This window comes from Oncorhynchus kisutch, linkage group LG16 (assembly GCF_002021735.2).
Source record: "Oncorhynchus kisutch isolate 150728-3 linkage group LG16, Okis_V2, whole genome shotgun sequence".
NCBI lineage: Eukaryota > Metazoa > Chordata > Actinopteri > Salmoniformes > Salmonidae > Oncorhynchus > Oncorhynchus kisutch.
The window spans coordinates 4,372,338-4,444,426 of NC_034189.2; the positions used below are offsets into that span (position 1 = coordinate 4,372,338).

The following is a 72,089-nucleotide window of genomic DNA, read 5'->3' on the forward strand; positions in this document are numbered from 1 at the left end:
ACAAGCATTTAGCAAGGTGTTACTGTTGGAGCTAGAAACACAAGCATTTAGCTAGGTATTACTGTTGGAGGTAGAGACACAAGCATTTAGCTAGGTATTACTGTTGGAGCTAGAAACACAAGCATGTAGCTAGGTATTACTGTTGGAGGTAGAAACACAATCATTTAGCTAGGTATTACTGTACTGTTGGAGCTGGAAACACAAGCATTTAGCTAGATATTACTGCTCTGTTGGAGCTGGAAACACAAGCATTTAACTAGGTATTACTGTTGGAGCTAGAAACACAAGCATTTAGCTAGGTATCACAGTTGGAGCTATAAACACAAGCATTTTGCTAGGTATCACTGTTGGAGCCAGAAACACTAGCATTTAGCTAGGTATTACTGTTGGAGCCAGAAACACAAGCATTTAGCTAGGTATTACTGTTGGAGCTAGGAACAAGCATTTAGCTAGGTATTATTCTTGGTGCTAGAAACACAAGCATTTAGCTAGGTATTACTGCACTGTTGGAGCTAGGAACACAAGCATTTAGCTAGGTATTACTGTTGGAGCTAGAAACACAAGCATTTTGCTAGGTATCACTGTTGGAGCCAGAAACACAAGAATTTAGCTAGGTATTACTGTTGGAGCTAGAAACACAAGCATTTAGCTAGGTATCACTGTTGGAGCTAGAAACACAAGCATTTAGCTGGGTATTACTGTACTGTTGGAGCTATAAACACATGCATTTAGCTGGGTATTACTGTTGGAGCTACAAACACAAGCATTTAGCTAGGTATTACTGTTGGAGCTAGAAACACAAACATTTAGCTAGGTATTACTGTTGGAGCTAGAAACATAAGCATTTAGCTAGGTGTTACTGTACTGTTGGAGCTAGCAACACAAACATTTTGCTAGGTATTACTCTTGGTGCTAGAAACACAAGCATTTAGCTAGGTATTACTGCACTTTTGGAGCTAGGAACACAAGCATTTAGCTAGGTATTACTGCACTGTTGGAGCTAGGAACACAAGCATTTAGCAAGGTGTTACTGTTGGAGCTAGAAACACAAGCATTTAGCTAGGTATTACTGTTGGAGGTAGAGACACAAGCATTTAGCTAGGTATTACTGTTGGAGCTAGAAACACAAGCATGTAGCTAGGTATTACTGTTGGAGCTAGAAACACAATCATTTAGCTAGGTATTACTGTACTGTTGGAGGTAGAAACACAAGCATGTAGCTAGGTATTACTGTACTGTTGGAGGTAGAAACACAAGCATTTAGCTAGGTATTACTGCACTGTTGGAGCTAGAAACACAAGCATTTAGCTAGGTATTACTGTTGGAGCTAGAAACACAAGCATTTAGCTAGGTATTACTGTTGGAGCTAGAAACACAAGCATTTAGCTGTACCTGTGATAACATATGTGTAAGCGACCAATGAATGTGATTTGATTTTGGTTTAGATTCATACTTCTGCCATTTTAATAAAGCTACATTTCAGTCAGTGTTATTTATGTTTAGAACACCAGAGCTGTCAATTGTATTGACTTGTCGCCGAGGCTTTATAGCCCAAATGGTTAATAATGGCTGCCGTTGGTTACCATTGGTTACCATTGGCTACCGTTGGTTACTATTGGTTGCCGGTGGTTTCCATTGGTTGCCATTGGCTACCATTGGTTGCCGTTGGTTACCATTGTTTACCATTGGTTACCATTGGTTACAGCTTGTCAGAATTTCACTGTATCCAGCTAAGGTATACAAGGGGATAGAAGGCCTAGTTGGACAAGGCTAGCTGTGCACATGATGAACGTTAAAGGTAAATATTAATTATTTAATGGAAGAAAAAAAGCACTATTATGATGACTGACTAAAACTAGAAAAAAAGATCCAGAGTTTTAATCAACTGATAATAACTAAAACGAGACTAAAGTTGTCTAGAGATTTGGTGGACTCTCCTCTCCTCTCCTCTCCTCTCCTCTCCTCTCCTCTCCTCTCCTCTCCTCTCCTCTCCTCTCCTCTCCTCTCCTCTCCTCTCCTCTCCTCACCTCTCCTCTCCTCTCCTCTCCTCTCCTCTCCTCTCCTCTCCTCTCCTCTCCTCTCCTCTCCTCTCCTCTCCTCTCCTCTCCTCTCCTCTCTTCTCCTCTCCTCTCCTCTCCTCTCCTCTCCTCTCATCTCATCTCATCTCATCTCCTCTCCTCTCCTCTAATCTAACCCTTTCCTCTCCTCTCCTTTAACCCTCTCCTCTCCTCTCCTCTAACCCTGCCCCTCCCCTCCCCTCCCCTCCTCTCCTCTCCTCTCCTCTAACCCTGCCCTCTCCTCTCCTCCCCTCCCCTCCTCTAACTCTGCCCTATCCTCTCCTCTCATCTAACCCTGCCCCCTCTCCTCCGCTCCTCTAACTCTGCCCTCTCCTCTAACCCTGCCCCCTCTCTTCTCCCTCCTCTAACTCTGCCCAGCTCCTCTCTCCTCTCCTCTAACCCTGCCCCCTCTCCTCTCCTCCCCTCCCTAACTCTGCCCTATCCTCTCCTCTAACCCTGCCCCTCCCCTGCCCCCTCTCCTCTCCTCCCCTCCTCTAACTCTGCCCTCTCCTATCCTCTAACCCTGCCCCCTCCCCCTCCCCTCCTCTCCTCTCCTCTCACTCTGCCCTCTCCTCTCCTCTCCTCCAACCCTGCCCCCTCCCCTCCCCTCCCTTCCCCTGCCCCCTCTCCTCCCCTCCTCTAACTCTGCCCTCTCCTCTCCTCCAACCCTGCCCCCTCCCCTCCCCTCCCTTCCCCTGCCCCCTCTCCTCCCCTCCTCTAACTCTTGCCCTCTCCTCTCCTCTAACCCTGCCCCCTCCCCTCCTCTCCTCTCCTCTCACTCTGCCCTCTCCTCTCCTCCAACCCTGCCCCCTCCCCTCCCCTGCCCCCTCTCCTCCCCTCCTCTCACTCTGCCCTCTCCTCTCCTCCAACCCTGCCCCCTCCCCTCCCCTCCCCTGCCCCCTCTCCTCCCCTCCTCTCACTCTGCCCTCTCCTCTCCTCTAACCCTGCCCCCTCCCCTGCCCCCTCCCCTCCTCTCCTCTCACTCTGCCCTCTCCTCTCCTCTAACCCTGCCCCCTCCCCTCCTCTCCTCTAACCCTGCCCCCTCCCCTCCTCTCCTCTCACTCTGCCCTCTCCTCTCCTCTAACCCTGCCCCCTCCCCTCCTCTCCTCTAACCCTGCCCCCTCCCCTGCCCCCTCTCCTCCCCTCCTCTCACTCTGCCCTCTCCTCTCCTCTAACCCTGTCCCCTCCCCTGCCCCCTCTCCTCCTCTCCTCTCTTCTCCTCCTCTAACTCTGCCCTCTCCTCTCCTCTAACCCTGCCCCCTCCCCTGCCCCCTCTCCTCCCCTCCTCTCCTCCACTCCAGGACTCCAGCAGTACAACAGTCAAAGTGAACGTCACCAAACCAGACGTCACCAAACTCTCCAAAGCTCCAACCACCACAGAGTCTAAACCCCTTGACCCGGACAAGACAATAGAGTCAACCACTACTATGACCACTACTGCAGCTGTTAAACCTGAGAAGGCTGACTGGACCACAGAGAGCCACGCGGTCGCGGTTCACCACGGTCGAACCACCACCGTGTACGATCAGTTTCAGCATTATTAGCGGTTATTTAAAAAATAGTTATTTAAAAATAATAATAATCTTAATTACTTTTCTGTTACATTAAAAAAATACTTACATCTTGAATGAATTGTAGACCCTTTTTTGTTGTTGTCCCAAATGGTACCCTATTGTTCGAAAGAGTCCTGTAAGCCTGGTCTAAAGTAGTGTAGTATATAGTGAATAGGGTGCCAGCCCTGGGCTAAAGTAGTGCACTATATAGGGAATAGGGATCTGGTCTATGGTAGTGCACTATATAGGGAATAGGGCTCTGGTCTAAAGTAGTGCACTATATAGGGAATAGGGCCCTGGTCTATAGTAGTGCACTATATAGGGAATAGGGCCCTGGTCTATAGTAGTGCACTATATAGTGAATAGGGTGCCAGCCCTGGGCTAAAGTAGTGCACTATATAGGGAATAGGGCTCTGGTCTATGGTAGTGCACTATATAGGGAATAGGGCTCTGGTCTAAAGTAGTGCACTATATAGGGAATAGGGCCCTGGTCTATAGTAGTGCACTATATAGGGAATAGGGCCCTGGTCTATAGTAGTGCACTATAGGGAATAGGGTGCCATTTTGGATACAATCTTAAATCTGTTTTGTTTAGGAGTCTGAGCAACACTATCGCCATCAAACCCAGAGTGGAAGAACCAGAGAGGACCGTAGAGGACCACGATCCAACCGTAGGACCAACCCAGGACCAACCTCTACCTCTCATCCCTCCCCTCTCACTCACCTTCACACAGACACCTTCACACAACCTACTGGCTGTCGTCGCCCATGGCAACGGCAACCTGGGCGGAGTTGGGGTGGGGCCTCAGCCCGGAACACTCGGTCTGAGGTGCAGAACTACAGCTCCCATAATGCATCACACTGAGAATGTTAGACCAGGGTTGAAGAACATAACACTTGTTTTTGTTTTTGTTGTTGTTATTGTTTGTTTGTCCTCTCTAGGGTTATAGACAAAGCTTAGGCCTAGATTCAATCAGATAGCAGACACACATAGTGGTTGTTGTTGTTATTGTTTGTTTGTCCTCTCTAGGGTTATAGACAAAGCTTAGGCCTAGATTCAATCAGATAGCAGACACACATAGTGGTTGTTTTGGCAGTGTCGGAGGTGGAGATGTCAAATCGGTGGGGAAGCTGCTCTTGTGATCATTGTCACGAAGCCACACCTGCCCCACTCGCGTTAGAGGTGCAGAATGAGGCCTCCCGAGTGGCGCAGTGGTTTTAAGGCACTGCATCGCTAGCTGGCACCACTAGAGATTCTGGGTTCGAGTCCAGGCTCTGTCGCAGCCGGCCGCGACTGAGAGACCCTTGGTGCGGCGCACACTTGGGACAGCGTCGTCCGGGTTAGGGGAGGGTTTGGCCCGACACCCGGGACAGCGTCGTCCGGGTTAGGGGAGGGTTTGGCCCGACACCCGGGACAGCGTCGTCCGGGTTAGGGGAGGGTTTGGCCCGGCAGGGATGTCCTTGTCCCATCGCACACTAGTGACTCTTATGGCCGGCCGGGCGCGATAAACTCTGACACGGTCGCCAGCTGCACGGTGTTTCCTCCGACACATTGGTGCGGCTGGCTTCCGCGTTAAACTCTGACACGGTCGCCAGCTGCACGGTGTTTCCTCCGACACATTGGTGCGGCTGGCTTCCGGGTTAAACTCTGACACGGTCGCCAGCTGCACGGTGTTTCCTCCGCATTGTGTCAAGAAGCAGTGCGGCTTGGTTGGGTTGTGTTTCGGAGACCTTCGTCCTTCGTCTCTCCCAAGTCGGTACGGGAGTTGCAGCCAATAACTACCAATTGGGGTAAAAAATAAAAATACAGAGAGAAAGTGTACGCTATATAGAAATAATGACACTCAAATTGAACAATCATGAAACTAAATAAAAGGATTTGTATGGTTGAGGTGGTGTTACATCACAGTGTTCCAAGAAGCAAGGCAGCGTGGGATGTCTGTTAATGTTAACTCCAGCCAATGGCAACGTCCGCTTTAGCCACTTGTGGATTTGATTTGCTCACAATACAGTTCCACCGCCAACACAACCGCTATGTGGATCTTGGCTAAAGCGGATCTGATTGTATCGAGCCCTAGAGAGTTGGTGACTGTGTGTTTATGTGTCTGTCTGTCTGTCGTCTCTAGGTCAATAGACAAGTCTAAAAGACACGTAAACATTTTCAACAGAATCTCACAGCAATCTCTCTCCAGTCATTTCACTGGCAATCTGATGGCTCAGGTAAGTGTGTGTGTGTGTGTGTGTGTGTGTGTGTGTGTGTGTGTGTGTGTGTGTGTGTGTGTGTGTGTGTGTGTGTGTGTGTGTGTGTGTGTGTGTTGCGCGCGCGACTGCTCAAGTGAAATGTTCTTCCACAAGATAGTAAACATTAACCCCCCAGGCCCCTGTCTGGCTATATCATCTAACCACTCCTCTGTCGGGCTATATCATTCTATTCTATTCTATTCTATTCTATTCTTGTCTCTCCTCTCCTCTCCTCTCCTCTCCTCTCCTCTCCTCTCCTCTCCTCTCCTCTGTCTCCTCTGTCTCCTCTCCTCTCCTCTCCTCTCCTCTCCTCTCCTCTCCTCTCCTCTCCTCTCCTCTCCTCTCCTCTCCTCTCCTCTCCTCTCCTCTCCTCTCCTCTCCTCTCCTCTCCTCTCCTCTCCTGTCACTCCTCTCCTCTCCTCTTCCTCTCTCCTGTCTCCTGTCTCTCCTCTCCTCTCCAACTCTCTTTCTCCTCTTTCTCATCTTCTCCTCTCCTCTCTCCTGTCTTCTTGTCTCTCCTCACTCCTCTTCTCTAGCTCCTCTCTCTCCTCTATCTCTTCTCTCTTCTTCTCTCTCTACTCTCTTTTCTCTGTCCTCTGCAGATGATATCAGAGAAGAGTGTGATCCACGAACGTTCCTTCCTGTCCGACCGCGAGCGTGACCGAGGAGACCGTGAGCGTATGGCTACGGTTGGGAAGAGGAAGCCAGACATTTTCTTCCCTGAACTAAGAACCTCTCTGCTGCCTGAGATACGAGGGGCTGAAGGTACGCTCTGCACACACACACACACGCTTTGCGGATTATATTGACCAGGTCCCCTTGTGTCTTCCAGGTAAACAGACTAAACCCACCAGGACCAGAAGAAGGAGAGACACATCCCCTCTATAGCCACAATGGATACACACCACTACAACACACTACAATACACACCACTACACACTACAATACACATCACTACAACACACACCACTACAATACACACCACTACAACACACACCACTACAACACACTACAATACACACCACTACACACTACAATACACATCACTACAACACACACCACCACAATGCACACCACTACAACCCACTACAACACACACCACCACAATGCACACCACTACAACCCACTACAACACACACCACTACAACACACACCACTACACACTACAATACACACTACAATACACACCACTACAACACACACCACTACAACACACACCACTACAATACACATCACTACACACTACAATACACACCACTACAACACACTACAATACACACCACTACAACACACTACAATACACACCACTACAACACACTACAATACACACCACTACAACACACACCACTACAATACACACCACTACAACACACTACAATACACACCACTACACACTACAATACACACCACTACAACACACTACAATACACACCACTACACACTACAATACACACCACTACAACACACACCACTACAATACACACCACTACAACACACACCACTACACACTACAATACACACCACTACAATACACACCACTACAACACACACTACTACAACAATACACACCACTACACACTACAATACACACCACTACAACACACACCACTACAACACACTACAACACACCACTACAACACACTACAACACACACCACTACAATACACACACACTACAATACACACCACTACACACCACTACAACACACTACAACACACACCACTACAACACACACTACACACCACTACAACAACACACACTACTACAACATACTACAATACACACTACAACACACACTACACACTACACACCACTACAACAACACACTACAATGCACACCACTACAACACACACCACTACAACACACACTACACACCACTACAACAACACACAGTACTACAACACACTACAATACACACTACAACACACAATACACACTACAACACACACTATACACCACTACAATACACATCCCCTCTATAGCCACAATGGATACACACCACACCACTACAAAACACACTACACACACACACAACACACTACACACTACACACCACTACAACACACTACAACAACACACAGTACTACAACACACTACAATACACACCACTACAACACACTACAATACACACCACCATTACAATACACACCACACCAACACACACACCAATACAATGCACACCACACCCCACCAACACACATCAACACACACACCACACCAACACACACACACTACAATACACACTACACCACTAGAACACACACACTACAACACACACACTACAATACACACCACACCAACACACACACACACACTACAATATACACCACACCACACCAACACACACACCACTACAATGCACACCACACCCCACCAACACACATCAACACACACACCACACCACAATACACACTACACCACTAGAACACACACACTACAACACACACACTACAATACACACCACACCAACACACACACACACACTACAATATACACCACACCACACCAACACACACACCACTACAATGCACACCACACCCCACCAACACACATCAACACACACACCACACCACAATACACACTACACCACTAGAACACACACACTACAACACACACACTACAATACACACACACTTTACAAAGGACCCACAGCATGACTGATACACACCGTCATTGTAAATAATCATTTGTTCTTAACTGACTTGCCTCGTTAAATAAAGGTTAACATTTTTTATAAAGATTGAAAAAACACTCAAACAGACCACTGTGAAAGGTATCAGAGCTTTTAACCAGAGCTTTTAACCAGAGCTTTTAACCAGAGCTTTTAACCAGAGCTTTTAACCAGAGACTTTAACCAAAGACGTTAACCAGAGACTTTAACCAGAGACTTTAACCAGAGACTTTAACCAAAGACGTTAACCAGAGACGTTAACCAGAGACTTTAACCAGAGACTTTAACCAGAGACTTTAACCAGAGGCTTTAACCCCAGGAACGACTCCAGGAAAGACAGACATCATCACTTAGTCATCGATGATGCAATATAGTGACATCACTTAGTCATCGATGATGCAATATAGTGACATCACTTAGTCATCGATGATGCAATATAGTGACATCACTTAGTCATCGATGATGCAATATAGTGACATCACTTAGTCATCGATGATGCAATATAGTGACATCACTTAGTCATCGATGATGCAATATAGTGACATCACCTAGTCATCGATGATGCAATATAGTGACATCACTTAGTCATCGATGATGCAATATAGTGACATCACTTAGTCATCGATGATGCAATATAGTGACATCACTTAGTCATCGATGATGCAATATAGTGACATCACTTTTGTTTAATCTCAACAGCGGTGTATTTTATGATTCATTTATCTAATTTTGATAGACATTTGATATGGCGATAGTTGATACATATACTAATGTTATAATGGTCATATAATTACAATAATTATCTGTCCAATAAATGTGTTTTATAAATGAGACAATGAATCTGTTTCTGAATATGTCCAGCGTCCAATGGACTGTTTGTCCATACCATATAGAATTGGAATGAGTAGAGTGGGCGGTCATTGCGAGTGTAACCATAGAAGCAAAGCAGGAAGTAAAAACAGGAAGTGTACCAATCAATCTTTGTTGTGATTTGTTGAATGAACTCAACTGACATTACAAAAAAAGTCCACAGCATGAGCCACATCAATTAGCATAATTTGAATAAACATTCTACATTACCATGGAAATGATTGCATCACAATACCAGGGAGCCTTCTGATTAGCTGAGAGAGAAGTCTGTGTCCAGGCAAAAGCCAATGATCAAGGATTCTGAAACCATTGAGTGAATTGTAACTGGATAAAGCTGGACTGCAATTGGCCAAAAGTAGGGGGAGGTTAAACTTTGGAAGGGATGGTTGAGGGGGTGAACAATGGTTTTGGTAAATAGTGGTTGTTTAACATTGGATTTCCTGGTCACAGTCGTAGTTGTGGTTCTGGTTGTGGTCTTAGCTTTGACAGTTGCTTGTGGTCGTGGTGGTTTTGTGGTCAGATGTTTGGGGGGGGGTGGTCATAGGTGACCTGTCCATGTTGCAGTTGTAGCTTTGACCATTAGAGGTGGTGGTGGGGTTAGGGGGTGTGACTCCTCCCCAGGGTGGTGGTGGTGGGGTTAGGGGGTGTGACTCCACCCCAGGGTGGTGGTGGTGGGGTTAGGGGGTATGACTCCTCCCCAGGGGGGTGGTGGTGGGGTTAGGGGGTATGACTCCTCCCCAGGGTGGTGGTGGGGTTAGGGGGTGTGACTCCTCCCCAGGGGGGTGGTGGTGGTAGGGTTAGGGGGTATGACTCCTCCCCAGGGTGGTGGTGGGGTTAGGGGGTGTGACTCCTCCCCAGGGGGGTGGTGGTGGTGGGGTTAGGGGGTATGACTCCTCCCCAGGGTGGTGGTGGTGGGGTTATGGGGTATGACTCCTCCCCAGGGTGGTGGTGGTGGGGTTAGGGGGTATGACTCCTCCCCAGGGGGGTGGTGGTGGGGTTAGGGGGTATGACTCCTCCCCAGGGTGGTGGTGGTGGGGTTAGGGGGTATGACTCCTCCCCAGGGTGGTGGTGGTGGGGTTAGGGGGTATGACTCCTCCCCAGGGTGGTGGTGGTGGGGTTAGGGGGTATGACTCCTCCCCAGGGGGGTGGGGGTGGGGGGTATGACTCCTCCCCAGGGTGGTGGGGGTGGGGTTAGGGGGTATGACTCCTCCCCAGGGGGGTGGGGGTGGGGTTAGGGGGTATGACTCCTCCCCAGGGGGGTGGGGGTGGGGGGTATGACTCCTCCCCAGGGTGGTGGGGGTGGGGTTAGGGGGTATGACTCCTCCCCGTGGGGGTGGGGTTAGGGGGTATGACTCCTCCCCAGGGGGTGGTGGTGGTGGGGTTAGGGGGTATGACTCCTCCCCAGGGGGGTGAGGGTGGGGTTAGGGGGTATGACTCCTCCCCAGGGTGGTGGGGGTGGGGTTAGGGGGTATGACTCCTCCCCAGGGTGGTGGGGGTGGGGTTAGGGGGTATGACTCCTCCCCAGGGTGGTGGGGGTGGGGTTAGGGGGTATGACTCCTCCCCAGGGTGGTGGTGGTGGGGTTATGGGGTATGAATCCTCCCCAGGGTGGTGGTGGTGGGGTTAGGGGGTATGACTCCTCCCCAGGGGGGTGGTGGTGGGGTTAGGGGGTATGACTCCTCCCCAGGGTGGTGGTGGTGGGGTTAGGGGGTATGACTCCTCCCCAGGGGGGTGGTGGTGGGGTTAGGGGGTATGACTCCTCCCCAGGGTGGTGGGGGTGGGGTTAGGGGGTATGACTCCTCCCCAGGGTGATGGGGGTGGGGTTAGGGGGTATGACTCCTCCCCAGGGGGGTGGGGGTGGGGTTAGGGGGTATGACTCCTCCCCAGGGTGGTGGTGGGGTTAGGGGGTATGACTCCTCCCCAGGGGGGTGGGGTTAGGGGGTATGACTCCTCCCCAGGGTGGTGGTGGTGGGGTTAGGGGGTATGACTCCTCCCCAGGGGGGTGGTGGTGGGGTTAGGGGGTATGACTCCTCCCCAGGGTGGTGGGGGTGGGGTTAGGGGGTATGACTCCTCCCCAGGGTGATGGGGGTGGGGTTAGGGGGTATGACTCCTCCCCAGGGGGGTGGGGGTGGGGTTAGGGGGTATGACTCCTCCCCAGGGTGGTGGTGGTGGGGTTAGGGGGTATGACTCCTCCCCAGGGGGGTGGGGGTGGGGGGTATGACTCCTCCCCAGGGTGGTGGGGGTGGGGTTAGGGGGTATGACTCCTCCCCAGGGGGGTGGGGGTGGGGTTAGGGGGTATGACTCCTCCCCAGGGTGGTGGTGGTGGGGTTAGGGGGTATGACTCCTCCCCAGGGTGGTGGGGGTGGGGTTAGGGGGTGTGACTCCTCCCCAGGGTGGTGGGGGTGGGGTTAGGGGGTATGACTCCTCCCCAGGGGGTGGTGGTGGTGGGGTTAGGGGGTATGACTCCTCCCCAGGGTGATGGGGGTGGGGTTAGGGGTATGACTCCTCCCCAGGGTGGTGGGGGTGGGGTTAGGGGTATGACTCCTCCCCAGGGTGGTGGTGGGGTTAGGGGGTGTGACTCCTCCCCAGGGTGGTGGGGGTGGGGTTAGGGGGTATGACTCCTCCCCAGGGGGTGGTGGTGGTGGGGTTAGGGGGTATGACTCCTCCCCAGGGTGATGGGGGTGGGGTTAGGGGTATGACTCCTCCCCAGGGGGGTGGGGGTGGGGTTAGGGGGTATGACTCCTCCCCAGGGTTGTGGTGGGGTTAGGGGGTATGACTCCTCCCCAGGGTGGTGGGGGTGGGGTTAGGGGGTATGACTCCTCCCCAGGGTTGTGGTGGTGGGGTTAGGGGGTATGACTCCTCCCCAGGGGGGTGGTGGTGGGGTTAGGGGGTATGACTCCTCCCCAGGGTGGTGGGGGTGGGGTTAGGGGGTGTGACTCCTCCCCAGGGTGGTGGGGGTGGGGTTAGGGGGTATGACTCCTCCCCAGGGGGTGGTGGTGGTGGGGTTAGGGGGTATGACTCCTCCCCAGGGGGGTGGGGGTGGGGTTAGGGGGTATGACTCCTCCCCAGGGGGGTGGGGTTAGGGGGTATGACTCCTCCCCAGGGTGGTGGGGGTGGGGTTAGAGGGTATGACTCCTCCCCAGGGTGGTGGGGGTGGGGTTAGGGGGTGTGACTCCTCCCCAGGGTGGTGGGGGTGGGGTTAGGGGTATGACTCCTCCCCAGGGTGGTGGTGGGGTTAGGGGGTGTGACTCCTCCCCAGGGTGGTGGGGGTGGGGTTGGGGGTATGACTCCTCCCCAGGGGGTGGTGGTGGTGGGGTTAGGGGGTATGACTCCTCCCCAGGGTTGTGGTGGGGTTAGGGGGTATGACTCCTCCCCAGGGGGGTGGGGGTGGGGTTAGGGGGTATGACTCCTCCCCAGGGTGGTGGGGGTGGGGTTAGGGGGTGTGACTCCTCCCCAGGGTGGTGGGGGTGGGGTTAGGGGGTATGACTCCTCCCCAGGGGGTGGTGGTGGTGGGGTTAGGGGGTATGACTCCTCCCCAGGGGGGTGGGGGTGGGGTTAGGGGGTATGACTCCTCCCCAGGGGGGTGGGGGTGGGGTTAGGGGGTATGACTCCTCCCCAGGGTGGTGGGGGTGGGGTTAGAGGGTATGACTCCTCCCCAGGGTGGTGGGGGTGGGGTTAGGGGGTGTGACTCCTCCCCAGGGTGGTGGGGGTGGGGTTAGGGGGTATGACTCCTCCCCAGGGTGGTGGGGGTGGGGTTAGGGGGTATGACTCCTCCCCAGGGTGGTGGGGGTGGGGTTAGGGGTATGACTCCTCCCCAGGGTGGTGGTGGGGTTAGGGGGTGTGACTCCTCCCAGGGTGGTGGGGGTGGGGTTAGGGGGTATGACTCCTCCCCAGGGTGGTGGTGGTGGGGTTAGGGGGTATGACTCCTCCCCAGGGTGGTGGTGGTGGGGTTAGGGGGTATGACTCCTCCCCAGGGTGGTGGGGGTGGGTTTAGGGGGTATGACTCCTCCCCAGGGTGGTGGGGGTGGGGTTAGGGGGTATGACTCCTCCCCAGGGTGGTGGGGGTGGGGTTAGGGGGTATGACTCCTCCCCAGGGTGGTGGGGGTGTGGTTAGGGGGTATGACTCCTCCCCAGGGGAACAGGGTTTCCAAACACACACAACCTGATATGCTTACGCTGTGTTGCCATGGCCACAAGCCTTCGTCTTCTCATATGAGGGAACGTTGTGTGTGTGTGTGTGTGTGTGTGTGTGTGTGTGTGTCTGTGTGTGTGTGTGTCTGTGTGTCTGTGTGTGTGTGTGTGTGTGTGTGTGTTGATACTAAAATATACACAGGAGAGAAAATAGAACAAAGTACAAAGTTGATATTAAATTTTATTCTTCTTTTTTTTGTGCATAATTATCATTGTTATACTGTTCATCACAGGTGGCTGGTGGGGAGGATTGGCTCATAGTTATGGCAGGAACGGAATTAAGGGGTTGGTATCAAACACGTGGTTTCCATGTGGCTGATTCCATTCCAGCCATTATGATGCACCGTCCTCCCCCTCACCAGCCTCCTGTGCCGTCGATCATGTGTTAGTGTAGGAGTGTTTATAGAGTACAAAACGTTAATAGAAACATGTCTAGGACTGTGTCCAAAACGGCAACCTAGTCCCTTTTTAGTGAACTTCTTGTATCCAGAGTCCTAGTGGCCCTGTTCAACCGTAGGGAACTTCTTGTGTCCAGAGTCCTAGGGGCCCTGTTCAACCGTAGGGAACTTCTTGTGTCCAGAGTCCTAGTGGCCCTGTTCAACCGTAGAGAACTTCTTGTGTCCAGAGTCCTAGGGGCCCTGTTCAACCGTAGGGAACTTCTTGTGTCCAGAGTCCTAGGGGCCTTGTTCAACCGTAGGGAACTTCTTGTGTCCAGAGTCCTAGGGACTCTGTTCAACCGTAGGGAACTTCTTGTGTCCAGAGTCCTAGGGACCCTGTTCAACCGTAGGGAACTTCTTGTGTCCAGAGTCCTAGGGACCCTGTTCAACCGTAGGGAACTTCTTGTGTCCAGAGTCCTAGGGGCCCTGTTCAACAGTAGGCATCAATACACGTTGTGTTGCATCAATAAAACATTTAACAAATTGCACATCATAAAAACACGAATGGTTCAAAAATAAATCACATAGACACCTTGAGACATGATTTAAAACATCTGTAGATAAGACACATTGGTAGAGAAATCATTGCATTTATTGGTTTGGCACAATAGCTGTCGGATGATGATGATGATGATGGCGACGATGACCTCTAATGCCTAATTTCACCTTCCGCTTCGATCTAATTTTTGCTCCCTTAAAAAAAGTGTCCTGCGGACGCTGACATGTCAGTGGAAGTTGGATATTACAGCATTTCGTTTGAGAGGAGGACAAGGGAAGGAGTACAATAGGCTTAACCCGTGACCCCTGACCTCTATGTGAACTTCTTGATGAAGCGTAGTTTGAAGTACGCTATCAACAGGAAGATTACGGTCATGATCGCCAGGGCAACGTGATTCTGCCACAGCCCCCACGAGGTGTAGTCGATCCCCTGGTTCTTCAGAAAGTCTTCCCCCGTGCATCTGGACACAGGAGAGAAAGGTTCCTACCTCAAACAAAACACCTTAATTATGGATAATTTAAATAGGCATAGTGAGATATTATCACTTACGTCATACCAGGGGGCAAGGTGCCGTTGAGGGGAATGTCTCCACAGAACTGGAGACCTACAAACTCATTAATTTGGAGAGCTGTTAGTCCATACCGAGGGATGCTGAGGTACTGGAACCAGGCTAGCCACTCAACAATACTGGGCAGGTTCACCAACAGGCCTGAGAAGATCTGATAAGGGAGGGGAGGGAAAGAGGAGGCGAGGGGAGAGGGGAGGGGAGAGAAGAGGAGGGGTGGGAGGAGAGGAGGGAAGGGAGCGAAGAGGAGATTTTAGGAGAGGAGGGAAGGGAGTGAAGAGGAGATTTTTAGGAGAGGAGGGAAGGGAGCGAAGAGGAGATTTTAGGAGGGGAGTGGTGAGGAGAGGAGGGAGGAGGGGAAGGGAGCAAAGAGGAGATTTTAGGAGAGGAGGGAAGGGAGTGAAGAGGAGATTTTTAGGAGAGGAGGGAAGGGAGCGAATAGGAGATTTTAGGAGGGGAGTGGTGAGGAGAGGAGGGAGGAGGGGAAGGGAGCAAAGAGGAGATTTAGGAGGGGAGGGGAAGAGGGGTGAGGAGAGGAGTGAGGGGATGGGAAGATGAGGGGTAAGGAGAGGAGGGGGAGAAAGGGAAGAGGGGAAGGGGAGAGAAAGGGAGAGGAAGAGGGGAAGGGGAGAGGGAGGAGAAAGGTGATGAGGGGAGAGGAGGAGGAAGAGGAGAGCAACATAATTTTTCATGTTTATAATCATCTTATATTAGTGTGTGTGTGTGTCTCAATTCAAAGGGGCTTCATTGTCATTGGAAAAACATGCTAACATTGCCAAAACAAACCATCACAAATTATTTAGTCTCTCTCTCTCTGTCGCTCTCACCATCATGAAGACGAAGGCTATGGTCATGAAGATGTTGGCGATTGCCACAACACTCTGGTCAGCTGAAATAGCCATGGTCATAGCAGTAGCTGTATAGGCTACCAGAGCTACGGTCAACATGAACAGGAAGAAGGCCTCCACTGTAGCTTTATACCCTGGAGAATATAGAAATGTCATACTAGATCAGAACAGAAATATACTAGATCAGACCATATAAATATTATGCTAGATCAGAACAGAGTAATATAATACCAGATCAGATCAGAAATATACTAAATCAGTACAGAGTAATAGAATACCGGATCAGAACAGAAATATACTAGATCAGAACAGAAACATACCAGATCAGAACAGAGTGATATCAGACCATATAACTTGGCTCATTCATCCCCCCTCCTCTCCCCTGTAACTATCCCCCAGGTAGTTCTGTAAAATCAACTGTCGTGGCCAAAAGTTTTGAGAATGACACAAATATTAATTTTCAAAGTCTGTTGTCTCAGTGTCTTTAGATATTTTTGTCAGATGTTACTATGGAATACTGAAGTATAATTACAAGCATTTCATAAGTGTCAATGGCTTTTATTGACAATTACATGAAGTTGATGCGAAGAGTCAATATAATATAGCAGTGTTGACCTTTTGAAGCTTCCAGTCTGTTATTCAAACTTGTCCTCGTCAACATTGACCTACGATTACGATTTATCCTATATGAACTGTAATATCTTATTGTTAATATAGAGGGATTTTCAATACAGGATTAAGATTGAATCCTACTACACCGGCTCTGACGCTCGTCTGATGTAGCTTAAAAACTATTACGGACTACAAAGGGAAACCCAGACGCGAGCTGCCCAGTGACGGGAGCCTACCAGATGAGCTACATGCCTTTTATGCTCGCTTCGAAGCAAGCAACACTGAAGCATGCATGAGAGCACCAGCTGTTCTGGATGACTGTGTGATAACGCTCTCGGTAGCCGATGTGAGCAAGACCTTTAAACAGGTCAACATTCACAAAGCCGTGGGGTCAGACAGATTACCAGGACGTGTACTCAAAAGCATGCGCTGACCAACTGGCAAGTGTGTTCACTGACATTTTCAATACCTACATGTTTCAAGCAGACCACCATAGTCCATGTGCCCAGGAAAGCGAAGGTAACCTGCCTAAATGATTAACGCCCCGTAGCACTCACTTTGGTAGCCATGAAGTGCTTTGAAAGGCTGATCATGACTCACATCAACACCATCCTCACAGATAAGCTAGAGCCACTCCAATTCGCATACTGTCCCAATAGATCCACAGATGACGCAATCTCAAATCGTTCACCTACGACTGTGTGGCCAAACACGACTCCAACACCATCACTAAGTTTGCTGATGACACAAGACTGGTAGGCCTGATCATCGACAATGATAAGACAGCCTATAGGGAGGAGGTCAGAGAACTGGCAGTGTGGTGCCAGGAAAACAACATCTCCCTTAATGTGAGCAAGACAAAGGAGCCGATTGTGGACTACAGGAAAAGGCGGGCCGAACAGGCCCCCATTACCATCGACAGGGCTGTAGTGGAGCGTGTCGAGAGTTTCAAATTCCTTGGTGTCCACATCACCAACGATCTATCATGGTCCAAACACACCAAGACAGTCGTGAAGAGGGCACGACAAATTACATTGACCCTCCCCCCATTTGTTTTGTACACTGCTGCTACTTGCTGTTTTATCTATGCGTAGTCCCTTCACCCCTACCTACATGTACAAATTACCTCAACTAACCGGTACCCCCTGTGTATAAGAGAAGGTGGAGAGTTTCAAGTTCCTTGGCGTACACATCACTGACGATCTGAAATGGTCCACCCACACAGACGGCGCAACAGCACCTCTGGAGGATAAAGAAATTTGGCTTAACACCTAAAACCCTCAAACTTTTACACAATTGAAAAGCATCCTGTATCACCACGGCAACTGCACCACCCACAACCGCAAAGCTCTCTCTCAAGGCCATCAGACTGCTGAACAGCTATAACGAGCGCTTCAGAGGCGGCTGCCTATAGACATAGATTAGGAATCACTGGTCACTTTAAGGAAATGAAACACTAGCCACTTTAATAATGTCTCTGTATCCAGCATTACTCATCTCATGTGTAAAATGTACTCTATACTATTCCACGATATCTTAGTCACTTTAATTGTGTGTAAATATTGCATCACCCATCTCATATGTATATATGCCGTATTGTAGTCCAATGCCACTCTGACATATATATATATATATATATATATATATATATATATATATATATTCTTAATCCATTCCTTACTTAGATTTACGTGTATTTTGGGTATATGTTGTGAAACTGTTAGATATTACTGCACTGTCGGGAGCTAAAAGCACAAGCATTACGCTACACCCACAATAACATCTAATAAACATGTGTATGTGACCAATAACATTTTATTTTATTTGATGTGAATAAATGAGAATGTGTTCTCAGTCAACTTCCCTGGTAAAATAAGGGTTAAAAAAATATACACTGCTCAAAAAAAATAAAGGGAACACTAAAATAACACATCCTAGATCTGAATGAAAGAAATATTCTTATTAAATACTTGTTTCTTTACATAGTTGAATGTGCTGACAACAAAATCACAAAAAATATCAATGGAAATCAAATGTATCAACCCATGGAGGTCTGGATTTGGAGACAGCCACACTACAGGCTGATCCAACTTTGATGTAATGTCCTCAAAAACAAGTCAAAATGAGGCTCAGTAGTGTGTGTGGCCTGGGCATGCTCCTGATGAGGTGGCGGATGGTCTCCTGAGGGATCTCCTCCATGACCTGGACTAAAGCATCCGCCAACTCCTGGACAGTCTGTGGTGCAACGTGGCGTTGGTGGATGGAGCGAGACATGATGTCCCAGATGTGCTCAATTGGATTCAGGTCTGGGGAACGGGCGGGCCAGTCCATAGCATCAATGCCTTCCTCTTGCAGGAACTGCTGAGACACTCCAGCCACATGAGGTCTAGCATTGTCTTGCATTAGGAGGAAGCCAGGGCCAACCACACCAGCATATGGTCTCACAAGGGGTCTGAGGATCTCATATCGGTACCTAATGGCAGTCAGGCTACCTCTGGCGAGCACATGGAGGGCTGTGCGGCCCCCCCAAAGAAAGAAATGCCACCCCACACTATGACTGACCCACCGCCAAACCGGTCATGCTGGAGGATGTTGCAGGCAGCAGAACGTTCTCCACGGCGTCTCCAGACTGTCACATGTGCTCAGTGTGAACCTGCTTTTATCTGTGAAGAGCACAGGGCGCCAGTGGCGAATTTGCCAATCTTGGTGTTCTCTGGCAAATGCCAAACGTCCTGCACGGTGTTTGGCTGTAAGCACAACCCCCACCTGTGGACGTCGGGCCCTCATACCACCCTCATGGAGTCTGTTTCTGACCGTTTGAGCAGACACATGCACATTTGTGGGCTGCTGGAGGTCATTTTGCTGGGCTCTGGCAGTGCTCCTCCTGCTCCTCCTTGCACAAAGGCGGAGGTAGCGGTCCTGCTGCTGGGTTGTTGCCGTCCTACGGCCTCCTCCACGTCTCCTGATGTACTGGCCTGTCTCCTGGTAACGCCTCCATGCTCTGGACACTACGCTGACAGACACAGCAAACCTTCTTGCCACAGCTCACATTGATGTGCCATCCTGGATGAGCTGCACTACCTGAGCCACTTGTGTGGGTTGTAGACTCCGTCTCATGCTACCACTAGAGTGAAAGCACCGCCAGCATTCAAAAGTGACCAAAACATCAGCCAGGAAGCATAGGAACTGAGAAGTGGTCTGTGGTCACCACCTGCAGAACCACTCCTTTATTGGGGGTGTCTTGCTAATTGCCTATAATTTCCACCTGTTGTCTATTCCATTTGCACAACAGCATGTGAAATTTATTGTCAATAATACTAGACCTGAACATAGTCACACAGACTAGTATTATATGTCTGTGAAGGGTCTACCCAGCGATCATGGGTTAGTGTTCATTGTGTCTACGAGGGTGGAGGGTCTACCCAGCGATCATGGGTTAGTGTTCATTGTGTCTACGAGGGTGGAGGGTCTACCCAGCGATCATGGGTTAGTGTTCATTGTGTCTACGAGGGTGGAGGGTCTACCCAGCGATCATGGGTTAGTGTTCATTGTGTCTACGAGGGTGGAGGGTCTACCCAGCGATCATGGGTTAGTGTTCATTGTGTCTACGAGGGTGGAGGGTCTACCCAGCGATCATGGGTTAGTGTTCATTGTGTCTACGAGGGTGGAGGGTCTACCCAGCGATCATGGGTTAGTGTTCATTGTGTCTACGAGGGTGGAGGGTCTACCCAGCGATCATGGGTTAGTGTTCATTGTGTCTACGAGGGTGGAGGGTCTACCCAGCGATCATGGGTTAGTGTTCATTGTGTCTACGAGGGTGGAGGGTCTACCCAGCGATCATGGGTTAGTGTTCATTGTGTCTACGAGGGTGGAGGGTCTACCCAGCGATCATGGGTTAGTGTTCATTGTGTCTACGAGGGTGGAGGGTCTACCCAGCGATCATGGGTTAGTGTTCATTGTGTCTACGAGGGTGGAGGGTCTACCCAGCGATCATGGGTTAGTGTTCATTGTGTCTACGAGGGTGGAGGGTCTACCCAGCGATCATGGGTTAGTGTTCATTGTGTCTACGAGGGTGGAGGGTCTACCCAGCGATCATGGGTTAGTGTTCATTGTGTCTACGAGGGTGGAGGGTCTACCCAGCGATCATGGGTTAGTGTTCATTGTGTCTACGAGGGTGGAGGGTCTACCCAGCGATCATGGGTTAGTGTTCATTGTGTCTACGAGGGTGGAGGGTCTACCCAGCGATCATGGGTTAGTGTTCATTGTGTCTACGAGGGTGGAGGGTCTACCCAGCGATCATGGGTTAGTGTTCATTGTGTCTACGAGGGTGGAGGGTCTACCCAGCGATCATGGGTTAGTGTTCATTGTGTCTACCCACCAATCATGAAGTAAGCCACACAGCTGAAGACGATGGCAGGGAGCGTCCTTAAGGTGATGATGTCACTGAGTATCTTACACAGGAAGTAGACTGATACTCTGTAGTAACCACTGATGTACTCATGACTAGGGAGAGAGAGAGAGAGAGACAGAGAGAGAGAGAGAGAGAGGAGAGCGGTTAGACTGATACTCTGTAGTAACCACTAATGTATTCATGACTAGGGAGAGAGAGAGAGAGAGACAGAGAGAGAGGAGAGAGGTTAGACTGATACTCTGTAGTAACCACTAATGTACTCATGACTAGGGAGAGAGAGAAAGAGAGAGAGAGGGTGTGTGCGCATGTGTGCATGTCTGTATGTGTGTCCAGTATGTGTGTACATAGTGTGTGTGTAGTATATGTGTATAATGTGTATAGTGTGTGTACAGTATGTGTGTGCACACTACCATTCAAAAGTTTGGTGTCACTTATACATGTCCTTGAAAGAAAAGCACACTTCTTTGTCCCCCAGTGGAAACCTGTTTAAAGGTAACAGATCTCAGTGTTCTCCTAGTGGAAACCTGTTTAAAGGTAACAGATCTCAGTGTTCCCCAGTGGGAACCTGTTTAAAGGTAACAGATCTCAGTGTTCCCCCAGTGGAAACCTGTTTAAAGGTAACAGATCTCAGTGTTCCCCCAGTGGAAACCTGTTTAAAGGTAACAGATCTCAGTGTTCCCCAGTGGAAACCTGTTTAAAGGTAACAGATCTCAGTGTTCCCCAGTGGAAACCTGTATAAAGGTAACAGATCTCAGTGTTCCCCCAGTGGAAACCTGTTTAAAGGTAACAGATCTCAGTGTTCCCCAGTGGAAACCTGTTTAAAGGTAACAGATCTCAGTGTTCCCCTAGTGGAAACCTGTTTAAAGGTAACAGATCTCAGTGTTCCCCAGTGGAAACCTGTTTAAAGGTAACAGATCTCAGTGTTCCCCTAGTGGAAACCTGTTTAAAGGTAACAGATCTCAGTGTTCCCCTAGTGGAAACCTGTTTAATGGTAACAGATCTCAGTGTTCCCCTAGTGGAAACCTGTTTAAAGGTAACAGATCTCAGTGTTCTCCTAGTGGAAACCTGTTTAAAGGTAACAGATCTCAGTGTTCCCCTAGTGTCTGGTTACCACGTCATCTCAGACATGGATGGATGTCAAATACTGACTTGTATCATGGGTGACCTGGCTGTGTGTGTGTGTGTGTGTGTGTGTGTGTGTGTGTGTGTGTGTGTGTGTGTGTGTGTGTGTGTGTGTGTGTGTGTGTGTGTGTGTGTGTGTGTGTGTGAGACTCACATGAACAGTTTTCTCTCGGTGATGAAGAGCTCAGCAGAAGACAGGGAACTGAAACACTGATTGGTGGTGATGAAGAATAGAGCACCCATCCTGGTAGAGACAACACACACGTTCAACACACACACACGTTCAACACACACACACTTTAAAACACACGCATTAAACACACACATCGTGGAACACATACAACTTAATTAATTTCCTGTATAGGGCTGTTGTGGTGACGTTATTACCGTCTCACTGGCAGTCATGACTCATGACCGTTGTCAAATTCTACATGACTTGACTCACAGTAATCTCCTCTTATGTCCAACTCATTAACGATCATCAGGTCCTTATGGCCTGGTACTCAGGGCTCTATTGTCCTTCAAAAAATATTAATATATTTAAAATAAAATAATGATTGTACTGTTATACAATACATAGCCTACCGAATTTGTATTTGATTTCGAATAGCTCAATTATAGTGAATTTATCCTAATGAATAAGTTGACATATTACCTTTTGCTACTGTGAATATCCATCCCCTCCCCTCTCTCCTTTATTCCTTTCTCCAGCGCGCAGATTTAGGGGCTTGTAAACACTTGAATTAAATAAGGTTTCGTTTTGAAAATATGTTTACTATCGATGTTCCCAAACCGATTACGCAAATGAGGCTCTGGGTAGCTGCAGAAACAGGGGTTGGAGAGCCCATGGCATACAGAATATCACTTGTTGCGCAGCGAAATGACCGGAGTAGCCTACCTGACATCAGTGGGGGAAAAAATAATGTGGCCTCCATTCCTGTTCATACTGATGACGGGTCTTTGTCTTGCCTCTCTGTTCCTGCCCATGTGATAAAGGGACATTCTAAATCTAAAACTAATTTGACATATTAGTAAATACAATATTAAAATTGAGAATAGTTTTGATGGGTGAAAATATGATCACTTGATGAGAGAATAGCGTGTGCAGCCTGAGAACATGTAACGGAGGGAGAGCAAGCTTAGTTTTTGCGACACTCGGATCATCAATATCCTAAAGTCACATCATGCGTTTTGATTTCTAAGGCATTCTAAGGTTTGTGTCCTTCACAAAATAAAGTTGACAAATAACTCTAAATCTAGCATACACGATCTGTTTCAAATCATCACTTTTACGCTCAACGTAGTCACTTCATATGCGCTCCGGTATGGGAAAAATATCCTTTCAAATTGTATTCTTCATACTATAAAATCCTATAATATAAAATAATGACATGGGACTTAAGCATATCTTGTCTGCTACGTGAACCTAGAGCATAGCCAGATAACACAAGGTATCTAGTCTCATAAATGAACAAGCCTACTGTCTATAGTATAGCTAGATAACATACAGTATCTAGTCTGCTAAATGAACAAGCCTACAGTCTATAGCATAGCCAGATAACATACAGTATCTAGTCTGATAAATGAACAAGCCTACAGTCTATAGCATAGAGCATAGAGCATAGAGCATAGCCAGATACCATACAGTATCTAGTCTGATAAATGAACAAGCCTACAGTCTATAGCATAGAGCATAGAGCATAGAGCATAGCCAGATAACATACAGTATCTAGTCTGATAAAGGAACAAGCCTACAGTCTATAGCATAGAGCATAGAGCATAGAGCATAGAGCATAGAGCATATCCAGATAACATACAGTATCTAGTCTGATAAATGAACAAGCCTACAGTCTACAGTCTACAGTCTATAGCATAGAGCATAGAGCATAGAGCATATCCAGATAACATACAGTATCTAGTCTGATAAATGAACAAGCCTACAGTCTACAGTCTATAGCATAGAGCATAGAGCATAGAGCATAGAGCATATCCAGATAACATACAGTATCTAGTCTGATAAATGAACAAGCCTACAGTCTATATCATAGCCAGATAACATACAGTATCTAGTCTGATAAAGGAACAAGCCTACAGTCTATAGGCTATATAGTCTATGCTATAGTATAGAAGCAAACTCATATTCTGTTCTTCTGAAATACATGTTCTTCCTATCATAATGTTTGTTTCTTTAGACCTAAAATAAATAATGGATTTAAAATGTAGCTTGTACGCTTGGAGGCCTGGAGATTCTACACGTGTTTATGTTAATTAACGGTCAATTAACCATGAGACAGGCAGACTTTTGCAAGACAATAACCAGCTGACCGCCACTTCCTGCTGGGGCCACGTATAAGAAAAAGGTTGCTATGGAAGAAAGAGTCTGCTAAATGGCATATATTACTATATTAAACACACACACACACACACACACACACACTAAACGAATACGAACACACAGACCTGTTCTGTAAGCCACTCTGGTCATTCTTCACTCCAAAGAATATGGCCCCAACGATGAGGGCCAGGAACACAGTCACTCCGATCTGGATTAGAGAGAGAGAGATGGGTAGGTAGGTGGGTAGGTAGGTAATATGGCCCCAACGATGAGGGCCAGGAAAACAGTCACTCCAATCTGGATGAGAGAGAGAGATAGGTAGGTGGGTAGGTAGGTAATATGGCCCCAACGATGAGGGCCAGGAACACAGTCACTCCAATCTGGATGAGAGAGATAGTTAGGTAGGTGGGTAGGTAGGTAATATGGCCCCAACGATGAGGGCCAGGAACACAGTCACTCCAATCTGGATGAGAGAGATAGTTAGGTAGGTGGGTAGGTAGGTGGGTAGGTAGGTAGGTAATATGGCCCCAACGATGAGGGCCAGGAACACAGTCACTCCAATCTGGATGAGAGAGAGAGATAGGTAGGTGGGTAGGTAGGTAATATGGCCCCAACGATGAGGGCCAGGAACACAGTCACTCCAATCTGGATGAGAGAGATAGTTAGGTAGGTGGGTAGGTAGGTAATATGGCCCCAACGATGAGGGCCAGGAACACAGTCACTCCAATCTGGATGAGAGAGATAGTTAGGTAGGTGGGTAGGTAGGTGGGTGGGTAGGTAGGTAGGTAGGTAGGTGGGTAGGCAAGTAAGTGGGTAGGTAGGTAAGTGGGTAGGTAGATAAGTGGGTAGGTGGGTGGGTAGGTAAGTGGGTAGGTAGATAAGTGGGTAGGTGGGTGGGTAGGTCGGTAGGTAAGTGGGTAGGTGGGTCAGTAGGTAAGTGGGTAGGTAGGTGGGTAAGTGGGTAGGTGGGTCGGTAGGTGGGTAGGTAAGTGGGTAGGTGGGTAAGTGGGTAGGTAAGTGGGCAGTTGGGTGGGTAGGTAGGTAAGTAAGTGGGTAGGCAAGTAAGTGGGTAGGTAAGTGGGTAGGTAGGTAAGTGGGTAGGTGGGTAGGTAAGTGGGTAGGTGGGTAGGTAAGTGGGTAGGTAGGTAGGTGAGTGGGTAGGTTGGTAAGTGGGTAGGTTGGTAAGTGGGTAGGTTGGTAAGTGGGTAGGATGGTAAGTGGGTAGGTTGGTAAGTGGGTAGGTTGGTAAGTGGGTAGGTTGGTAAGTGGGTAGGTTGGTAGGTAGGTAAGTGGGTAGATAAGTGGGTAGGTGGGTGGGTAGGTGGGTCGGTAGGTAAGTGGGTCGGTAGGTGGGTAGGTAAGTGGGTAGGTAAGTGGGTAGGTAAGTGGGTAGGTGGGTAGGTAAGTAAGTGGGCAGGTGGGTGGGTAGGTAGGTAAGTGGGCAGGTGGGTGGGTAGGTAGGTGGGCAGGTGGGTGGGTAGGTAGGTAGGTAGGTAGGTAAGTGGGTAGGTGGGTGGGTAAGTAGGTAGGTAAGTGGGTAGGTGGGTGGGTAAGTAGGTAAGTCCCAACCATGAAAAACAGCCCAAGACCATTATTCCTCCTCCACCAAACTTTACAGTTGACACTATCGCCCCTCCCCCCCACACACCTGAGCGAAGGATGTCTGAGGGTTGAGGATGAGGTTAGTGAAGGTTCTCTTCAGGACCCATCTGAACTGAGTAGAGAAGGAGGTGTTGTACGTGATGGTCCGAGAGGGAGTCTTCACACTGGAGAACAAGAAGAAGATGGTCCATTAACTTGCAGAGGACAGACAGACAATAGAGAGAGAGACCGTAGAGAGACTCCAAAAAACTCCACAAAAAAAATACGTGCAGCATTAAAATTGGCAAGAAAATAACAGAATTCTTTAACCAGGGGCGGGGCCTTTGCCAGGGTTGCGATCTGAGCCCTGTACTCTTCAATATTTACATAGACAAATTGGCCACTATTCAGAGGTTAAATGCCTACTCTTCACAGATGACCTATGCCTGCTGTCACCCACAGCACCTGGCCTACAGCAGAGCCTGGACCTGCTAGAGCAGTACTACCAGACCTGGGCCCTGGCAGTAAACCCCAAAAAGACTAAAATAATGCTTTTCCAGAGAAGATCCAGATCTCAGGGAATTAGACCAAAGTTCTCAATTGGTATAAAATATATAGAGTACTGTACACACTACAATTACTTAGGTTTAAATATACTGCTCAAAAAAATAAAGGGAACACTAAAATAACACATCCTAGATCTGAATGAATGAAATATTCTTATTAAATACTTTTTTCTTTACATAGTTGAATGTGCTGACAACAAAATCACACAAAAATGATCAATGGAAATCAAATTTATCAACCCATGGAGGTCTGGATTTGGAGTCACACTCAAAATTAAAGTGGAAAACCACACTACAGGCTGATCCAACATTGATGTAATGTCCTTAAATCAAGTCAAAATGAGGCTCAGTAGTGTGTGGCCTCCACGTGCCTGTATGACCTCCCTACAACGCCTGGGCATGCTCCTGATGAGGTGGCGGATGGTCTCCTGAGGGATCTCCCCCCAGACCTGGACTAAAGCATCCGCTAACTCCTGGACAGTCTGTGGTGCAACGTGGCGTTGGTGGATGGAGCGAGACATGATGTCCCAGATGTGCTCAATTGGATTCAGGTCTGGGGAACGGGCGGGCCAGTCCATAGCATCAATGCCTTCCTCTTGCAGGAACTGCTGACACACTCCAGCCACATGAGGTCTAGCATTGTCTTGCATTAGGAGGAACCCAGGGCCAACCGCACCAGCATATGGTCTCACAAGGGGTCTGAGGATCTCATATCGGTACCTAATGGCAGTCAGGCTACCTCTGGCGAGCACACGGAGGGCTGTCCGGCCCCCCAAAGAAATGCCACCCCACACCATGACTGACCCACCGCCAAACCGGTCATGCTGGAGGATGTTGCAGGCAGCAGAACAAACCTCCACGGTGTCTCCAGACTCTGTCACGTCTGTCACGTGCTCAGTGTGAACCTGCTTTCATCTGTGAAGAGCAAAGGGCGCCAGAGGCAAATTTGCCAATCTTGGTGTTCTCTGGCAAATGCCAAACGTCCTGCACGGTGTTGGGCTGTAAGCACAACCCCCACCTGTGGACTTCGGGCCCTCATACCACCCTCATGGAGTCTGTTTCTCACCGTTTGAGCAGATACATGCACATTTGTGGCCTGCTGGAGGTCATTTTGCAGGGCTCTGACAGTGCTCCTCCTGCCCCTCCTTGCACAAAGGCGGAGGTAGCGGTCCTGCTGCTGGGTTGTTGCCCTCCTACGGCCTCCTCCATGTCTCCTGATGTACTGGCCTGTCTCCTGGTAGCGCCTCCATGCTCTGGACAATACGCTGAAAGGCACAGCAAACCTTCTTGCCACAGCTCACATTGATGTGCCATCCTGGATGAGCTGCACTACCTGAACCACTTGTGTGGGTTGTAGACTCCGTCTCATGCTACCACTAGAATGAAAGCACCGCCAGCATTCAAAAGTGACCAAAACATCAGCCAGGAAGCACAGGAACTGAGAAGTGGTCTGTGGTCCCCACCTGCAGAACCACTCCTTTATTGGGGGGGGGGGGGGGGGGGGGTCTTGCTAAATGCCTATAATTTCCATCTGTTGTCTATTCCATTTGCACAACAGCATGTGAAATGTATTGTCAATCAGTGTTGCTTCCTAAGTGGACAGTTTGATTTCACAGAAGTGTGATTGACTTGGAGTTACATTGTGTTGTTTAAGTGTTTTTTTGAGCAGTGTATATAGAGTACTGTACACACTACAATTACTGAGGTTTAAATATATAGAGTACTGTACACACTACAATTACTGAGGTTTAAATATATAGAGAACTGCACACACTACAATTACTGAGGTTTAAATATATAGAGTACTGTACACACTACAATTACTGAGGTTTAAATATATAGAGAACTGCACACACTACAATTACTGAGGTTTAAATATATAGAGTACTGTACACACTACAATTACTGAGGTTTAAAAATAAGCTCAACTGGACACCTTAATGAGGCAGTGAATGAACTGAGAGAGAAAGTAAACAGGGCATTCTACACCATTAAAAAACAAATTCAAATTTAAATACCTGCTAAAACTAATTGAATGTGTCATTGAACCAATTGCACTTTATGGCAGCGAGGTGTGGGGTCCATTTGAAAAACAAGATTTCACCCAATGGGACAAACACCCCATTGAAAACCTGTATGCAGAGTTCTGTAAGATTCTCCTACATGTTCAGAGGAAAACTACAAACAATGCATGCAGGGCAGAATTAGGCCAATATCCACTAATAATAAAAACTCAAAAAAGAGCAATTAAGTTTTGGAAACATCTCAAATACAGTGACCCCCTCTCATATCATTACCAAGCCCTGCAATGCCAAGAGCTGAGCAAAGAAAAGAGTCCCCACATCCAGCTGGTCCTGGGGCTGAGTTCACAAACCTGTTCTACTAACACACTGAAGCCTCAGTCCCCTCATCCAGCTGGTCCTGAGTTCACTAACCTGTTCTACTAACACACTGAAGCCTCAGTCCCCTCATCCAGCTGGTCCTGAGTTCACTAACCTGTTCTACTACCACACTGAAGCCTCAGTCCCCTCATCCAGCTGGTCCTGAGTTCACTAACCTGTTCTACTAACACACTGAAGCCTCAGTCCCCTCATCCAGCTGGTCCTGAGTTCACTAACCTGTTCTACTAACACACTGAAGCCTCAGTCCCCTCATCCAGCTGGTCCTGAGTTCACTAACCTGTTCTACTAACACACTGAAGCCTCAGTCCCCTCATCCAGCTGGTCCTGAGTTCACTAACCTGTTCTACTAACACACTGAAGCCTCAGTCCCCTCATCCAGCTGGTCCTGAGTTCACTAACCTGTTCTACTAACACACTGAAGCCTCAGTCCCCTCATCCAGCTGGTCCTGAGTTCACTAACCTGTTCTACTACCACACTGAAGCCTCAGTCCCCTCATCCAGCTGGTCCTGAGTTCACTAACCTGTTCTACTAACACACTGAAGCCTCAGTCCCCTCATCCAGCTGGTCCTGAGTTCACTAACCTGTTCTACTAACACACTGAAGCCTCAGTCCCCTCATCCAGCTGGTCCTGAGTTCACTAACCTGTTCTACTAACACACTGAAGCCTCAGTCCCCTCATCCAGCTGGTCCTGAGTTCACTAACCTGTTCTACTAACACACTGAAGCCTCAGTCCCCTCATCCAGCTGGTCCTGTAGCTGAGTTCACTAACCTGTTCTACTAACACACTGAAACCTCAGTCCCCTCATCCAGCTGGTCCTGAGTTCACAAACCTGTTCTACTAACACACTGAAGCCTCAGTCCCCTCATCCAGCTGGTCCTGAGTTCACTAACCTGTTCTACTAACACACTGAAGCCTCAGTCCCCTCATCCAGCTGGTCCTGAGTTCACTAACCTGTTCTACTAACACACTGAAGCCTCAGTCCCCTCATCCAGCTGGTCCTGAGTTCACTAACCTGTTCTACTAACACACTGAAGCCTCAGTCCCCTCATCCAGCTGGTCCTGAGTTCACTAACCTGTTCTACTAACACACTGAAGCCTCAGTCCCCTCATCCAGCTGGTCCTGAGTTCACTAACCTGTTCTACTAACACACTGAAGCCTCAGTCCCCTCATCCAGCTGGTCCTGAGTTCACTAACCTGTTCTACTAACACACTGAAGCCTCAGTCCCCTCATCCAGCTGGTCCTGAGTTCACTAACCTGTTCTACTAACACACTGAAGCCTCAGTCCCCTCATCCAGCTGGTCCTGAGTTCACTAACCTGTTCTACTAACACACTGAAGCCTCAGTCCCCTCATCCAGCTGGTCCTGAGTTCACTAACCTGTTCTACTAACACACTGAAGCCTCAGTCCCCTCATCCAGCTGGTCCTGTAGCTGAGTTCACTAACCTGTTCTACTAACACACTGAAACCTCAGTCCCCTCATCCAGCTGGTCCTGAGTTCACAAACCTGTTCTACTAACACACTGAAGCCTCAGTCCCCTCATCCAGCTGGTCCTGAGTTCACTAACCTGTTCTACTAACACACTGAAGCCTCAGTCCCCTCATCCAGCTGGTCCTGAGTTCACTAACCTGTTCTACTAACACACTGAAGCCTCAGTCCCCTCATCCAGCTGGTCCTGTAGCTGAGTTCACTAACCTGTTCTACTAACACACTGAAACCTCAGTCCCCTCATCCAGCTGGTCCTGAGTTCACAAACCTGTTCTACTAACACACTGAAGCCTCAGTCCCCTCATCCAGCTGGTCCTGAGTTCACTAACCTGTTCTACTAACACACTGAAGCCTCAGTCCCCTCATCCAGCTGGTCCTGAGTTCACTAACCTGTTCTACTAACACACTGAAGCCTCAGTCCCCTCATCCAGCTGGTCCTGAGTTCACTAACCTGTTCTACTAACACACTGAAGCCTCAGTCCCCTCATCCAGCTGGTCCTGAGTTCACTAACCTGTTCTACTAACACACTGAAGCCTCAGTCCCCTCATCCAGCTGGTCCTGAGTTCACTAACCTGTTCTACTAACACACTGAAGCCTCAGTCCCCTCATCCAGCTGGTCCTGAGTTCACTAACCTGTTCTACTAACACACTGAAGCCTCAGTCCCCTCATCCAGCTGGTCCTGAGTTCACTAACCTGTTCTACTAACACACTGAAGCCTCAGGACCAGAACATCCAATCAATCAGAATAAAACAACACAGTCAAAACAAAACTACATTGCTTATTGGGAAACACAAACACAAAGCACTGCTATCTGGCCCTAAATCGATAGCACACCGTGGCTAACTATTTGACCATGGTTACTGATCAACATCAAAACCTTGATAAAGTACAGGCTCAGTGAGCACAGCCTTGCCATTGAGAAGGGTAGACACATGAAAACCTGTCTCCCTGTAGAGGAAAGGCTGTGCAACCACTGCACAACAGCAGAACCTGTCTCCCTGTAGAGGAAAGGCTGTGCAACCACTGCACCACAGCAGAACCTGGCTCCCTGTAGAGGAAAGGCTGTGCAACCACTGCACAACAACAGAACCTGGCTCCCTGTAGAGGAAAGGCTGTGCAACCACTGCACCACAGCAGAACCCGAGACGGAGCTGCATTTCCTGATAAAATGTCAAAAATATAAAACAATTAGAGAGTGTCATTTCCCCAAATTTGAAACCCTTAAAGGTTTCAAAGACCTCTCTGATGAGGACAGGCTACCCGTCCTGTTGGGGGGAGGAGGCATAGAGCTGTTGGTTGGCAGCGCACTACATTGCTGCCTGCCATAAGTTGAGGGACAGTGTCTGACAGACCAACCAACCTGCACATGTCCTCTACTGTATGCTTATTGTTGAATGTATGGTTATTTTGACACTTGGTTACTGTTGTTACTGTTGTTATTGTTGTTACTGTTGTTACGGTTGTTACTGTTGTTACGGTTGTTACTGTTGTTACTGTGGTTATTGTTGTTACTGTTGTCCCGGTGACCATTTTGATTCTTATTATTATCATATTGTAAATATCCGAAATAAGCTTTGGCAATATGTACATTGTTATGTCATGCCAACAAAGCAAATTGAATTGAAAATTGAGAGTGAGAGAGAGAAAGAGCGAGAGCGAGAGCGAGAGCGAGAGACAGAGAGACAGAGAGACAGAGAGACAGACAGAGAGACAGAGAGACAGAGAGAGAGACAGAGAGACAGACAGAGAGACAGACAGAGAGACAGACAGAGAGACAGACAGAGAGACAGACAGAGAGACAGACAGAGAGACAGACAGAGAGACAGACAGAGAGACAGACAGAGAGAGAGAGTGTGTGTTGGTACCTGTACTCTCTGTTCATGGTGATGCGTTCTAACTGGGCCTTGGTCTCTCCATAGTACTGACTGCCCCGGTACTCCTGGACCAGATGGTCCTCGATGTTCTGCCTGGAAGTGGTTACCCTGTCTGGGTCAGAGTCTGGGGGGGGGGGGGGGGAGTTAGGGAGGGAGGATATGAAGAGACAAAATATGTCTCCCATTGGATGACCTGACTGATCACGCCCACTGACTCTGCTCCTTAGCCAATTAGAACTCACCATCTCCTTCCTTTACCCTGTCTGGGTCAGAGTCTGGGGGGGGGGGGGGGGAGTTAGGGAGGGAGGATATGAAGAGACAAAATATGTCTCCCATTGGATGACCTGACTGATCCCGCCCACTGACTCTGCTCCTTAGCCAATCAGAACTCACTGTCTCCTTCCGTTATCCTGTCGAAGGCGATGGAGGTAGAATCTCCATTGATCACGTCCAGGAAGAAGTCAGCCGGGTTGTTGTGGGCTTCACAAGTGTATCCTGGGTAATGATGACATCATAGTTGTAATTACATTGTTTATGGATACAGAAAAGGTTTGGATACAGGAAAGGTTGAAACATTGATACACTGAATGCATCTGTTCTTAGTAACCTCTAAAGAGAGACAATATAATGATGGACATAATAACTGTTCAGTAACTCTAGACATTTCATAACTTGGTTTGCCAGCAGAGAGCTGAGACTACACTGTCTGGTTAGCAGGAGGAGTGTGATTTAGAATCACTAGAAACATGACATTTCTAAGGATTTAGTCTCACCGATGTTCGAGAAGTAGTCTAGAGCACTCTGAGCGGGGCCGTGGTAAACCTGTTTACCGCTAACCAGCAGAGTCAGACTGTCAAACAGACGGAAGATGGAATAACGAGGCTGGTGGATGGACAGGATGATGGTACGGCCATGACTAGACATCCTGTTAGAGAGAGAGGAGGAGGGTTAGTGTTACAATACCCAGACTGCAACACACAGACTGCAACACACAGACTGCAACACACAGACTGCAACACACAGACTGCAATACCCAGACTGCAATACCCAGACTACAATACAGATTGCAACACTACAACACCCAGACTGCAATACCCAGACTGCAATACCCACCCCAGGCTACAACACCCACCCAGACTGCAACACCCAGACTGCAATACCCAGACTGCAATACCCAGACTACAACACCCACCCACCCAGACTGCAACACCCAGGCTGCAATACCCAGACTGCAATACACAGACTGCAATACCCAGACTGCAATACCCAGACTGCAATACCCAGACTGCAACACCCAGACTGCAACACCCAGACTGCAACACCCAGACTGCAATACTACAACACCCACCCACCCAGACTACAACACCCAGACTGCAATACCCAGACTGTAACACCCAGACTAACCCGCAGTATTAGCACTACAACACCCACACTGCAATACCCAGACTACAATACCCAGACTAACCCTACAATATTAGAACTACAATACCCAGACTAGCCCTACAATATTAGAACTACAATACCCAGACTAGCCCTACAATATTAGAACTACAATACCCAGGTTCTACCTCTTGAGCAGTAGTAGTACAGAATTAGCTGTGCTCGCGTCCAGGCCGGTGGTGGGTTCATCCAGAAAGAGAACAGGAGGGTCGATGATCAGCTCCATACCGATGTTTGTCCTCTTCCTTTCCCCTCCTGATATTCCCCTGATCAACTGGGTACCAACCTGGAGACAGAATACACACATTCATAGTCACACACTCTCTCTGTCCTCTCCCCCACATCCCCCCACATAAACCCGTCCACACTGACCCGTGAGTCTGCTACTTTAGTGAGGCCCAGTTCTGTGATGAGTCGGTTGACTTTGTCCTCTTTCTCCTTCTGGCTGACGGAGGACGGAAGACGCAACGCTGCAGAGAAACGGAAGTTCTCCCTCACAGTCAGAGTTCCCATCACCACATCATCCTGATAGGGGGTTGGGGGGAGAGAGAGAGAGAGAGAGAGAGCGAGAGAAGACCAGACACTGGTAACTATAGTCTGGTCACTGGTGTGTGTGTGTGTCTCTGTGTGTGCCTGTCTCTGTGTGTGTGTGTGTGTGTGTGTGTGTGTGTGTGTGTGTGTGTGTGTGTGTGTCCAGTCCCCCACCTGGACCACGTATCCTGAGAGGCATTTGAAGTTGGGAGGTTGAGGAGCTCCGTCTATCAACACCTCTCCAGCCAGACCTGCTGGGTCCTTCCTGGCTGCCAGCACATCCAGAAACCTTTACACAACACATCCACAACCTTTACACAACTATAACACAACCCCAACCTTTACACAACTATAATACAACCCCAACCTTTACACAACTATAATACAACCCCAACCTTTACACAACACATCCACAACCTTTGCACAACTATAATTCAACACAACCATGACAACTATAATAAACTTTTTTTTAAACAACCCCAACACAACCATTCGTCATAATGTTAGCTCACAACGTTCAATGAGAGTCACAGGTTTGTCAGTCAGCTGAAAATGTCACTTACGATGACTTCCCGCTTCCTGTGGCCCCCATGATAGCGTTCAGTCCTGGTTTCATCAGACCGCTGTAGAGACAGGAAACAAACGTCTGTTAGTGCTGAGCCCCAGCAGATACTCTCCAGGAGAACGGTTGGCAGTAGGTTATTTAAATTACAATAATTACTCGTCTAAATAAAACAATTTTTTAAAAACTCACCAAAGGAGCACGACTTATCCACCCAGGATCATTATTTAAATTGTTTTAAATAGTTGTGGGTTGAAAAGTACAAGTGTGTAGGCCGATGCCTATTTGGGAAGCCCGCGATTTAGGTAGTGGCAAAAGGTCAAGCTGATTGAGTTGATGCTGTCAGTGAAAAGCGTCTACAATATGTGCAGATAATGTATCTCGAGTATAGTCTACGATGTTGCAACAAGAAGAAGGGGAGGGGTGTATGGTGAAGATATGGGTAATCTCTTTCCAGAATGCATGCACTCAGCTCTCCTAAACTGCACTCAGCGGTCTTCCACCAATTCTTGCGAATTCATTGTTTCATTGTGTGAATTGTTTTGCTCTTTAATTGCTTAAAAAAAAACATTTTTATCAAGTCTCCATGACATATGTCACTCCTAGTAAATGTGTTAATCCCCTTCATTTGCATTCATTTCTGTTAACGCACGCATTTAAATTACAGTAATTTACCGTTCTCATTCATTCATTTCTGTTAATACATGCATTTAAATTACCGTTCTCATCCATTAATTTCTGTTAATACATGCATTTAAATTACAGTAATTTACCGGGTTCTCATTCTCGGATTGGCATAACCATTACGAGTTTTGTCATTTCTCCCCCCCCCCCCATTGTCTTTTGTTTGGAGTGCTCCATGTGTTGCTTGGGGTGCTCCATGTGTTGCAATGAGAATGTGTTTCCTTTGTCCTGGTAACGTTGAGGGAGCCCGTGTGCCTGAGCACAGATGTAGCCCTATCTACCTTCATGCAGTCAGTGTCATACTACTCTGGGCTCCGGCGACTTCAGATTTCTCCCATTGAACTTTTTCAGGGTTTTATCGACAGGTGATGAAATACACATTATTCAACAAACAAAAAAAAATAAACAAAGAAATGTGATATATTTCACCTCCGAAGTCATCGAATTTGCTACGTCTATAGTCCGACATTCTCTGCCGCCCTATAGAGTGTCCGACATTCTCTGCCGCCCTATAGAGTGTCCGACATTCTCTGCCGCCCTATAGAGTGTCCGACAGTCTCTGCCGCCCTATAGAGTGTCCGACAGTCTCTGCCGCCCTATAGAGTGTCCGACATTCTCTGCCGCCCTATAGAGTGTCCGACAGTCTCTGCCGCCCTATAGAGTGTCCGACAGTCTCTGCCGCCCTATAGAGTGTCCGACAGTCTCTGCCGCCCTATAGAGTGTCCGACAGTCTCTGCCGCCCTATAGAGTGTCCGACAGTCTCTGCCGCCCTATAGAGTGCCCGACAGTCTCTGCCGCCCTATAGAGTGCCCGACAGTCTCTGCCGCCCTATAGAGTGCCCGACAGTCTCTGCCGCCCTATAGAGTGTCCGACAGTCTCTGCCGCCCTATAGAGTGCCCGACAGTCTCTGCCGCCCTATAGAGTGCCCGACAGTCTCTGCCGCCCTATAGAGTGTCCGACATTCTCTGCCGCCCTATAGAGTGCCCGACAGTCTCTGCCGCCCTATAGAGTGCCCGACAGTCTCTGCCGCCCTATAGAGTGCCCGACAGTCTCTGCCGCCCTATAGAGTGCCCGACAGTCTCTGCCGCCCTATAGAGTGCCCGACAGTCTCTGCCGCCCTATAGAGTGCCCGACAGTCTCTGCCGCCCTATAGAGTGCCCGACAGTCTCTGCCGCCCTATAGAGTGCCCGACAGTCTCTGCCGCCCTATAGAGTGCCCGACAGTCTCTGCCGCCCTATAGAGTGCCCGACAGTCTCTGCCGCCCTATAGAGTGCCCGACAGTCTCTGCCGCCCTATAGAGTGCCCGACAGTCTCTGCCGCCCTATAGAGTGCCCGACAGTCTCTGCCGCCCTATAGAGTGCCCGACAGTCTCTGCCGCCCTATAGAGTGCCCGACATTCTCTGCCGCCCTATAGAGTGCCCGACAGTCTCTGCCGCCCTATAGAGTGCCCGACAGTCTCTGCCACCCTATAGAGTGCCCGACAGTCTCTGCCACCCTATAGAGTGCCCGACAGTCTCTGCCACCCTATAGAATGCGTGACAGTCTCTGCCACCCTATAGAATGCGCGACAGTCTCTGCCACCCTATAGAATGCGCGACAGTCTCTGCCACCCTATAGAATGCGCGACAGTCTCTGCCACCCTATAGAATGCGCGACAGTCTCTGCCACCCTATAGAATGCGCGACAGTCTCTGCCACCCTATAGAATGCGCGACAGTCTCTGCCACCCTATAGAATGCGCGACAGTCTCTGCCACCCTATAGAATGCGCGACAGTCTCTGCCACCCTATAGAATGCGCGACAGTCTCTGCCACCCTATAGAATGCGCGACAGTCTCTGCCACCCTATAGAATGCGCGACAGTCTCTGCCACCCTATAGAATGCGCGACAGTCTCTGCCACCCTATAGAATGCGCGACAGTCTCTGCCACCCTATAGAATGCGCGACAGTCTCTGCCACCCTATAGAATGCGCGACAGTCTCTGCCACCCTATAGAATGCGCGACAGTCTCTGCCACCCTATCAAACATGGCCTCCGATGCTATAAAGGATCTTGTTCATACTGCCGGCTTTGGCAGTGGGTTTGTTTTCCGTAGTTGCAGTCCACCCAATTGAAAAGCTCACATTCACTTCCATAACATTTGATCTAGAAATGGTACAGGACGACCTTACAAAAATGTCACTGCTGTTAAAATACAGTTGTTTAAATGAATCCGGTAGCTTGCTGTGTGTGTGTTGGTTTCTAATGGTGGTCATGTCCGTGTTAGCTAATGGTACGCTAATTGCTAATGGTACAGTTTATTGTGCTGCACATTTTCTTCTGTTTCGCTGAATGCTGTTTTCATTTCTATTATGACTCCATTTGTTTTCAGAATGGTACAATAATAAAAAAGGTATTTTATTTCCATAAAATACTACAATCCACCATGATTAACAAAAATATATTATATATATATATATATATATATACACATTTATTTGATTTATTTCAAAAAAAAAATTTATCAATAATTTTGTCCAAAATGATTTCACCTGAATTTGACCCTGGAAAAAAATGACAAATATATTTTTCCTTAAAGCTTTTAAGCAATTAACATAACGAGTGCAGTAATTGTATTTTAATTTCAGTAGCTAAATAAGGAGGTAGGTATATCAGTTCCAGCTAAAGCAATGGAATATTTTGTGCTTCACTACTCCGTATAGTAGTAGGTGGTGGCAGTACATCAATCGGTGTAGTTAAAACCTTGGATTAGAATCTGTGCCTCACGCGCAAGCAATATTCCATACTGCAGTTGGGACAGAGTGCCTGGTAAACTACACAACCCACATAGCTGAAAAACAACCACAGTTAACACAATTTATTTTTTAAAGGATTTGACTGCTAAACGGTAGTCCCTGTTCTCCTTCATTCTTGTTTTACTTTGGTAAGTAATGGCAGATTGTTGGGGAGAAGAACACCAAGGAAAGATTTTCTAGCCATCTTAACTGGGTAATTTTAGCTAGCTACATTAGTTGGCTATGTCACGCCTTGGTCATTGTGTTTTGTGTTTTCGTTTTTTATTTGGTCAGGCCAGGGTGTGACAGGGGTTTATGTTATTGTATTTCGTATTGGGGTTTGTAGTATTTGGGATCGCGGCTGATTAGGGGTGTTGTATAGGCTTGGCTGCCTGAGCGGTTCTCAATCAGCAGTCAGGTGATTCTCGTTGCCTCTGATTGGGAACCGTATTTAGGTAGCCTGAGTTTCGCTTTGTTTTTCGTGGGTGATTGTTCCTGTCTCTGTGTAGTTTCACCAGATAGGCTGTATTTAGGTTTCACGTTCCGTTTGTTGTTTTTGTATTTATTAGTTATTTCATGTATCGTCACTTTTTTCATTAAAGATCATGATTAACCACCACGCTGCATTTCGGTCCGACTCTCTTTCAACAAACGAAGAACGCCGTTACAGGGTAATTTTAGCTAGCTATGTTAGCTGGGAAATTTTTGCTAGCTACGTTAACTGGGAAATTTTAGCTAGCTACGTTAGCGGGGAAATTTTAGCTAGCTACGTTAGCGGGGAAATTTTAGCCAGCTACGTTAGCGGGGAAATTTTAGCTAGCTACGTTAGCGGGGAAATTTTAGCTAGCTACGTTAGCGGGGAAATTTTAGCTAGCTACGTTAGCGGGGAAATTTTAGCTAGCTACGTTAGCGGGGAAATTTTAGCTAGCTACGTTAGCGGGGAAATTTTAGCTAGCTACGTTAGCGGGGTAATTTTAGCTAGCTACGTTAGCGGGGTAATTTTAGCTAGCTACGTTAGCGGGGTCATTTTAGCTAGCTACGTTAGCGGGGTCATTTTAGCTAGCTACGTTAGCGGGGTCATTTTAGCGGGGTCATTTTAGCTAGCTAGCTTAGCTGGGTAATTTTAGCTAATTTCAACAATTTTCGCTAATTTCAACGTTCAACATTTCAACGTTGTCATGCTAACTATGTGTGTATCTGTATGTGAGAGATAGATAGTGAGATGGTACATGAATAAAACCATACATTTGGCTAATTCTTGAAACGTGTACCCCCCCAATGGATGTGAAGATCTTCTTGATTCAGAGATCCTTGTGTATTTTGCATATGACAATACCATACACGTTGCCTGTCCCTGCTCCCCCTCAACACTCATTCTGACATTACAATTCTTGAATTTTCTAGCTTAGATGGAAGGTCGGAACAAAGGGAAGGATTAGAGAAGTTATCTGCTGACTAAGAATGTAAATAGACTGCTTTGCTGTCTAGCTCTCTCAGTCTGTCTGCCAGACTGCTGAGGGGCAACATAGTCAACGTACTTTCTAGCCTTAGGTAAAACAGTTAATCATGACTCGTCTCTGTCTTTACAGTTCCTGAAACACGTCAATGGCCTGATGCGTGGCCTCTATGGCAGCGCTTGGCTACCCACTCAGTTACCGGTGACATATTCTGCTACATTAAATCCCTACTCAGTGACAGTAATTTGAGTGCAAAATGTTGGATCTTCAATGTTCATAGATTCCTACTAACTAGCTTGGTAAGAGCTAGGTTTGTACTAGCTATGCTGATGATGATGAATGTTTTTTCTCTGTATTCCCAAAGATACATGCTATTCAGCTGTCCATGATTGTCTGATCTTACACTCTTAGGAAAAGAAAAGGTGGTACAGTATCTAGAACCTAAAGAACCCTTTTTGGTTCCAGGTAGAATTATTTTGGGTTCCATGTAGAACCCTTTCCACAGAGGGTTCCACATGGAACCCAAAACGGTTCTCCCTGGAACCAAAAAAAGGTTGTCCTATGGGGAAAGCCGGAAAACTGCTTTGGAAGCCTTTTTTCTCAGAGTGTAGCGTAAATAGATCCAACTGAAATAGAACCGCTTCTAATAACATATCCAGTTGAAATAGCACCGCTAAAAAATATATAAGATTGTAAAGCAAATCAAATCCTATTTTAACTCAGCTTTTTTTTTCAATTGCAAAACCGTTGTGTCCTGATTCAACAGAATGTAAAGTCATGTAAAGTTTCTCTCATTTCTCTCTAGCTCTTTCTCCCTGTCGCTATAGTAACACCAGGTGGTTAAAGCTCACTCAAACACCTGCACGATTGCAGAGGAGAGGAAGATATTTGACAATTACACCCATTTACAACAACGTTTGTTGCAGGTTTCACATGACAGACATAACTTTTGAGCAACAGAAAAAAGACAGAACAAATATTAGAAGAAATATTGTGGTTAAACTCAAATATACTAATTGATTAAAAACAAACATTATTTTTTAGATTACATTTTTTTGAAATGGTATACTTTTTGTAAATTATATCATAAATAGGACTGGTGGAATTCTGTAAAAAAAAAAACAATACATGGAAATCCATCATTACAATCAAATGGTTGCAGCATTACATCAAAAATTGAAGATGCAAGTGGAAGAGGAGAAGGTAAAGGACTTGTCTGTTGGCATTAAAAGACCAGAATTGTCTGAATTAAATTGTGATAAATACATTTTAAAAAGAATATCAGTTTAATTTAAGGACCAACATCTTGTACAGCTGCGCCGTACAGGAGATTTTTGATGTACCGATTCCATGGCAACATGGAACTGATACACAAAACAACGCCAGATTCAGAACTTTTAGATTTTCCAATAATTATGAAACACTCTTGCAACCGATATAGCTGAAGGATGGGACTGGATGTGTTCAGAGATAGATGGGAGGGGTAGATGTAGGGAGTATATAATGGGGTATATCGGGTGATGTTGCTGTAGGTAGGGAGTATATAATGGGGTATATCAGGTGATGTTGCTGTAAGTAGGGAGTGTATAATGAGGTATATCAGCTGATGTTGCTGTAGGTAGGGAGTATATAATGAGGTATATCAGCTGATGTTGTTGTAGGTAGGGAGTATATAATGAGGTATATCAGGTGATGTTGCTGTAGGTAGGGAGTATATAATGAGGTATATCAGGTGATGTTGTAGGTAGGGAGTATATAATGGGGTATATCAGGTGATGTAGGTAGGGAGTATATAATGAGGTATATCAGGTGATGTTGCTGTAGGTAGGGAGTGTATAATGGGGTATATCAGGTGATGTTGCTGTAGGTAGGGAGTATATAATGAGGTATATCAGCTGATGTTGTAGGTAGGGAGTATATAATGAGGTATATCAGGTGATGTTGCTGTAGGTAGGGAGTATATAATGGGGTATATCAGGTGATGTTGCTGTAGGTAGGGAGTATATAATGAGGTATATCAGGTGATGTTGTAGGTAGGGAGTATATAATGGGGTATATCAGGTGATGTAGGTAGGGAGTATATAATGGGGTATATCAGGTGATGTTGCTGTAGGTAGGGAGTATATAATGGGGTATATCAGGTGATGTTGTAGGTAGGGAGTATATAATGGGGTATATCAGGTGATGTAGGCAGGGAGTATATAATGGGGTATATCAGGTGATGTTGCTGTAGGTAGGGAGTGTATAATGGGGTATATCAGGTGATGTTGTGATGTTGCTGTAGGTAGGGAGTATATAATGGGGTATATCAGGTGATGTTGCTGTAGGTAGGGAGTATATAATGGGGTATATCAGGTGATGTTGTGATGTTGCTGTAGGTAGGGAGTATATAATGGGGTATATCAGGTGATGTTGCTGTAGGTAGGGAGTATATAATGGGGTATATCAGGTGATGTTGCTGTAGGTAGGGAGTATATAATGGGGTATATCAGGTGATGTTGCTGTAGGTAGGGAGTATATAATGGGGTATATCAGGTGATGTTGCTGTAGGTAGGGAGTATATAATGGGGTATATCAGGTGATGTTGCTGTAGGTAGGGAGTGTATAATGAGGTATATCAGGTGATGTTGCTGTAGGTAGGGAGTATATAATGGGGTATATCAGGTGATGTAGGTAGGGAGTATATAATGGGGTATATCAGGTGATGTTGCTGTAGGTAGGGAGTATATAATGAGGTATATCAGGTGATGTTGTAGGTAGGGAGTATATAATGGGGTATATCAGGTGATGTTGCTGTAGGTAGGGAGTATATAATGAGGTATATCAGGTGATGTTGTAGGTAGGGAGTATATAATGGGGTATATCAGGTGATGTAGGCAGGGAGTATATAATGGGGTATATCAGGTGATGTTGCTGTAGGTAGGGAGTGTATAATGGGGTATATCAGGTGATGTTGCTGTAGGTAGGGAGTGTATAATGAGGTATATCAGGTGATGTTGCTGTAGGCAGGGAGTATATAATGAGGTATATCAGGTGATGTTGCTGTAGGTATTGAGTATATAATGGGGTATATCAGGTGATGTTGCTGTAGGTAGGGAGTGTATAATGGGGTATATCAGGTGATGTTGCTGTAGGTAGGGAGTATATAATGGGGTATATCAGGTGATGTTGCTGTAGGTAGGGGGTGTATAATGGGGTATATCAGGTGATGTTGCTGTAGGTAGGGTGTATATAATGGGGTATATCAGGTGATGTTGCTGTAGGTAGGGTGTATATAATGGGGTATATCAGGTGATGTTGCTGTAAGTAGGGAGTATATAATGGGGTATATCAGGTGATGTAGGTAGGGAGTATATAATGAGGTATATCAGGTGATGTAGGTAGGGAGTATATAATGAGGTATATCAGGTGTTGTAGGTAGGGAGTATATAATGAGGTATATCAGGTGTTGTAGGTAGGGAGTATATAATGAGGTATATCAGGTGATGTTGTGATGTTGCTGTAGGTAGGGAGTATATAATGGGGTATATCAGGTGATGTTGCTGTAGGTAGGGAGTATATAAATGGGGTATATCAGGTGATGTTGCTGTAGGTAGGGAGTATATAATGGGGTATATCAGGTGATGTTGCTGTAGGTAGGGAGTATATAATGGGGTATATCAGGTGATGTTGCTGTAGGTAGGTAGTGTATAATGAGGTATATCAGGTGATGTTGCTGTAGGTAGGGAGTATATAATGGGGTATATCAGGTGATGTAGGTAGGGAGTATATAATGGGGTATATCAGGTGATGTAGGTAGGGAGTATATAATGGGGTATATCAGGTGATGTTGCTGTAGGTAGGGAGTATATAATGGGGTATATCAGGTGATGTTGCTGTAGGTAGGGAGTATATAATGGGGTATATCAGGTGATGTTGCTGTAGGTAGGGAGTATATAATGGGGTATATCAGGTGATGTTGCTGTAGGTAGGGAGTATATAATGAGGTATATCAGCTGATGTTGTAGGTAGGGAGTATATAATGAGGTATATCAGGTGATGTTGCTGTAGGTAGGGAGTATATAATGGGGTATATCAGGTGATGTTGTAGGTAGGGAGTATATAATGGGGTATATCAGGTGATGTTGTAGGTAGGGAGTATATAATGGGGTATATCAGGTGATGTAGGTAGGGAGTATATAATGGGGTATATCAGGTGATGTTGCTGTAGGTAGGGAGTATATAATGGGGTATATCAGGTGATGTAGGTAGGGAGTATATAATGGGGTATATCAGGTGATGTTGCTGTAGGTAGGGAGTATATAATGGGGTATATCAGGTGATGTTGCTGTAGGTAGGGAGTGTATAATGGGGTATATCAGGTGATGTTGCTGTAGGTAGGGAGTATATAATGGGGTATATCAGGTGATGTTGCTGTAGGTAGGGAGTGTATAATGGGGTATATCAGGTGATGTTGCTGTAGGTAGGGAGTATATAATGAGGTATATCAGGTGATGTTGCTGTAGGTAGGGAGTATATAATGAGGTATATCAGGTGATGTTGCTGTAGGTAGGGAGTGTATAATGGGGTATATCAGGTGATGTTGCTGTAGGTAGGGAGTATATAATGGGGTATATCAGGTGATGTAGGTAGGGAGTATATAATGGGGTATATCAGGTGATGTTGCTGTAGGTAGGGAGTATATAATGGGGTATATCAGGTGATGTTGCTGTAGGTAGGGAGTATATAATGGGGTATATCAGGTGATGTTGCTGTAGGTAGGGAGTGTATAATGGGGTATATCAGGTGATGTTGCTGTAGGTAGGGAGTATATAATGGGGTATATCAGGTGATGTTGCTGTAGGTAGGGAGTATATAATGGGGTATATCAGGTGATGTTGCTGTAGGTAGGGAGTATATAATGGGGTATATCAGGTGATGTTGCTGTAGGTAGGGAGTGTATAATGGGGTATATCAGGTGATGTTGCTGTAGGTAGGGAGTGTATAATGAGGTATATCAGGTGATGTTGCTGTAGGTAGGGAGTATATAATGAGGTATATCAGGTGATGTTGCTGTAGGTAGGGAGTATATAATGAGGTATATCAGGTGATGTTGCTGTAGGTAGGGAGTGTATAATGGGGTATATCAGGTGATGTTGCTGTAGGTAGGGAGTATATAATGGGGTATATCAGGTGATGTTGCTGTAGGTAGGGGGTGTATAATGGGGTATATCAGGTGATGTTGCTGTAGGTAGGGTGTATATAATGGGGTATATCAGGTGATGTTGCTGTAGGTAGGGTGTATATAATGGGGTATATCAGGTGATGTTGCTGTAGGTAGGGAGTATATAATGGGGTATATCAGGTGATGTTGCTGTAAGTAGGGAGTATATAATGGGGTATATCAGGTGATGTAGGTAGGGAGTATATAATGAGGTATATCAGGTGTTGTAGGTAGGGAGTATATAATGAGGTATATCAGGTGTTGTAGGTAGGGAGTATATAATGAGGTATATCAGGTGATGTTGCTGTAGGTAGGGAGTATATAATGGGGTATATCAGGTGATGTTGCTGTAGGTAGGGAGTGTATAATGAGGTATATCAGGTGATGTTGCTGTAGGTAGGGAGTATATAATGGGGTATATCAGGTGATGTTGCTGTAGGTAGGGAGTATATAATGGGGTATATCAGGTGATGTTGCTATAGGTAGGGAGTATATAATGAGGTATATCAGCTGATGTTCACCTCTCACACAAACTATAGTTAATAATTACACAGAGCAGCTGAACAAGAAAAAAACCGCAGCTGGTTATATGACTATGTAATGCCTACTGTACACACACAGACTGCTCTCTGTTACGCAACACACACACACACGATCACTCAGGTGAGAGGTCAACACCGACAGCGCAACACCTACAGCACAGCACAACACCTACAGTTTCTAAAATGGAATCCACCTCAATTAATTAATTGGACATAATTTGGAAACGTCCAACAGTTGACAGTGAATGTCAGAGTTAAAACGAAGCCATGAGGTCGAAGGAATTGTCCGTAGAGACAGGATTGTGTCAAGGCACAGATCTGGGGAAGGGTACCAAATCATTTCTGCAGCACTCAAGGTCTCCAAGAACAGTGGTCTCTTCTTAAATTAAGCAAGTTTGGAACCACTCCGACTTTCGTACAGCTGGGCGCCCGGCCAAACTGAGATATAGGGGGAGAAGAGCCTTGATCAGGGAGGTGACCAATAACTCGATGGTCACTCTGACAGAGCTCTAGAGTTCCTCTATGGAGATGGGAGAACCTTCCAGAAGGACAACCATCTCTGTAGCATTCCACCAATCAGGTCTTTACGGTAGAGTGGTTGACGGAAGCCGCTCCTCAAGGAAAGGCACATCACAGCCCACTTGGAGTTTGCCAAAAGGCGCCTAAAGACTCTCAGACTATCAGAAACAAGATTCTCTGGTCTGATGAAACCAGGATTTAGCTCTTTGGCCTGAACGCCAAGCATCACATCTGGAGGAAACCTGGCACCATCCCTACGGTGAAGCATGGTGGTGGCAGAATCATGCTGCTGGGACTGGGAGACTAGTCAGTTATAAAACTAAAAGCTTACCTTGACTTGGAAGAGTTCTAGTGTCGGAGCCAGCTAGCTAACATAGCATCCCTCTGTTATAGCCAGCTAGCTAACATAGCATCCCTCTGTTATAGCCAGCTAGCTAACATAGCATCCCTCTGTTATAGCCAGCTAGCTAACATGGCATCCTTCTTTGTTTGAGCCTGGTGTTTGAGTAGGCTAAACTATCTAGCTTCAGTTGACACTAGCTAAGCAAGTGAAAACATTTTTTACTCTGAAATATAGCTAGCTCTCCCACTCTTTTTCTCTCTCTTGCTTCTCCTTAGTTTTTGGAGAAAAAAATATAATTCAAAACTGTTAAAACTATTGTCTTTCTCTCATCACATTTCTCTCATCACATTCGATGCACTGCAGTGCTAGCTAGTTGTAGCTTATGCTTTCAGTACTAGATTCGTTCTCTGATCCTTTGATTGGGTGGACATGTCAGTTCATGCTCTGATAGGTTGGAGGACGTCCTCCGGAAGTTGTCCTAATTACTGTGTAAGTCTATGGAAGGGGGTGAGAATCATGAGCCTCATAGGTTTTGTATTGAGGTCAATGTACCCAGAGGAGGATGGAAGCAAGCTGTCCTCCGACTACACCATGGTGCTACCCTACAGAGTGCTGTTGAGGCTACTGTAGACCTTCAATGCAAAACAGTGTGTTTTAGTATTTGGTGATGTGAATATATTTAGTATAGTTTTTTCTAAAGTTTTTGTACAGTAATAGTAACATCCGCTGGGAGACACGCCTACTCCCTGCTCCCATGGTGACCCGCTGGAAGACACGCCTACTCCCAGCTCCCATGGTGACCCGCTGGAAGACACGCCTACTCCCTGCTCCCATGGTGACCTGCTGGAAGACACGCCTACTCCCAGCTTCCCCTCTCCAGTCTCCCATGGTGATCTGCTGGGAGACACGCCTACTCCCAGCTCCCCCTCTCGACGTGACTCCCAATGGATCAACATGGGAGATTGTTTGTTGTTTCATGTTGAAAGTAATTTCCTTATATAAGATAATGGATTGATGAAAGCAGGGGGTTTCAGGATATTAATGGCCCATGACCACAGCGTGTGTGTGTGTGTGTTTAAGTGTGTGTGTAAGTGTGTGTCCTCCTGTTGAGCCTCTGAACCAGTCCCTTTCCTTCCTCTGATTCAATAGGTATTATTTAGGAAATGTCTGGGTTTAATATTATTTAGGTTAGAGTGTGTGTGTGTGTGTGTGTGTGTGTGTGTGTGTGTGTGTGTGTGTGCGTTTGTGTGTGTGTGTGTGTCCTCCTGCTGGTCTCATGAACCTCCTTCCTTCCTCTGATACAGAAGGTAATATTTTGTGTTTGATCTGAGTTATCATGTACGTCCCCTCCTCCCCAGGTGAATTCGCTTCACACACACAGTAGCACAACACATACGTTGGGTCATTTAACAGACGCTCTTATCTAGAGCCACTTAGTGAGTATAGAATTCAACCATAGAATTCTAGTCTCCCCATTACAGGATCAGAAAGCATTCTCTCAGACTGATAGGGTTCCTCTGTAAAGGCTACAGTCTATAGTAAATTGATATGGTAGGGGTGGTAAAACAGAAGATAGCCCTATTTGGTAAAAGACCAAGTCCATATTATAGCTAGAACAGCTCAAATAAGGAAAGAGAAACGACAGGTGTGATGGAGCTTTGCTGGTGACGCCGTCACTGATTTATGTAGAATTCAAGGCACACTTAACCAGCATGGCTACCACAGCATTGTGCAGCAACACGCCATCCCATCAGGATTGGGCTTATTGGGACTATCATTTGTTTTTCAACAGGACAATGACCCAACATTGATGGAATGCTGCATCAGATGACCTGGCCTCCACAATCACCCAACCTCAAAACAATTGAGATTGTTTGGGATGAGTTGGACAGCAGAGTGAAGGAAAAGCAGCCAACAAATGCTCAGCATATGTGGGAACTCTTTCAAGACTATTGGAAAAGCATTCCAGGTGAAGCTGGTTGAGAGAATGCCAAGTGTGCAAAGCTGTCATCAAGGCAAAGGGTGGCTACTTTGAAGAATCTCAAACATTAAAAAAAATATTTGTTTAACACTTTTTTGATGTCTCCACTATTATTCCACAATGTAGAAAATATAGAAAAAATATATAGAAAATCCCTTGAATGAGTAGGTGTGTCCAAACCTTTGACTGGTACTGTATATTATATAGATATAGACCTGATTAAATCTCAACAACAGTGTCTAGTCGACTTACTTCAGATCTATGAGAATGTCTTTGGTAGTGGTCTTCCTCTTGATACACAGACAGCCGCTCCTCTGCGTCACCTTATAGTGGATGTTATGGAAACTAACGGTTGAACCTTGAAGGGATTTGGCGGTACCGGTAGACTCATATTTAGGAGTCCCGTTAGTTTTGGTGTCCTCCATCCCCTGGATCTGGCTGTTTAACGGCTCCGACATTCTGACGGTGCTCTCCTATTAGGGAAATAATAGGGACATGTCCTGTCAGAAATGAGACAGCGAGGTAGCCTGTGGGAATAATTATAGGGACATGTCCTGTCAGAAATGAGACAGCGAGGTAGCGTGTGGGAATAATTATAGGGACATGTCAGTCAGAAATGAGACAGTGAGGTATCCTGTGGGAATAATTATAAGGACATGTCTGTCAGAAATGAGACAGTGAGGTATCCTGTGGGAATAATTATAAGGACATGTCGGTCAGAAATGAGACAGCGAGGTAGAGTGTGGGAATAATTATAGGGACATGTCCTGTCAGTAATGAGACAGCGAGGTAGCGTGTGGGAATAAATACGACGGGTGTATTTGGCTGGTTTCTTTCTGCAACAGTAAAGTGATATCATGTAAACATTGCCTATTGCTCTCTACCGTTCCCGTCTTTAAGTTAAACAACTGTAACATCTATTCACATGAATTCATTATCGTTAAAAAAACAAACATTTTCATGCGCTAATAATTGTTCAAACTAAAATAGGCTACATATTTAGCGTCACTTACCCTGCGCCTGTAACGGAAAGTTGCCGCTAAACTACGAACGTTACTCTGTGTCAACGAATGTAATACTCCTTGCGGTGGACTTAGTACTATATGTTGTCTAACCTATCTGGAGAGAGACTGTGTATGTGTTTACAGCCCTGCGGTGCGGTCAGAGTTTGATAAGAGGAAACCGCGACATAACAGGAGGACAGTGGCTTGATCAGCGGCTGGATATATAACACCTCCCAAATGACGCCTTATTCCCTATACACAGTGTAAACCCCAATGTGCTGTCAATGCTCCATTTCTGGGCGGGGGGGGGGGGGGGTACCTGTTTTACTTAATATATCTGAGTACAGGTTACTAAAAGTGATTTTGTAGTCAATACTCAAACTGATAAGCTTTTTTGCATAAGTTTGTACATTTTGAATGACGCCCCCACTAAGCCACGCCTCCAATATAATTTCCACATGACTGAATTTGTTAGTGACAGAAGCTAGATTTCCACATGACTGAGATGTGTTAGTGACAGAAGCTAGATTTCCACATGACTGAATTTGTTAGTGACAGAAGCTAGATTTCCACATGACTGAATTTGTTAGTGACAGAAGCTAGATTTCCACATGACTGAATTTGTTAGTGACAGAAGCTAGATTTCCACATGACTGAGATTTGTTAGTGACAGAAGCTAGATTTCCACATGACTGAGATGTTAGTGACAGAAGCTAGATTTCCACATGACTGAGATTTGTTAGTGACAGAAGCTAGATTTCCACATGACTGAATTTGTTAGTGACAGAAGCTAGATTTCCACATGACTGAATTTGTTAGTGACAGAAGCTAGATTTCCACATGACTGAGATTTGTTAGTGACAGAAGCTAGATTTCCACATGACTGAATTTGTTAGTGACAGAAGCTAGATTTCCACATGACTGAGATGTGTTAGTGACAGAAGCTAGATTTCCACATGACTGAATTTGTTAGTGACAGAAGCTAGATTTCCACATGACTGAATTTGTTAGTGACAGAAGCTAGATTTCCACATGACTGAGATGTTAGTGACAGAAGCTAGATTTCCACATGACTGAGATGTTAGTGACAGAAGCTAGATTTCCACATGACTGAGATGTTAGTGACAGAAGCTAGATTTCCACATGACTGAGATGTTAGTGACAGAAGCTAGATTTCCACATGACTGAGATGTTAGTGACAGAAGCTAGATTGACTGAGATGTGTTAGTGACAGAAGCTAGATTGACTGAGATGTGTTAGTGACAGAAGCTAGATTTCCACATGACTGAATTTGTTAGTGACAGAAGCTAGATTTCCACATGACTGAGATTTCCATGTGAATATTCTACAGTCAGCATAAAGAAAAGTAGCATAACCCCCCCCCCCCCCCCCCCCCCCCATGAAAATCAGTGCGTGATGACGTATAAACACAACATGTACGTTTTTTTAACTTAAGCTTTCATGTACTAAATAGAAACAATTTAAAGTTCAACGTTTCGTGTGCACTGAAGTTTTAATATCCATCATCATGTTGCCAGAATAAGACCTTCTATATTTATTGGAGAATTAAGATCCCCGTGCCTTTTCACCCCCCCTGTAGAAGTTCATCATAATTGATTTGATAAGTTTGTAGCCTATCAAAACTATAGTGAGGGGGCCTCAAACAGTATCATCACGTGACTTGAAGTTTACTTCGATATGATGGTTATTATATAAATATTTACGCACAAAGGCCTTTCCGGCTACCATTTCTCGCATAATTAATTTTACTAACACATTTCCCACCACGGCGAATAAACAAATGATCTGTTGACATTTATAAAATTGGACCCGGAACTTCCTGTTCCGTCACAGCTGTTGGGATTTTTTATTTTAAATACAGTATGCCTTTACTTCCATAGAAACTGTGGATGGAAACATGGTTAGAGACAAGGTTGTTGATTTCGTTCATGTTCAGGCCTGTGGTCTTCACCACGTGAGTTGTTATTTTTACGCTTTACCCTAATACAGTGGCATGAAACTCATGGTTTACAGGCCACATCAGACCTGCATGTAGGGTTTCAAGATTCCAGTAACTTTCCCAGATCTTTCAAAAGATCCTGGTTGAAGGATTTCCATTTTACCTTCCAACCTGGATATTATGAGGTATAAAAAAAACAATTGGAACCCTTCCTGCAAGTCAAAGTGACGTGCAAAGTGATATGTGATTCCTATTGGAATCCAGCCAGAGTTAGGATATCCAACGGGTTACCTTTTTATTCAACCACAAACTGCATTCAGAATGACTGCCAGGGTTAGGAACATTTCTGGAACATTTCTGACCAGGGCCCATTTAGGGAATGTGGTGCCATTTGGAATTTACGACCGGAACACATGTACCCACCTCTGGCTGGCCGTAAAATGGGATTGAATAATTTCCTTTTATAGCGAGGGTTTTGTAACAAGAAATATAGGCTGTGTTTCTTAACTACACGCATTGTAGACCTAACACCCTGGACCAGAGCTACCTTAAATAAGGGTTACACCTTATTACACGCACGCACGCGCACACACACACACACACACACACACACACACACACACACACACACACACACACACACACACACACACACACACACACACACACACACACACACACACACACACACACACACACACACACACACACACACACACACACACACACACAGTGACACCTGTTTATGGCTGGAGTTCATGACCTCTCACATAAAATCTCATTGTGTGTGTGGCCGTGCAGCACCAGGTCCTCTTATGTCAAATGTTGTACACGTGTTATCTGGTAGATAGTCTGTATCAGGAGAGAGAGTTTGTTCAAAGTACTAAGGGCGTGGACAGGCTCTTCCTTTTGTTAGCTATCTATCTGAATGTGTATTCTTGTATTCTATTCCCTATGTAGTGCACTACTATCTGAGTGTTAACTATCTATCTGAATGTGTATTCTTGAATTCTATTCCCTATGTAGTGCATTACTTTTGACCAGGGCCCATTGCCATTATATTCCCTATGTAGTGCATTACTTTTGACCAGGGTCCATAGGGACTTTCCAGGGCCAAAGGAAGGGCCCAACATCGTAAAGTACAGTTACACAACCTCAATAATAATAAATAATAATAATCTCTACCATTGAGCCACTAGAGGGTGCTATCTATCTATCCATCTCACCACCAGAGAAAGATTGAGAGAGAGAGGGAGAGAGAGAGAGAGAGAGAGAGAGAGAGAGAGAGAGAGAGAGAGAGAGAGGGGGGGGGGGTGCTATCTATCTCACGACCAGAGAAAGAGATAGTGCTATCTGTCTGTCTGTCCATCCGTCCGTCCTTCTGTCTGTCTATCTATCTATCTCACCACCAGCGAAAGAGAGAGTGAGAGAGATAGACAGAGACAGAGATAAAGAGCTATACAGTCGTTGCCAAAAGTTTTGAGAATGACACAAATATACATTTCCACAAAGTTTGCTGCTTCAGTGTCTTTAGATATTTTTGTCAGATGTTTCTATGGATACTGAAGTATAAATACAAGCATTTCATAAGTGTCAAAGGCTTTTATTGACTATCACAGCAATTGAACCGCTCTCCTTGAAATTCTTGATGATCCGATAAATGGTTGATTTAGGTGCTGACTTACTGGCAGCAATATCCTTGCCTGTGAAGCCCTTTTTGTGCAAAGCAATGATGTTTCCTTGCAGGTAACCTTGGTTGACAGAGGAAGAACAATGATTCCAAGCACCACCCTCCTTTTGAAGCTTCCAGTCTGTTATTCGAACTGAATACGCATGACTGATTGATCTCCAGCCTTTGTCTTCATCAACACTCACAACTGTGTTAACGAGAGAATCACTGACATGACATGATGTTAGCTGGTCCTTTTGTGGCAGGGCTGAAATGCAGTGGAAATTGTTTTGTTTTTTGCGATTCAGTTAATTTCCATGGCAAAGAGGAACTTTTCAATTAATTGCAATTCATCTGATCACTCTTCCTAACATTCTGGAGTAAATGCAAATTGCCATCATACAAACTGAGGCAGCAGACTTTGTGAAAATTAATATTTGTGTCTCAAAACTTTTGGCCACGACTGTACAGTACATACAGTAACAGTCAAAGTTTGGACTAGTTAGGACTAGTTAGGGCTAGTTAGGACTAGTTTGGACTAGTTAGGACTAGTTATGACTAGTTAGGACTAGTTAGGGCTAGTTAGGGCTAGTTATGACTAGTTTGGACTAGTTATGACTAGTTTGGACTAGTTAGGACTAGTTTGGACTAGTTAGGGCTAGTTATGACTAGTTAGGACTAGTTATGACTAGTTATGACTAGTTAGGGCTAGTTATGACTAGTTTGGACTAGTTATGACTAGTTTGGACTAGTTAGGACTAGTTAGGACTAGTTAGGGCTAGTTAGGACTAGTTCGGACTAGTTAGGACTAGTTAAGGCACACCTACTCAATCAAGAGTTTTCTTTTTCATTACTATGTTCTACATTGTAGAATAATAGAACACATTAAAATGATGAAATAACACATATGGAATCATGTAGAAACCAAACAAGTGTTAATTAAAACCAGTTAGAGATAGGGGGCAGTATTTCCACTTTGGATGAATTGCGTGCCCATAGTGAACTGCATCAAAATCTGTCCTAAATTGCTAATATATGCATATTATAATTAATATTGGATAGAAAACACTCTGAAGTTTCTAAAACCGTTTGAATTATGTCTGTGAGTATAACAGAACTCACAGGGCAGGCAATCTTCCAAACTAGTTTTGAAATCCTGAAAGTTGGGGGCAACTTTGACGTCATCGCCCCCTCCCTTCCCAACAAGTTATGGATCTGGAAACACTTCCTACGTCTTCCACTAGATGCCCTCATTCAGTAGAAAGTGTAATGGCGCATTTGCTGTGAACTTCGACCTAATGGGAAGGAAAGTAGTTGGTGTCGCAAAAGAATGCCATTTTATTGTGGCGCGTTTGTCTTTGAGTGCTTCGGCCTTTCCAATCAGCCCCAGATGAAAACAAATGATCCGGTTGGAATGCTATTGGATATATATGATTAAAACATCCTGAAGATTGATTCTGCACTTAGTTTGACCAGTTTCTTCGACCTGTAATATGTCTTTTGGAAGTTTTGATGCAAAGTTATCCTGGACCAGAAGTCATTTTTTGGGCATTTGAGCTGAAAGTGGTAGCAAATGCTTCTACTTGGACACTAGAATTGAACATTATGAAACAAAACGATTTATTGTTGAACTAGGACTCCTTGCACTACATTCTGATGAAAGATCATCAAAGGTAAGGGAATATTAATGTTGTAATTTTGTATTTCTGTTGACTCCAACATGGCGGAGAAATATTGATACGTCTGAGCGCCGTCTCAGATTATTGCAATGTTAGGCTTTTTCCGTAACGTAAAAAAGAAATGTGACACAGCGGTTGCATTAAGAACCAGTGTATATTTTTAATTATATGTAGAACATGTATCTTTAGTCAAAGTTTATGATGAGTATTTCTGTTATCTGGCGTAGCTTTCTATAATTCCTCCGGATATTTGGGAGGATTTTCTGAACATGGCGTCAATGTAAACCGATATTTATGGATATGAAATGCATATTATCGAACAAAACAAATGTACTGTGTAACATGTCATATGACTGTCATCTGATGAAGATTTTGAAGAGGTTAGTGATTGATTTTTTTTTTAAATCCTGCTTCTGTGATTTTGATCTTTTGCTGGAAAAAATGGCTACGTTTTTTATTTGGTTTGGTGGTGGTCTAACATAAATACATGTTGTGTTTTCGCCGTAAAACATTTAAAAAATCTGACACGCTGGGTAGATGAACAAGTTGTTTGTCTTTCATTTGAGGTATTGGACTTGTTATTAATGTGTGGAGGTTAAATATTTCTAAAGAATATTTTTGCATTCCCTGCGCCACCTTTTCAGCTGAACGGGGGGATGGAGTTCCCGTAGGGGAACCCATAGGCTTAACTTAATTTCGCCTCAACAGGTTTTAAACAAATCCTAATATTTTTTTATATTTGATTCTTCAAAGAAGCCACCCTTTGCCTTGATTACATATTTGCACACTCTTGTCATTCTCTCAACCAGCTGCACCTTGACTGTCTTTCCAATTGTCTTGAAAGACTATTGAAGCCACATATGCTGAGCACTTGTTGGCTGCTGTCCAACGCATCCCAAACCATCTCAAATGGATTGAGGTCAGGTGATTGTGGAGGCCAGATCATCAGATGTAGCACTCAATCACTCTCCTCATTGGTCAAATAGCCCTTACACAGCCTGAGGTGTATTGGATCATTGTCCTGTTGAAAAACAAATGATAGTCTCACTAAGCGCAAACCAGATGGGATGGCATATCGCTGCAGAATGCTGTGGTAGCCATGCTGGTTAAGTGTGCCATGAATTCTAAATAAATCACTGACAGTGTCACCAGCAAAGCACCCCCACACCTCCTCCTCCATGCTTCATGTTGGGAACATGTGGAAATAATTTGTTTACCTACTCTGCACCTCACAAAGACTCGGAGGTTGGAATCAAAAATCTCAAATTTGGACTCATCATACCAAAGGACAGATTTCCACCGGTCTAATGTCCATTGCTCGTTTTTCTTGGCCCAAGCAATTCTTTTTTTATTGGTGTCTTTTAGTCGTGGTTTCTTTGCAGTAATTCGACCGTGAAGGCCTTATTCATGCAGTCTCCTCTAAACAGTTGATGTTGAGATGTGTCTGTTACTTGAACTCGGTGAAGCGTTTATTTGGGCTGCAATTTCTGAGGCTGCTAACTCTAAAGATCTTCTCCTCTGCATCAGAGGTAACTCTGGGTCTTCCTTTCCTGTGGCGATCCTCATGAGAGTCAGCTTCATCATAGCGCTTGGTTTTTGTGACTGCACTTGAGGAAAGTTCTTGAAATATTCCGGATCCACTGACCTTTATGTCTTAAAGTAATGATGGACTGTCGTTTCTCTTTGCTTATTTGAGCTGTTCTGGACATAATATGGACTTGGTCTTTTACCAAATAGGACTATCTTCTGTATACCACCCCTACCATATCAATTTACTATAGGCTGTAGTCTTTACAGACGAACCACATCATATAATTATTTGATCTGTTTGGTATTTTGCTTCTGTATACCAACCCTACTTTGTCACAAACAACTGATTGGCCCAAACACATTAAGATGGAAAGAAATTGCACAAATTAACTTTTAACAAGGCACACCTGTTAACTGAAATGCATTCCAGGTGAATACCTCATAAAGCTGGTTGAGAGAATGCCAATAGTGTGCTAAGCTGTCATCAAGGTAAAGGGTGGCTACTTTGAAGAATCTCAAATATATTTTGATGTGTTAAATACTTTTTTGGGTGATTCCATATGTGTTGTTTCATAGTTTAATGTCTTCAGCATGATTCTACAATGTAAAAAACAGTTAAAATAAAGTAAAACCTTTGAATGAGTATTGTGATGTCATTATGGGGTATTGTGATGTCATTATGGGGTATTGTGATGTCATTATGGGGTATTGTGATGTCATTATGTGTCCAAACTTTTGACTGGTACTGTAAGTATTCAGACCATTTGCTATGAGACTCGAAATTGAGCTCAGGTGGATCCTGTTTCTGTTGATCATCCTTGAGCTGTTTCTACCAACTTGACTGGAGTGCACCTGTGGTAAACTCAATTGATTGGCCATTATTAGGAAAGGCAAAAAACAAGCCATGAGGTCGAAGGAATTGTCCATAGAGCTCTGAGACAGGATTGTGTCGAGGCACAGATCTGGGGAAGGGTACCCAAAACATTTCTGCAGCACTCAAGGTCCCCAAGAACACAGTGGCCTCCATCATTCTTAAATTAAACAAGTTTGGAACCACTCAGACTTTTCGTAAAGCTGACCGCCCGGCCAAACTGAGCAATCGGGGAGAAGAGCCTTGATCAGGGAGGTGACCAAGAACCCGATGGTCACTCTGACAGGGTTCCAGAATTCCTCTGTGGAGATAGCGGAACCTTCCAGAAGCACAACTATCTCTGTAGCACTCCACCAATCAGGCCTTTATGGTAGAGTGGCCAGACGGAATCCACTCCTCAGGAAAAGGCACATGACAGGATGCTTGGAGTTTGCCAAAAGGCACCTAAAAGGCACCATGAGAAACAAGATTCTCTGGTCTGATGAAACCAAGATTGAACTCTTTGCGTCACATATGCAGGAAACCTGGTACCATCCCTACGGTGAAGCATTGTGGTGGCAGCATCATCCTGTGGCAATGTTTTTCAGCGGAAGGGACTGGGAGACTAGTCAGGATAGAGGCAAAGATGAGTGGAGCAAAGTACAGAGAGATCCTTGATAAAAACCTGTTCACCTTCCAACAGAACAACAACCCTAAGCACACAGCCAAGACAAAGCAGGAGTGGCTTCGGGACAAGTCTCTGAATGTCCTTGAGTGGTCCAGCCAGATCCTGGACAGGAACCCAATTGAACATCTCAGGAGAGACCTGGAAATAGCTGTGCTGCAATGCTCCCCATCCAACCTGACAGAGCTTGAGAGGATCTGCAGAGAGGAATGAGGGAAACTCCCCAAATACAGGTGTGCCAAGCTTGTAGCATCAAACCCAAGAAGACTTGAGGCTGCAATCGCCGCCAAAGGTGCTTCAACAAAGTACTTAGTAAAGGGTCTGAAATGTGATATTTCAGTTTAGTATTTTTTTTATATAAATTTGCAACAATTTCTAAAAACCTGTTTTTGCCTTGTCATTATTGGGTACTGTGTGTAGATTAGTGGGGGCGGGGGAGACAATTTAACCCATTTTAGAATAAGGCTGTAATGTAACTAAATTTGGAAAAAGTCAAGGGGTCTGAATACTTTCCGAATGCGCTGTAGAGAAGAAATAGGAAAAATCCAGAATAAATCCATTAAATTCTACCTAAAAGGAAGCGATTCCCAAACCTTCCATAACAAAGCCATCACCTACAGAGAGATGAACCTGGAGAAGAGTCCCCTAAGCAAGCTGGTCCTGGGGCTCTGTTCACAAACACAAACAAACCCCACAGAGCCCCAGGACAGAAACACAATTAGACCCAACCAAATCATGAGAAAACAAAAAGATAATTACTTGACACATTCTGAATAATTAAAACAGAGCAAACTTGAATGGTAATTGGCCCTTAAAACTTCCTAGAGATAGGGGGCAGCATTTCCACTTTTGGATAAATAGCGTGCACAATTTCAACTTCCTGCTACTCATGCCAGGAATATATTATATGCATATGATTAGTAGATAAAGCATTTTTTTAAATCTGACATGTTTGGCTGGATTCACAACGAGTGTAGCTTTAATTGAGTATCCTGCATGTGTGATTTAATGAACGTTTGAGTTTTATCGCGTTTTATTTGAATTTGGCGCTATGCATTTCCCGAGGCTATTGGCCACTTGAGACGCTAGTGTCTCACTATCCCTAAGAGGTTTTAATATAGATGAGAACTCTCTTGGTAGATAGTGTGGTCTACAGCTTATAATGAGGTACTGTACATCAGGCGAGCAATACCTCAAAACCTTTTAAATATTAGACATCGCGTACCAGCTGTTATTGACAAATAGACACACATCACCGCCCCTCGTCTTACCAGATGCAGTTGCCCTGTCCTGCCGATGCCCCGAAAACCCAGTCAGCTCTATATTATATGTGTCGTCGTTCAGCCACTACTGGGTGTAACATAAGATATTACAGTTTTTAATGTCCTGTTGATAGTCTCGACCGTAGATCATAAAGTTTTTTTGGTAATGGCATTTTACTCACTCGCCTACGAATTCTATCAAGACACCCCAACCTTCTCCCTTTGTATCGCTTACATTTCTTCACGCAAATTACAGGGATTTGGGCCTGATCTCCAGAGAGCAGTATATCCTCCTGTTCTCTCCCTCCGCGCTGGCAACTATGCCGGTCTACTAACCACCGGCCCTGGAATCTATGATTACGCACACCTGTTCCCCATCATTACACACACCTGTTCCCCATCATTACGCACACCTGTTCCCCATCATTACGCACACCTGTTCCCCATCATTACGCACATCTGTTCCCTATCATTACGCATACCTGTTCCCCATCATTACGCATACCTGTTCCCCATCATTACGCACACCTGTTCCCTATCATTACGCACACCTGTTCCCCATCATTACGCACACCTGTTCCCCTGTTCCCCATCATAACGCACACCTGTTCCCCATCATTACGCACACCTGTTCTCTATCATTACGGACACCTGTTCCCCATCATTATGCACACCTGGTCATAATTTTCTCCGTGATTACTTCCCCTTTATTTAGCCCTCAGTAGACATCAGTTGTTAGGTTTTTCTCTCACGATCAGTACGCTTCTCATGTTTGTTCATCTGTATCGTTTCATCATTAAACTCACCTTCTGCACCTGCTTCCTGACTCCCGGCATATTATGTTACAGATGGAAACACCATCTTCCAGACGTTCAAGGAATAGGGTCATCTGCTCCAACAACACCACGACCAGCTGGCACGGCCATGGAGTAGGTCCTCCGCGTTCTCCACCGACCTCGACACCACCAGCGAGGTTCTCCATACACCCCTAACAAAGGACCTCCTACCACGGGTCGTCATGGCTTCCTACTCCGGTACTCCATCTATTTCGCCTATCAGATGGAAGCCCCCACCACCGAGAGGTCCAAGGTTGCCACGGTAATTTCCCTGCTGACCGGACGAGCGTTGGAGTGGGCTACCGCCGTCCGGGAGAGAGTACTTGAGGAACTGGGTTCCTATGAGAGGTTCATGACTCTGTTCAGGGCGGTCTTCGACCATCCTCCAGAGGTCATGAAGGGAGATGAGTGACTTTTCCAACTCCAGCAGGATGCCCAGACCGCTGGAGTACACCCTCACCTTTCAGACTGTGGCAGCCTTCAGCGGATGGAATGAGCCGGCGCTCCGCGCTCTATTTCGGAGACGACTGAGCGTAGGGGTCCAGACGGAGTTGGCATGTCGGGACGACAACCTATCCTTGGACGCACTTATCGTGATGGCCATCCGTCTGAAAAACATTCTTTGGGAGCGCCAGTCCCCACCTCGCCACTCACCTCCCTCCTGTGGTTGTGCTGAGGCAGAGCCTGAATCCATAGCGGTAGGGGGCACATACCTCTCCGCGGCAGAGCGGCGTTGCCGGAGACAGCTGGGGCTCTGTCCCTATTGCGGCCAGGACGGGCACCAGCTTCAGCGGTGTCCGGTGTGTCCCACCCCGGGGTCAACTAGAGCAGCGGGTGGCCCTGTGACCTTCCGTCTCCCAGGGTAGTTGTGAGTATTACATCATCATCATTGTTTTCCACCAAACCCTTCCTGGTTCCCATTTCACTGGCTGGCTGTGCCTCAGATGTTGACTCCGGTGCCGCAGGAAATTTAATCGACCAGGCTCTCGCCTTGACTATAACTTCATGCCCACTCTCCACTCATTTTCCTTTCCAAGGCCTGGATACTAGGCCGTTGGGATCCAGCACATCACAGCACCACTCACCCTCACCGTGGAACCCATGCACCAGGAAGGCCTTCCCTTCCTCATCATCACTGTAGACGTACACAACGTCATCCTCGACCTCCCAGGATCCAACTTCATAACCACACCATCTCCTGGTCGAGGATAAGAATCACTGCCTGGGGACCAGGATGCCGGCGGACCTGCTGTCCCTCACCATGTGGTTCCATGTCGATGGAGAGCCCTGTGAGTGTCCTCCAGCCCATCAATCTGTCCTTCTGTATCGTTGGCCCCAGATTTTGGGACATCCACCATCCACCAGGCTCTGGAGAGGGAACCTGCTCCTGTACCTGGTGGACTGGGAGGGGTGTGGTCCTGTTAGGTCCCTCCTGTACTCCTGGTGGCAGACATCCTGAACTTTAACATCCAGGATGGACAAAATAAACATTACACCTTGTCATCATTTTCTCTCCCTCTCCCTTAGCCCTCAGTTGACATCAGTCATTATATATTTTTTTATTTAACATTTATTTAACTGGGCAAGTCAGTTCTTGGCTTGTTAAATTCTTATTTACAATGACGGCCTAGGAACAGGGGCAGGACGACAGATTTTTACTTTTTCAACTCGGGGATTCGATCAAGCAACCTTTCAGTTACTGGCCCAATGCTCTAACCACTAGGCTACCTGCTCTAACCACTAGGCTACCTGCTCTAACCACTAGGCTACCTGCTCTAACCACTAGGCTACCTGCTCTAACCACTAGGCTACCTGCCTCTAACCACTAGGCTACCTGCTCTAACCACTAGGCTACCTGCTCTAACCACTAGGCTACCTGCTCTAACCACTAGGCTACCTGCTCTAACCACTAGGCTACCTGCTCTAACCACTAGGCTACCTGCTCTAACCACTAGGCTACCTGCTCTAATCACTAGGCTACCTGCTCTAACCACTAGGCTACCTGCTCTAACCACTAGGCTACCTGCTCTAACCACTAGGCTACCTGCTCTAACCACTAGGCTACCTGCTCTAATCACTAGGCTACCTGCTCTAACCACTAGGCTACCTGCTCTAACCACTAGGCTACCTGCTCTAACCACTAGGCTACCTGCTCTAACCACTAGGCTCTAACCACTAGGCTACCTGCTCTAACCACTAGGCTACCTGCTCTAACCACTAGGCTACCTGTCTCTAACCACTAGGCTACCTGATCTAACCACTAGGCTCTAACCACTAGGCTACCTGCTCTAACCACTAGGCTACCTGTCTCTAACCACTAGGCTACCTGCTCTAACCACTAGACTACCTGCTCTAACCACTAGGCTACCTGCTCTAACCACTAGGCTACCTGCTCTAACCACTAGGCTACCTGCTCTAACCACTAGGCTACCTGTCTCTAACCACTAGGCTCTAACCACTAGGCTACCTGCTCTAACCACTAGGCTACCTGTCTCTAACCACTAGGCTCTAACCACTAGGCTACCTGCTCTAACCACTAGGCTACCTGCCTCTAACCACTAGGCTACCTGCTCTAACCACTAGGCTACCTGCCTCTAACCACTAGGCTCTAACCACTAGGCTACCTGCTCTAACCACTAGGCTACCTGCCTCTAACCACTAGGCTACCTGCCTCTAACCACTAGGCTACCTGCTCTAACCACTAGGCTACCTGCTCTAACCACTAGGCTACCTGCTCTAACCACTAGGCTACCTGCCTCTAACCACTAGGCTACCTGCTCTAACCACTAGGCTACCTGCCTCTAACCACTAGGCTACCTGCTCTAACCACTAGGCTACCTGCTCTAACCACTCGGCTACCAGCTCTAACCACTAGGCTACCTGCCTCTAACCACTAGGCTACCTGCTCTAACCACTAGGCTACCTGCCTCTAACCACTAGGCTACCTGCCGCCCCATTGGGTTCCTGTCTCTAACCACTAGGCTACCTGCCTCTAACCACTAGGCTACCTGCCTCTAACCACTAGGCTACCTGCTCTAACCACTAGGCTACCTGCCGCCCCATTGGGTTCCTGTCTCTAACCACTAGGCTACCTGCCGCCCCATTGGGTTCCTGTCTCTAACCACTAGGCTACCTGCTGCCCCATTGGGTTCCTGTCTCTAATCACTAGGCTACCTGCCGCCCCATTGGGTTCCTGTCTCTAACCACTAGGCTACCTGCCGCCACATTGGGTTCCTGTCTCTAACCACTAGGCTACCTGCCGCCCCATTGGGTTCCTGTCTCTAACCACTAGGCTACCTGCCGCCCCATTGGGTTCCTGTCTCTAACCACTAGGCTACCTGCTCTAACCACTAGGCTACCTGCTCTAACCACTAGGCTCTAACCACTAGGCTACCTGCTCTAACCACTAGGCTACCTGCTTTAACCACTAGGCTACCTGTCTCTAACCACTAGGCTACCTGATCTAACCACTAGGCTCTAACCACTAGGCTACCTGCTCTAACCACTAGGCTACCTGCTCTAACCACTAGACTACCTGCTCTAACCACTAGGCTACCTGCTCTAACCACTAGGCTACCTGCTCTAACCACTAGGCTACCTGCTCTAACCACTAGGCTACCTGTCTCTAACCACTAGGCTCTAACCACTAGGCTACCTGCTCTAACCACTAGGCTACCTGTCTCTAACCACTAGGCTCTAACCACTAGGCTACCTGCTCTAACCACTAGGCTACCTGCCTCTAACCACTAGGCTACCTGGTCTAACCACTATGGTACCTGCCTCTAACCACTAGGCTCTAACCACTAGGCTACCTGCTCTAACCACTAGGCTACCTGCCTCTAACCACTAGGCTACCTGCCTCTAACCACTAGGCTACCTGCTCTAACCACTAGGCTACCTGCTCTAACCACTAGGCTACCTGCTCTAACCACTAGGCTACCTGCCTCTAACCACTAGGCTACCTGCTCTAACCACTAGGCTACCTGCCTCTAACCACTAGGCTACCTGCTCTAACCACTAGGCTACCTGCTCTAACCACTCGGCTACCTGCTCTAACCACTAGGCTACCTGCCTCTAACCACTAGGCTACCTGCTCTAACCACTAGGCTACCTGCCTCTAACCACTAGGCTACCTGCCGCCCCATTGGGTTCCTGTCTCTAACCACTAGGCTACCTGCCTCTAACCACTAGGCTACCTGCCTCTAACCACTAGGCTACCTGCTCTAACCACTAGGCTACCTGCCGCCCCATTGGGTTCCTGTCTCTAACCACTAGGCTACCTGCCGCCCCATTGGGTTCCTGTCTCTAACCACTAGGCTACCTGCTGCCCCATTGGGTTCCTGTCTCTAATCACTAGGCTACCTGCCGCCCCATTGGGTTCCTGTCTCTAACCACTAGGCTACCTGCCGCCCCATTGGGTTCCTGTCTCTAACCACTAGGCTACCTGCCGCCCCATTGGGTTCCTGTCTCTAACCACTAGGCTACCTGCCGCCCCATTGGGTTCCTGTCTCTAACCACTAGGCTACCTGCCGCCCCATTGGGTTCCTGTCTCTAACCACTAGGCTACCTGCCGCCTCATTGGGTTCCTGTCTCTAACCACTAGGCTACCTGCTGCCCCATTGGGTTCCTGTCTCTAACCACTAGGCTACCTGCCGCCCCATTGGGTTCCTGTCTCTAACCACTAGGCTACCTGCTGCCCCATTGGGTTCCTGTCTCTAACCACCAGGCTACCTGCTGCCCCATTGGGTTCCTGTCTCTAATCACTAGGCTACCTGCCGCCCCATTGGGTTCCTGTCTCTAACCACTAGGCTACCTGCCGCCCCATTGGGTTCCTGTCTCTAACCACTAGGCTACCTGCCGCCCCATTGGGTTCCTGTCTCTAACCACTAGGCTACCTGCCGCCCCATTGGGTTCCTGTCTCTAACCACTAGGCTACCTGCCGCCCCATTGGGTTCCTGTCTCTAACCACTAGGCTACCTGCCGCCTCATTGGGTTCCTGTCTCTAACCACTAGGCTACCTGCCGCCCCATTGGGTTCCTGTCTCTAACCACTAGGCTACCTGCCGCCCCATTGGGTTCCTGTCTCTAACCACTAGGCTACCTGCCGCCCCATTGGGTTCCTGTCTCTAACCACTAGGCTACCTGCCGCCCCATTGGGTTCCTGTCTCTAACCACTAGGCTACCTGCCGCCCCATTGGGTTCCTGTCTCTAACCACTAGGCTACCTGCCGCCCCATTGGGTTCCTGTCTCTAACCACTAGGCTACCTGCCGCCCCATTGGGTTCCTGTCTCTAACCACTAGGCTACCTGCCGCCCCATTGGGTTCCTGTCTCTAACCACTAGGCTACCTGCCGCCCCATTGGGTTCCTGTCTCTAACCACTAGGCTACCTGCCGCCCCATTGGGTTCCTGTCTCTAACCACTAGGCTACCTGCCGCCCCATTGGGTTCCTGTCTCTAACCACTAGGCTACCTGCCGCCCCATTGGGTTCCTGTCTCTAACCACTAGGCTACCTGCCGCCCCATTGGGTTCCTGTCTCTAACCACTAGGCTACCTGCCGCCCCATTGGGTTCCTGTCTCTAACCACTAGGCTACCTGCCGCCCCATTGGGTTCCTGTCTCTAACCACTAGGCTACCTGCCGCCCCATTGGGTTCCTGTCTCTAACCACTAGGCTACCTGCCGCCCCATTGGGTTCCTGTCTCTAACCACTAGGCTACCTGCCGCCCCATTGGGTTCCTGTCTCTAACCACTAGGCTACCTGCCGCCCCATTGGGTTCCTGTCTCTAACCACTAGGCTACCTGCCGCCCCATTGGGTTCCTGTCTCTAACCACTAGGCTACCTGCCGCCCCATTGGGTTCCTGTCTCTAACCACTAGGCTACCTGCCGCCCCATTGGGTTCCTGTCTCTAACCACTAGGCTACCTGCCGCCCCATTGGGTTCCTGTCTCTAACCACTAGGCTACCTGCCGCCCCATTGGGTTCCTGTCTCTAACCACTAGGCTACCTGCCGCCCCATTGGGTTCCTGTCTCTAACCACTAGGCTACCTGCCGCCCCATTGGGTTCCTGTCTCTAACCACTAGGCTACCTGCCGCCCCATTGGGTTCCTGTCTCTAACCACTAGGCTACCTGCTGCCCCATTGGGTTCCTGTCTCTAACCACTAGGCTACCTGCCGCCCCATTGGGTTCCTGTCTCTAACCACTAGGCTACCTGCCGCCCCATTGGGTAGTATTGTTTTCTCTCAGTAGGTTTCTCATGTTTGTTCATCTGTTTCATTATTAATTAAACTCACCTTCTGCACCTGCTTGACTCCCTGTGTATTATGTTACAACAGCAAGATTTGTGAACTGTCGCCACAAGAGAATTGTAAATACAACCCATATTTAAGTTGATTTATTTTCCCTTTTGTACTTTAACTATTTGCACATCATTACAACACTGTATATAGGCATAATATGACATTTGGAATGTTCCTTTGGAACTTCATGTGAGCTGTTTATTTATTTATTTATTTATTTTTATATTTATCTGTTTATCTGTTTATCTGTTTATCTGTTTATCTGTTTATTTGTTTATCTGTTTATCTGTTTATCTGTTTATCTGTTTATCTGTTTATCTGTTTATCTGTTTATCTGTTTATCTGTTTATTTGTTATTGCTTTTTTTGCTGAGTATCTATTTCAGTGGCTTTGGCAATGTAAACATATGTTTCCCATGGCAATAATGCCCATTGAACTAAGAGCGAGAGAGGGATGAGAGAGGGGGGGGGGGGGGTAGAGAGAGAGGGTGGTAGAGAGAGGGGATGGGTAGAGAGAGAGAGGGGGGGTAGAGAGAGAGAGGGTGGTAGAGAGAGGGGGTGGGTAGAGAGAGAGAGGGGGGGTAGAGAGAGACGGGGGTAGAGAGATGGAGGGTAGAGAGAGGAAGGGAAGAGGGATGGAGGGGTAAAGAGATGGAGGGTAGAGAGATGGGGGTAGAGAGAGAGAGGGGGGTAGAGAGACGGGGGGTAGAGAGAGGGGGGGGTAGAGAGAGAGAGGGGGGTAGAGAGACGGGGGGTAGAGAGAGAGGGGGTAGAGAGACGGGGGTAGAGAGATGGGGGGGTAGAGAGATGGGGGGGTAGAGAGATGGGGGGTAGAGAGAGAGGGGGGGTAGAGAGAGGGGGGGTAGAGAGACGGGGGGTAGAGAGACGGGGGGTAGAGAGAGAGGGGGTAGAGAGATGGGGGGTAGAGAGATGGGGGTAGAGAGAGAGGGGGGTAGAGAGAGGGGGGGTAGAGAGACGGGGGGTAGAGAGAGAGGGGGGTAGAGAGACGGGGTAGAGAGATGGGGGGGTAGAGAGATGGGGGTAGAGAGAGAGGGGGGGGGTAGAGAGATGGAGGGTCAGAGAGAGAGAAGGAAGGGAAGAGCGAGACCATAGTGACATTGATGTTACAAAAATCAGACCAATCATAGTTAACAGCCCTGGCAAGAAAACGTGGTCCAGCTCCAGTCACATCATAGTCTTTCTGAATGTTACATCTTTGAATGTTACTCTACATTGACCCTGACTTAGTCTCCCCACCACCCCCTGGGTTTAGAACATTTGCATTAGCCAGACCTAGACCATTTCACATTATGAAACCACTGCTGTGTTTGGTTGTTGGAGAGAGACCAAGCATACATAACATTCATCACCCCCCAACACCCCATTTTAAGTAAATACTTGGCACACACACCGTCCTCAACCGCCCTTCCTCAGGTGGTGGGGTGTCTGTCCTGAACTTGGTCCAGCTCCAGCCGTGTTCATGGTCTTCCTTCCTCAGTTCCAGAAAGCTAAGAACTAAACATAGTACAGTCAGTTTTTTGTTGTGTTATGAGAACATTTTGCCGTGACCTAACAAACGTTCTTGTCACGTCCTGACCTTAGTTCCTTTGTTATGTTTCTTGTTTAGGTTGGTCAGGGCGTGAGTTGGGGTGGGCATTCTATGTGTTGTTCTAGTTTTGGTTTTCTATGTGTTTGGCCTCGTATGGTCCCCAACAGAGGCAGCTGTCAATCGTTGTCTCTGATTGAGAACCATACTTAGGTAGTCTGTTTTTCCCACTTGATTTGTGGGTAGTTGTCTTCTGGTTTGTGTGTTTGCACCTTACAGGACTGTTCCATTCACTCTCTTTGTTGTTTTGTGTTCAGTGTTCAGTTGATTTATTAAAGATTAACATGGACACATACCACGCTGCGGCATTGGTCCGATCTTTGACTACTCTTCCTCAGATCTTCCTCTTCCTCAGATGACGAGGAGAACCGTTACAGTTCTGGGAACTTCATAGAACCAATTTTGGTTTGCAGAGATTTTTTGTTGTTGTTTGTTTGTGTATTGTGTTTTGTCTCTGTTGTGGTAAACAGATGTTTTGAACAACATTTATGTGAATGTTAAGGACAAAATGTAACAAAAATATTTACTTATCGATTGACTGTATAGCACGGGAGGTTGGTGGCACCTTAATTGGGGAGGACGGGCTCATGGGAAAGGTTTGAGTGGAATGGTATCCACCTAACACATGGTTTAAAGGTGTTTAAAAATGGTAAAAAAGATATTCAACCAGGTAGGCCAGAAACATTGTTTTTGGGGTTTGTTATCATCCTAAAGTTAGATAAAATCCTAACTAGAACTTAATGGGAACTTTTGCTAATGCTCCGGGAATGTTCCCGGTTTGCTGGGTAACAGTCTTCCTAAAGGCTTCCGCATGCTTCAGTTTAGCTGAACACGGCATACTGAACGAGTGTGCTCGCATATTGTCACGGTCGTTGTTGTAAATGGACCGAGGCGCAGCGTATGTAGAGTTCCACATGTTTAATTTATGAAACTCACGAAAAACAGAAGAAAGAAAGAAACGAACGTGAAGCTATGCTAGTGCACTGCTCACAGGGCATCTATACACTATACACATATTTAGGCTACCTAAATATGATCCCCAATCAGAGACAACAATAGACAGCTGCCTCTGATTGGGAACCACACCAGGCCAACATAGAAATAACTAAACTAGAATGCCCACCCTAGTCACACCCCGACCTAACCCAAAATAGAGAATAAAGGATCTCTAAGGTCAGGGTGTAACAGTACTCCCCCCCCCCCCCCCCTCCGGCCGCAAAACCTGACTCTATAGGGGAGGGTCCAGGTGGGCATCTAGCCTCTGTGGCGGCTCCGGTGCGGGACGTAGACCCCACTCCGCTCGCTTCGGTGGCGACTCTGGTGCGGGACGTAGACCCCACTCCGCTCGCTTCGGTGGCGACTCTGGTGCGGGACGTAGACCCCACTCCGCTCGCTTCGGTGGCGACTCTGGTGCGGGACGTAGACCCCACTCCGCTCGCTTCGGTGGCGACTCTGGTGCGGGACGTAGACCCCACTCCGCTCGCTTCGGTGGCGACTCTGGTGCGGGACGTAGACCCCACTCCGCTCGCTTCGGGGGCGACTCTGGTGCGGGGATCAGGTCAGGGCGTGGCACATATGCCCTTGAAAGACCTTTGCTTTAAAAATGTAAATACAGTTGCAACAGTACTGTTTGTCCAGCTTGAGACCCTGTAGCCAGTATTAACTCACAAGATTACTCACAAAATCTGTCATTGATTTTGATATTTTTGCCAAGGAGATCATAGTCGGTGAATTTTACATCTAACTAAGATGTTTGGTGCAGTATGCCTTTCGTTCCTCAGATACTGTACAGCAGTGGAGACTGCTGAGGGGAGGACAGCTCATATAGGTGAGGCAGGTAGCCTAGTGGTTAGAGTGTAGGGGCGACAGGGTGGCCTAGTGGTTAGAGTGTAGAGGCGGTAGGGTGGCCTAGTGGTTAGAGTGTAGAGGCGGTAGGGTGGCCTAGTGGTTAGAGTGTAGGGGCGGTAGGGTGGCCTAGTGGTTATAGTGTAGGGGCGGCAGGTAGCCTAGTGGTTAGCGCGTTGGGCTAGTAACAACAAGGTTGCTGGATCGAATCCCCGAGCTCACAAGGTAAAAATCTGGCGTTCTGCAACTCAACAAAGCAGTTAATCCACTGTTCCCTGGGAGCTGTGGATGTTGAATATGGCAGCCCTCTGATTCCGAGGGGTTGGGTTAACAAGAACTTAAGCTTTCCACCAATATCAGATATGTCTATGTCCTGGGAAATGTTCTTGTTACTTACAACCTCATACAAATCGCATTAGTCTAAGTTAACTCAGTGGAACCACCAATCCTAAAGAAGTTTTACATCCGGTTGTACAACTGACTAGGTTCCCCTCATGGCTGGAACAGGGCAAATGAAATGGGAACAGGGCAAATGAAATGGCATCAGACACTTGCTTAATCTTGACCAGGTCGCATTTGTAAATGAGAAATTGCTCTCAACTGGCCTACCTGGTTAAATAAAAACACTTAAAAAATCCATTTAAAAACACCTGGAAGCTGGATGCCATTCCACCCCAACATTTACCATGAGCCCATCCTCCCCAATTAAGGTGCCACCAACCTCCTGTGCTATACAGTTACAAATCCCCCCCATTCCACAGGGATAAGGACACTCCTCCACCTATTTATCAGGACAGACACTCCTCCACCTATTTATCAGGACAGACACTCCTCCACCTATTTATCAGGACAGACACTCCTCCACCTATTTATCAGGACAGACACTCCTCCACCTATTTATCAGGACAGACACTCCTCCACCTATTTATCAGGACAGACACTCCTCCACCTATTTATCAGGACAGACACTCCTCACCTATTTATCAGGACAGACACTCTCTCCTATTTATCAGGATAGACACTCCACCACCTATTTATCAGGATAGACACTCTCTCCTATTTATCAGGATAGACACTCCACCACCTATTTATCAGGACACTCCTCCACCTATTTATCAGGATAGACACCCCTCCACATATTTATCAGGACACCCCTCCACCTATTTATCAGGACACTCCTCCACCTATTTATCAGGACACTCCTCCACCTATTTGTCAGGATAGACATGGCTTTAGAATTTTCTGATAGGCTAATTGACATCATTTGAGTCAATTGGAGGTGTACCTGTGGATGTTTTTCAAGGCCTACCTTCAAACTCATTGCCTCTTTGCTTGACATCATGGGAAAATCAAAAATAAATCAGCCAAGACCTCAGAAAGAATTATAGACCTCCACAAGTCTGGTTCATCCTTGGGTGCAATTTCTAAACACCTGAAGGTATCACGTTCATCTGCACAAACAATAGTACGCAAGTATAAACACCATGGGACCACGCAGCCGTCATACCACTCAGGAAGGAGACGCGCTCTGTCTCCTAGAGATGGACGTACTTTGGTGCAAAAAGTGCAAATCAATCCCAGAACAACAGCAAACGACCTTGTGAAGATGCTGGAGGAAACAGGTACAAAAGTATTTATATCCACACTAAAACGAGTCCTATATCGACATAACCTGAAAGGCCACTCAGAAAGGAAGAAGCCACTGCTCCAAAACCACAAAAAAAAGCCAGAATTTTGGAATAATGTCCTCTGGCCTGATGAAACAAAAATAGAACTGTTTGGCCATAATGACCATCGTTATGTTTGGAGGAAAAAGGGGGAGACTTGCAAGCCAAAGAACACCATCCCAACCGTGAAGCACGGGGGTGGCAGCATCATGTTGTGGGGGGTGCTTTGCTGCAGGAGGGACTGGTGTACTTCACAAATTAGATGGCGTTAGGCAATTCTACTGCCAATGTGTGTCTATGGAGATGGCATGGCTGTGTGATCGATTTTATACACCTGTCAGCAATGGGGTTTGGCTTAAAGCCGAATCCACTAATTTGAAGGGGTGTCCACATACTTTTGTGTATATATAGTGTATGTTGAAGAGGTTGTGGCTCAAGTTTTATCCCTGTCTCCCCCAGTGTTTTTTTGGCAAGCTTCACCGCACACTTGTTGTTTGTGTTTATGGATTTGCAACCCCTCTTTCCATCAATTTGTATAGCTGATCCTCATGCCAAATTTAATCAAAAGATTTCTTTTTTTTGAAAATCAACAAACATGAGAAGGCTTTGCTTTTGTTTGGTTTTGTCTGTCAATTAGGGTATGCAGGGTGTATACGTGGTGTTGTTGTACATTAGATTGGTAAAAAGCCAATTTTGACATTTGCTCAGGACATTGCTTTCACTGAGGGAATGTAGGAGTCTGTTGTCACAGCAGACTAAGGCATCTCACTACAGACACCCTGTTTCAATTCCAGGTTGTATCACAACCGGCCGTGATTAGGAGTCCCATAGGGCGGTGC

At 46.8% G+C, this 72,089-nt stretch overlaps 2 protein-coding genes across 3 annotated transcripts in view; one reads left to right on the plus strand and one right to left on the minus strand.

The window, feature by feature from the left end:
* Positions 1-6,843, plus strand: part of LOC109883474 (cyclin-dependent kinase-like 2) — a 30,533-nt gene extending 23,690 nt beyond the window's left edge. Inside the window, exons 8-12 of one of the 2 annotated variants that reach the window (XM_031791624.1) lie at positions 3,359-3,576; positions 4,206-4,439; positions 5,737-5,830; positions 6,388-6,616; positions 6,684-6,843. In XM_031791624.1, the coding sequence (XP_031647484.1) occupies positions 3,359-3,576; positions 4,206-4,439; positions 5,737-5,830; positions 6,388-6,616; positions 6,684-6,739 (831 nt within the window). In that variant the 3' untranslated portion in view covers positions 6,740-6,843. The remainder of the gene's footprint in view (positions 1-3,358; positions 3,577-4,205; positions 4,440-5,736; positions 5,831-6,387; positions 6,617-6,683) is intronic. The other variant, XM_031791625.1, reaches the window with a different exon arrangement.
* A 6,938-nt stretch (positions 6,844-13,781) lies between these two features.
* LOC109881160 (broad substrate specificity ATP-binding cassette transporter ABCG2) lies at positions 13,782-49,618 on the minus strand. Its single transcript, XM_031791626.1, has 16 exons — positions 49,377-49,618; positions 48,616-48,836; positions 34,863-34,922; positions 34,474-34,588; positions 34,141-34,293; positions 33,897-34,054; positions 33,102-33,253; positions 32,722-32,823; positions 32,320-32,452; positions 26,060-26,177; positions 24,537-24,619; positions 22,231-22,320; positions 20,922-21,046; positions 15,911-16,065; positions 15,068-15,237; positions 13,782-14,978 (listed from the first exon to the last, which is right to left on the minus strand). The coding sequence occupies exons 2-16, from the start codon at positions 48,819-48,821 to the stop codon at positions 14,831-14,833; spliced, it is 1,968 nt and encodes a 655-aa protein (XP_031647486.1). The 5' UTR covers positions 48,822-48,836; positions 49,377-49,618; the 3' UTR covers positions 13,782-14,830.
* Between the last annotated feature and the right edge of the window lie 22,471 nt (positions 49,619-72,089).

What these genes read in the sequence shown, in the direction of transcription:
- LOC109881160 (XM_031791626.1), bottom strand. Translation starts at nt 48,821, where the DNA reads ATGTCGGAGCCGTTAAACAGCCAGATCCAGGGGATGGAGGACACCAAA. An exon ending in TCTCAGGATACGTGGTCCAG is followed by an intron (nt 34,294 to 34,473) that starts GTGGGGGACTGG and finishes ACCCCCTATCAG; the next exon opens with GATGATGTGGTGATGGGAAC. An exon ending in CTAAAGTAGCAGACTCACGG is followed by an intron (nt 34,055 to 34,140) that starts GTCAGTGTGGAC and finishes TTCTGTCTCCAG; the next exon opens with GTTGGTACCCAGTTGATCAG.